The sequence below is a fragment of the Choloepus didactylus genome, chromosome 27, assembly GCF_015220235.1.
Source record: "Choloepus didactylus isolate mChoDid1 chromosome 27, mChoDid1.pri, whole genome shotgun sequence".
Lineage (NCBI taxonomy): Eukaryota > Metazoa > Chordata > Mammalia > Pilosa > Megalonychidae > Choloepus > Choloepus didactylus.
This window is the reverse complement of record NC_051333.1, coordinates 25154944-25225686: the sequence shown is the minus strand read 5'-3', so window position 1 is coordinate 25225686 and position 70743 is coordinate 25154944. Positions and strand designations below refer to the sequence as shown.

Genomic DNA, 70743 nt, shown 5'->3' with positions numbered 1-70743 from the left:
TCCTGCCCCTTTCTCTCTTTCTTCCCCTCTGAGACACTCATAATGCATATATTGATAAAATTGATGGTCTTCCACAGGCCTCTTAGACTTTGTCTCATTCCTTCATTCTTTTTTCTTTATTCTCCTCATACTGAATAAATTTAATTGCCTTGTCTTCAAGTTCACTGATTCTTTCTTCTGTCAGCTCCAATCTGCTGTTGGAACTTTTTATGTCTGTTATTGTGGATTTCAACTACAGTGTTTCTGTTTGGTTCCTCTGTATAATTTCTAGTTCTTCAGTGAAATTCTCATTTAATTCTTCTGTCATTGTCCTGATACCCTTTAGTTCTTTGTGTATGTTTTCCATGAGCTCTTTGAGCATATTTAAAACAATTATTTTAGAAGTCTTTGTCTGATATGACCAAAGTCTTATTTCCTTTGTTAATGGTTTCTGATGTTTTATCTTGCTACTCTGGGTGGGCCATCATTTCCTGTGGCTTTGTTTTCCTTGAACTCTTTTGTTGACCATGGCACATTTAAAGTATCTTATTGTGTTAACTCTGGAATTTGTTCACTGTGGTGTCTGTTCCTTAAGTTCATATCCAACTAGTGATATGACAGAGATTTCCTTGAATGCCAGGACAGGAGCTAGCAAAAACAAATAAACCAAATGCAGAAAACACCTTTCACAGTCTTCGCAATTTGGTTCTGTGTTGGCTGGTGCTCTCAATCAGAATTTAACCCTTCCAACAGTGGCACTGAGGAGAAAGTGCAGGGTCCTCTCCAGTCTTTTCTGAGCATGTGTCTTGTCCTGGGCATGTGTTTGTGGACTTAGAGATTCCTCCACTTATGGGTATCTGAATGCCCTCTATTCTCCCTATGAAACAGTCCTTTCCCTCTCCTGAGTACTCTATTGTATATCTTAAGGCTGGTAATCATTTACCCCAGGCCACTTGGATTTTATTATTTCTTACACTGGTTTAGCTGTCTGCAAGCTGCTTCTGCATGCAGGACAAGTTCTGGGATGGCAAGCAAGAGACAAGTGTCCTGTTCAGTACTTTAGACTACCACCAGATAGACTAGCACAGACATATTCACCCCAGTATGTGCATCGGGGTTACTCTGCTCCCTCCAGAACGGGACCAGGAGCCCATACTGAAAGCCCAGACTGGCTCCATACCAAGGTGGGGAGGGGGTTGAGGAAAGGCCAGCAGGGTCCCATGAGTGTTTCCTATCATTTTTAATTTGGGTTTTTCTTGATTCAGTGCTTGCCCAATCACTGTAACCCTTTAACTCTTTTCCAAAGCTCTGAGGAAGATGGCTCTGCAAGTTTTTGCTAGTTGTCAAAGATTTTGTGGAGGAACAGAACCCTAGAACATCTTACTCCTCCATCTTGGTTGACTGGTACCCCTGGAGCTTATTCATCTTATTTTTAATGGGAAATTCCAGCAGAGACAGAACTCTCCAGTAATATGGGGCTCCTTCCCAAGCTTTTACTGTCAGCTTAAATCTCACTCACATGTGCTGGCTTCACAGACAGTTCTGTCACATATTACCTAAGGACTTATGTTCAACAGATGACACGTAGAAAGTTCTGGAGCAGTGACCTGCAAAGCTCTTTCCAGGCTCTGAGGTCTCAGAAGCCAAGAGGGCTGGACCGGCTTTCCCCAACCAAGCTGTAGACCTCACCTTCCTGCCCCTCAGGTGGCCTCCACTCACAGGTGGGAAGGCCAGAGCACCAACAGCAGGTTCAGCCCTGGTGAAAAAATGGGGTCTTCCCTGAAGGGCAAATGTGTGCATATACAAGGGCTGGGTGGGTCCCTGCCCAACCCCTCGTACTGGTACCCCTCCTCCCTGCATCTGGGCTCCAGGACCTCTGTGGTGGTGTGCTCTGGATCTCAGGGTTGTTCCCAGTCCCCCAGGGTATGAGTGATTACAGAAGGGAGCAGCTCTGAGGTGAAAGTCACCTGTGCCTTTTCTCTCTTTCCCCTGACGAAAAACCCTTGTTCCCAGTGGGTCTAAGCAGTTCTCGCCCCAGGATCCCAGCAAATGTCTCGAAGCCACCCAGAATTGGAAAGAAAGAGGCCTGTGACACTGGGTAAGTAACTTGCTCTGTGGTCCTCTCAAGGAGAGGCCCCACTGCTCAGCCTTCAGGGGGTGGCCATGGGGAGTGACCCTCTTCTCTCTGTCCCCTTGCACTGCTGCCCCTTGCAGTCCTTCCCACCTGCTTGCCCCCTCCCTGGGGTGGCCCATCTCTGCCCAAGGGCCAGTGAAATCTCAGGGCCACTATCACTCCTGCATCCCCTCTCCCTAGTCTCTTCCTCTGTTTACGAAAATTCCAATCCACCTAGACACACGTGTTCCATCCCGTAATTCCCTGAACTTCCCAGGCCTGAGTGAGGAGGGCACGGGCTGGATTATTAACCCATTTGATGGAGATGGGGCCAACTTCCAAGGCAATGGTGGAGCGTGACTGCAGAGGAAAGAGGAAGTGCCACCCCAGCCTGCCCAGGACCCTTCCCCCTGGCCCTCCCTGGCTGCACCTCTGATTCTGGTGACTGTAAGAGGAGAGGTGGCTGAGAGTTGAAAGGATGGGGAGGACCAAAGAGGACAGAAAGGCCTTCTTGGGGGGGGAGGTCATCTTGGAGGGGGGACTGGGGATCCCTGGGCCCCTGGAGGAGCCCTCAGGGCCAGACAGCATTGCCCCACCTACTTGAAGGCTGAAGTTTAGAAGACTCCACGTGGCAGCCATAGGGAGCCAGCAGGACACAAATCCCATCTGCCCCCCACCCGTTGCCACACAGAGGGGTTTCCCAGACACCCGAAGTGGCTTAGAAGGTCCTGCAGGCAGAGTCCGGTCCTGCCCCCCTCTCAGCCTTTTCTTGTGCCCACTCCTCATAACTCCACACCCCAGCGATAAGGGCCTTTAGTTTCTAGAATGAGCTGTCAATGGGAAAAATTCCACCATGGCAATGATAAACAGGCAGGGGTGGCTTTATTCAAAGCTATGTGCATTAGAGATGAGAGAGCAGAGGCTACTGTGATAGAGAGATTAGAAGGCTATCACAATAGGAAAGAGAGAGAAAGGGCTCAACTCCACTGAAGCAGAGGGCAGGAGAGTTTTTAAGGACTGGGATGAGCTAATGGAAGAGTCTTGGGGTGGAAAGTCAAGAATAGGGTGTGTAGGTTACATGATGTTATCTCCTGGGTCGAGGCCAGGTGGAGCGTGTTCCATCTGGATTCTGTAAGGACCAAGGAGAAACCTGCCCAAAGTTGAGTCAAGTTGAGTCAAGCCAAGGAGAAGCTAAGGCCACCTTGGTCAGCAATACAATGGGTGGGGGTGGGAGGGTGTTCCTTACTCTATGCTGTTTTCCAGGACCAGGGGGTTTAGGGAAAATCCAGCCTCTTCAGTGCACCACAGGCCTTTGCACCCACTGTTCCCTCTGTATGTCTGGGATCCTCTTCACTCCCTTTCCCCCTCTCCTTGGTAGCTCCTGCACATTCTTTGGATATCAGCTCAAAGCTCACTGTTCTAGTTTGCTAATGCTGTCAGAATGCAAAACACCAGAAATGGATTGGCTTTTATAAAAGGAGATTTGGTTACACAGTTACAGTCTTAAGGCCATAAAGTGTCCAAGGTAACACATCAGTAATTAGGTACCTTCACTGGAGGATGGCCAATGGTGTCTGGAAAACCTCTGTTAGCTGGGAAGGCACATGGCTGGCATCTGCTCCGAAGTTCTGGGTTCAAAATGGCTTTCTTCCAGGATATTCCTCTCTAGGCTGCAGTTCCTCAAAAATGTTACTCTTAGTTAGACTTGGGGTATTTGTCTTCTCTTAGCTTCTCCGGAGCAAGAGTCTGCTTTCAACAGCCATCTTCACACTGTCCCTCATCTGCAGCTCCTGTGCTTTCTTCAAAGTGTCCCTCTTGGCTGTAGCTCCTCTTCAAAATGTCACTCACAGCTGCACTGAGTTCCCTCTGCCCGTCAGCTCATTTATATAGCTCCACTGATCAAGGCCCATCCTGAATGGGTGGGGACACGCCTCCATGGAGATAGCTCATCAGAGTTACCACCTACAGTTGGGTGGGAAACATTTCCATGCAAACAACCTAATCCAAACGTTCCAACTTAATCCCTACTAATATGTCTGCCCCATGAGAGTGCATCAAAGAATATGGCTTATTCTTGGGGACATAATACATTCAAAGTGGCACACTGACCCCCATGGGAAGCCTTCCCTGACAGCCCCTCTTCCTCTGAGCAGCTCTGATCTCCCCTTTACAGGTAGTTACTGCACCCCACCATTCTCCATGGCAATGCTTTTCACAACTTACCACAACTGCAATTGCACACTAAGGCCACTAAGAAAAGTCCTCTAATCTAGTCTCTTGCCTCACATTTCCATCCCAGAGCCAATCCTTATATCAAGGAGAATTGAAACCTCTAATTAGCTCTGAGTAGCTGGGCCTGCCCCACAGCCCCCCCCCCCCCACCCTAACCTGGGGGAGTTAGGGGTGCAGCCTCACCTGAACCACCTGTATTGAAAGTGGGGAGAGCGTTTCTCAAACGGAAATTACCCGAGGAAGGGGGAGAGCTACCAGCAAGGCAAGAACTTCTGTCCCTAGCGAAGGCCCACGCTCCCTGCCTCCGTTTCCTCATCTCCACAGGGCCGTCCAGGGCTAGGGGACGGAGGGCCCCGCCAGGGCCAGTTTGCAGAAGGGGCACAGAGACCCCTGCTTCCCCTAGGTGGCGGAGCTGCTGGATAACGTCGTGGGCTCCTGGTGGGCAGCGGGGTGCAGGCAGTGAGCAGCAGCTGGCACAGAGATAAGAAAGAAGCCAAGGTACTGGCAGCCGAGCCCGCTGGGCGTGAGGGAGATTGGGGCTCAGGAATCCTCCGCGCAGTCCACAGTTACTGAGCTGGGGTACAGGGTGCAGCAGCCCCGCAAGGGCCTGCTGTGAGGGAACCAGACAGTTGGCACATAAATAAACCAGGGAAGCAAGTGGAAAAAAGTGACGTGATGAAGACAAAGCAGAGTGAAAGAGAGACGCTAGGGAGGGGCAGTCACTTTAAAGCAGGAAGGGCTTCCGAGGAGAAGGCTTTGGTGATACCAAGATCTGCGGGACAAGCACTCCCGACAGAGCGGACAGCAAATGCCAAGGCCCAATGGCAGAGATGAGGGTGGAACGTTCTGGAAGGCTGAAGAAGGTTCGTGTGCCTGGGGCACGGGGGTCCAGTGGAGCCAGTGGGAGGGGGAGGAGTGGGAGAGGCCACAGCCCTGGACAGGAGTTGGATTTTTTCCAAGAGCTATGAGAATTCCAAGCTGAAGGACTCTGGGCAGCGGAGTAAGTCCTTAGCTTCAGGATTCCGGGATCTCGGGATGCGAGTGTGGTCGTGTGTCCTGAACGCCCCCAGCCTCACTAGGACGGACGGAGGCTGCCTTTCTGGACACCCAGCTCTTTTTAACAGTCTCCTGCTGCTGAAGAGCAAAGTTCCCGGATCCTCCTGCAGGAGGCGGGGGAAGACATCTGCTACATTGTAGACACAATCGGACACTTTTCAACTCATGGCCCAGCCTGTCATTTCCAACAGCGCCATCCAGCTCAGCCTGCACCCAGGGGCTACAGGATGCAGAGCAGGGAGAGGAGATGTCACCGTGTCAGGCTGTGGCTGTTGGCAAGGTGCCCGCTCTCCTGGAGGATTGGTGGGCACTGGGTCACCCCAGGAGGGGCTGTCTGGCAGGTAACACCGGCCTTCCCTTCTCTGGTGCAGGGCATATGGAACGCTCATCTAAACATGAAGGTGCCGAAAGCTGGGAGAAAATCTGTGCTCCCTGAAGGTATGTGCGGGGCAGGGGTTTAGGAGATGCTGGTGTTCTCTCCTGACAAAACCCTGCAGGCAGGAACAGTGAGCCGTCTTCACAGGACCCTGAGGCTCAGGGAGGGCAGTGACTTGGGCGAGCTCAAGGCGTTATGTGGCAGGGCCATGGCTGGCAATGTCAGCCCTCGGGGCTATCTGGTGACTCTCTGGGCACCTATGGCCGAAAGGCACCCTCAGCGAGGCCTCCCACGTGCCCATGGGACAGCCATGCTGCTCCTGCCCCTGCCCTCCCAGGAGACAGCAGAGAAGAGAGAGACCTGGGCACCAGGGGACGCGCAGGAACTGACGGGTCGCTGAATCAGATGCGTCGGGGTAGACCCCACGCCTGCTGGTGGCTCCAGGCCCTCAGCCCAGGGTCCAGCCAGCCTCTGCTATGCTCTTACCCTGCCCTGGGAAAGGGCTGATATCTGGCTCTGGGAATTCTAGAGAAGATTCCCATGAGCTCTTTCCAATGGTTCTGTCTTGCCTCTGCCCGACTGTGGTAGTTTGGAGCTGTTACGTACCCCAGAAAAGGCCATGTTCTTTTAATCCATTCCTGTGGGTACAGACCTTTCAGGGGTGGGATCTTCTGGTTAGGTTATTTCAATGGAGATGTGACCCAGCCCATTCAAGGTGGGTCTTAATTCCCTTAATGGAGTCCATTATGAGAGGATAAAAGACAGAAAAAAAGCCAAGAGAGCTTACAGAGAAAATCCCTAGAGAAGCTAAGAGAGGACCCACAGAAGCTGAGAGAGGAGGCACTGGAACCAGAAGCTGAAAGCAACAAAACTTGGAAGCAAATGACCAGCAGACGCCGGCCACATGCCTTCCCACGTGACAGAGGTGTCCCAGATGCTGGTGGCCTTTCTCCAGAGGCCAGGTATCGTCCTGCTGATGCCTTAATTGGGACATTTTCATGGCCTAAGAACTGTAAATTGTAAGTTAATAAATCCCCGTTGTAAAAGCCAACCATTTCTGTTGGATTCTGGAAGCTTTAGCAAACCAAGACACCATCTGAAGGGGCAGCAGGAGTCTGGGGGATGCAAATGGCTGTCTGGGTGGGATAGCAAGGGTTGCTTCTGGAACCTTCTTCCTTTACATCTTTTGACCCTTCTTCCCTTCAGGTCCCCTTCATGTATCCTGCTGCCCAGAACCCTCAGATGAGGGTGACTCCTTGACCCACAAGAGGCTGATGTTCAACCTCAGGCGTGCTTCTGGTGACAGTGTCTCAGCAGGGGGCAGATTTCTGGGCCAGGGACCAGCCTGGGGGACTAGGACCGCCTCGTCTCTGCATCCTCGTCTGTGAGGACTTATTCTCCAAGGCCAGCCTCCTCGACACGGGACACGGGAAAGAAGCAGGGGCCCTGGAGGCTCACACATCCTTACTTCTCGCCAAAGAGAGCCAAATCTCTGGTGGTTGTTTGGAGGGAGAAGAAGGACATCACATCAGGGAGGAGTGGCGTAGACACTGGCCTTGTGGCTGCTTGCTCCACGTGGGGAGCGTGTTCAGGGGCTCAGCAGGGGTCAGATCAGCAGAACCACGTGTCTGAGAGCCGGCAGGGTGCCTTTAGGAAAAGGTGCCCTTCCAGACTGGTGCTGCCAACAAGGTGCATGGCCTGGTAAGTGGAGAACAGAATGGATTTCAGCCAGAAGCTCTTGTATAGTGCACAACATATACAACTGTGCATGGCGGCCCTGATGGGATGTTCAGGACTGTACCAGGCAGTTCTTGTCAGCCCAGTTAACAGCCTCTTCTGTAGAGTGAAGTAACCTATGTGTGTGCCTGACCAGGACTCAGTCATGGGCAGCAACAGGAACAAGGGTGGCAAACCACCACCACCCCCCCCCCCAGGCAACAGCAGAAGGGCTGAGGGGAGGGTGGGCTGCTTGGCACACACGCTGCATGTTGGGTCCGTGAACCTACCAGGGGTGAGCACTGCTGGAGGCAGGCTCCGGGTGGCACCCCAGGAAGTAATTCATCAGTGGCTGGCCTATTGGCAGGCCTCCAATGCCCCCAGCCCACCGAGAGCCAGAGGCAGCGCCACGCACCAAATACAGGAGCCAATTAATCTGCACTTAAAGGGGATATTTCCTTTTACTGCGCAGAACTGAAGAGCATAAAACACTGATTCCTCTTCTGTGGCCAGATCCCGCTCTCCATGTGCTCATATCATTTAATAACTCCTGCCGCAGACCGGGGGCCCAGTGTGCGCGGGGCGCAGGGGAGCCGCACAGGCCGTTTCCCATTAACAATCTGGTGAGGAGGCCACCCCGGCTGCGCTGTTTACAGTTCCAATTCCCCTCGGCTGCTCCCAGAAGCTTCCATAAAAACAGATGTAAGGTAATCAAAGACTTCCCAGCCCGGAGCCTCTCTGCTCCTGAAGGCGTCCCCGAAACCCGCTCTCTCTACTGTGGCTCACGGCTCCAAAAGACTCTTAAAGCCGCCCTGAAATCTCTCCCCAGAAACGCAGGCTCCTTCTCGCCTGCAGACGCTGCAATCATTTGTCAAGTATTTTATGGTCAATCATAATAGTAATAGCACTTTCGCTGTCCCTGGTGCCTCTTCCACTTACACTCAGAGCACCTAGCGTGTGGGCGCCCTGCGGTGCAACGATGGCCAGGGAGAGACACGTCTTATTCCCATTTTGCAGATGGGAAGAAGGCAGCAGGCTCCCCCTGAGCCTAAGCTTTCTAGAGAAAGGTGGGCACGGTCCCCTTCCTTAGCGGATGCCCGGTGCCTGCCTCCCCTTCCCCTCCTGATTCAGTCTGCCTTTCTTAGGTGCCACAGCCACCCTGGAGTTCAGGGCAGGCTGCAGAACAGAGCTGGGAGCCCAATGTCATGTACACTGAACCCCAGGAAGCAGATAATCCTACTGCTTGAAAGCCTGGCCCAGTCCACCCATTTCATGGAGGGGCTCATGGAGCCCAGTGAGAAGAAGGACCAAGGATCCCCCGCCCGGATTGTCACAGGCAGCCCCAAGCCCCTGGCCTCCTGCCTGGGCTCTCGGCAGCTCACAGCAGCGTTAGGGTGAGCTGAGGGCTTATGGTGAAAGTGCCATTTAAATCAGCCTGGAGAACACATCCTTGGGTGAGGATGGGGGTGGATCTCCAGCTTCTCCCCTGACACCTGGAGGCCACTCTGTTAGGAAAATCTCCCTTTGGGTGTGTCTTGGCCTGCCTCTCACTGACCCCTCACATTGTGGGGAGCATGGTGGGCTCAGATCTGCTTCTAGACACCCCCCACCCCAATGAAGCCAGATGCCTGAGCCAGGACTGAGTCTAAAGCGAGAGATGTGATGAGGCATGCAGAAGGTCAGATTGCTCCAGGCTCCTGGGGGGTCTGGGAGACCCCGACAGCCCCAGGGATGCCCCTGTTTTGCATGAGACAGTGGAGTCGGTTCCTGTCACCTACAGTCAAAAACCCAGACTGTCGTGGCCCACGACCGCTGAGCTTGATGAGGACCGTGGCCAACGTGGTTGGAGCACCTACAAGTGCCCAGTGCCATCTGCACACTTTTTTCATCCTCAACCCAGCCCTACCACTTGGTTATTAGAATCACCTCATTTGCCAGGTGATGATACTAAGGCTCAAAGAGGCTAAGGAACTTGTCAAAGGCCACACAGCCAGCGACCCAGGCCACCTGTCCCCTAGCTTGCTTTCTTGACACGTGTGTCAGTCTGGTTCGATAGCACTGGGGCTTCTTGGCATCTTAGGTAGGAGGGGGGGCTCTGTGTGTGCATTTATGGGGGGGCTGCAGGGGTGAACCCTCCCTGCTGCATGTTGAACCCTCTTGGCACCAGAAGTGTGAAGGTCTGGGGCAGGATCTTGGTCCCCAATAGAGCAGGGTGAGTCACATTTCCAGACCTGGTTGTCTGGCTCCCAAGTGGGATCATCCCACAGGCAAGGCCTCATGTGTGCAAGGCGTGTGCAGCGTGTGCACAGTGTGTGTGCACCATGTTGGCAGCAAGTGTGCAGTGCATTGCAGTGATTGCGTGTGTTGTGAATGTGTGGCGTGTGTTCAGTGTGGGTAGCATGTGTGTGGCACACGTGCAGCAGGTGTGCAGTGCATGTGTAGTATGTGCAGCACATGCAGTGAGTGTGTGTGCAGTGCATGTGCAATGCCCAAGGCTGCCCCTGCCTGGACCCTTGGCACAGCTCGTGGAGCTGAGGGAGCTGAGGAGTGGTCTGCAGGTTATCAGTGGCAGGCAAAGCTGTGCTCTCTGAAGGAGCTAGAGCAGACACGTAGGACATCAGAGAGGTGGGGACTGAAGGTATGGTCTCCAGGTTCCCCACATGCCCTGTCAGGGGCTTTCCTGCTGAGTCCAAGGGGGTGGGGCAGTGACCTGAAGCAGCTCTCCTCATCGCTAGCTAAGGTGGCTCCCCTTGGTCTGGTTTGCCTCCTGGGCTTCCACAAAAGATTTCATTTGAGTAAAGGACTCTCCCCAGAAGGCAGGAGGTGAAGCCTGGAGTTGCTGATGGCATCTCTGCTGTCACCTGGAGACCACCCTCCTGAGAAAGAAGCCAACACAGACGAAAGCAGAGATGAAGAAAGATTCCTGTCAACATCATTTAAGACCCTAGATCCAGCCATGCCTGAAATCCCTTGAATTTTTTTATAGTGAGAGCCAATCGTTTGTTGATGTTCTTTCTGGTTTTCCTTGAGCCAGTTTGACTCAGGCTTCTGTCACCTGCACCTGAACGAATCTTGACGAATATTGGCCCCCATCTAGAATAAAGTCCAGCTTCCCCCTGACTCAAATAGCCTCCCACCATCCTAGTAAAGAAAGCAGTTCTAACTACTCTGCTGGGGCTGCCCTTCCTTGAGCTCCTTTGAGAGAAGAGGTGGTAGCTGGCACGGAGCCATCCACACCCCTGTGCAGGGTCCCCAGGGGCTGATTTCAAGGATCCAGAGGCCATTGGTGCAGTGAGGGGCACAGTGGGGGGTGCAGGCAGAGGTGCACACTCAGACCCTGGGGGCAGCAGCCATCGCGCTGCCTCTGGCTCTCCCGGCCTGTGCCCCTCCCTCCCCCAGCACCTCCTATGGTCCATCCTCCACCCTGCAGCCTGGGGGAGCTTCCAGGGAAAGCGTCCAGAGGCTTCTCACACACTTAGCTGGTGCCAAACCCCACGCCGTGGCCCTGGTGTGCCCTCCACCCTCTGCCAACCCACTTGTTGCTTGCTCCAGCCACTCTGGCTTTCTCTCTGATCTCACAGTCAGCCGGGCTTGCTCCACCTCAGTCCTCACACCAGCGGTGGCCCTCTTCCTCTTCACCCCATGCTGGGCCCCAAAGTCACCTCCCTGGAGGCCTCCCCCGACAAGCCCCTGCCGGCCACTGCCCTCCGCAGTGACGCTGGCCTCTTCCCTTGGTCCCTTGTCTACTGCCTGCTCTCTCCCCACTGAAACAGAAGGTCTTAGCATCATGTGACCCAGTGATTCCAAAAGGGCCCTACCAGTAGGTGCTCAACAAACACTTGTCAAATGAATGAGTGAATGAATGAATGAATGAATGAACAAATGAGTGAATGAATGCACAGCCTCCAAGGCCTGGCCAATGAACCCCCAGCTCTCCTGGCTCCCTGCCCCTCACTTCCACCCCACACATTCACGCACACCTAGAGCAGGCATCCTTTTTCTCCACCCTTCTTCCAGAAAAGGTCCAGCACCCACAGGCAGAGGCTTTTCCTATCTCCCCAAAGTCCTCCCACCAACCCGGGGCCAGTCTCCTGCTTATCCCAGATCAGGATGCCTTCTGTGATTGTCGCTGGCCACAGGCGCTCCGGGAGAGCTGGGATCCACCCGCCCCGGGATCTAAGGGAGGTGGAGGCCCAGCAGGCCCTGCTGCAAGGAGCAGCAGCCCAGCATGGTGGGGTTTGTTTCCATACGAGGGGAAAATTAGCTTTCCTTACCAGACGAGAATGACAATTTACAGAAAATTATGCTTCGAATTCATAATCTGGAATGAGCGGAAATGGTATTCTATAGTAATCCATCCCAACTGACTCGCTATTGTATACGCACCTGCTAACAGTTTTTAAGCCGGGACTTTATGGAAAGGACATTTTGATCGCTTCTGAAGTTTGCTGAGCAATTCCCCCCTCTCTCGGGCATGCAGTCTTTGTGCTGGAAATTTCCCTCGCGGCTTTCTCCAAGCAGCAGCAGATGGGCACAGGGGCACACACGCAAGCCACGCACACAGACAGCCACAGCCCCCCCACCCTCGCTGGCGTGACTATAATGGGGAGACTTTGCAGGTGCCGAGCTGTAGAAATGGAAGCTGGGAGAGCGAAATAACAGTTGGCACCTGTGCCGAGCTTTCCCAAGGCTCTGCAAACCACGGTGCCCACTGGAATTAGAGCTGCTTTCCAGCGCTGGATGGAAGGTGGGAGGGGGCGGGCTGCAAAGGGGCCAGGTCTGGAGGGGGAGGGCAGTCAAGGAGCAGCACTCCCACCTACGCCCCCACCCACCCTGGTTCTCAGAGCCAAGGCAAGTCCCACCTTCTCAGTGCCGAGCCCCAGCCCTTGCAGCCCATTGGGAGCCACCCTGCCTGGTCCTCAGCTCGGGCCTGCAGTCCTGCACCGACGTGCCCTACATGGTGGGCACTTTGCTTTATAGACGGGGGGCTGCAGGAGGTGGGAGTAAGGCTGCCAAGGTGCCCAGGGTCTGGCAGGTTGTCGGGACTCAGGAAGTACCTCCAGAGTGAGTCAAGGCCCCTCAGAGCCCTCACCTCGGGAGAGATTTGTAGAATAGGCAGTTTGCAGGCAGCGATAGTGGGGAGGGGACATTTCTTTCCACTGGGATCACAGGAATGTGATGGTCACCCCAATCTGTGGTGCAGTGATGACACGGGGGCACAAGAAGATTCACAGCAGCTCTTTTCTTTAGAAACATCCTGAAGTGACAGCAGTAGAGGGGCTATATAAGCTATGGAACCCCCGTGCCACAATAGCAGCAATGAAAAAGAACAAGGTATGTTCTCGGGTAGGAGAAGTGCTAAGAAATAAGGTTAAATGATGGTGCAAACAACACAATGTGATCCCACTTCTATCTTTTAGAAAATGATGCCATATATTGTTATTGGGCTCTCTTTCTCTCTCACATACACACACACACACACACACACACACACACACACACACATCTATGAATATGCAAAACGTGCAGAGAGAGCCGTGGAAGGGAACACTCCACAGCAAGTAAGCATCTACCTCTGGGGTGAGCAGGGGGTCTGGAACTGGAGATGAAGGGGGGCTTTAGCCTCATCTGTAACATTTGAATGGTTCTTCTCACCACGAGGGCATGTTCATGCATTGCTTCGGAAATGGAAAACTAATAATTCTTTTTTTTTTCTTTTTTGGTAAGCATCCCAGAAGTCATGTTAACTTTTGTGAGAGCCTCAAAAGTCATGCATCACTGCTTCTGCTACAATCTATTGGTGGAGGCAGTTACAAAGGTCTGCCTAGGGTCAGAGGAGAGAACAGAGACCCCACCTCTCATGAAAGCATGTCAGCATCACACTGTAGGAAGAGCCTGCGGGATCGGATGTTTTGGGAAAACACAATCAGCCACGTCACCTGACCAATGTCGTGGGCTCTGGCCATTCCGATGAGAAACATTCCCTGTCGATCGGGAGATGGGCAGGAGGATGATCTGAGAGAAGCGTGGTTGAGAAGAGGACCTGAAATTTCCTTTTCTCCCAGAACCACCACTCTTTTCCCACAGACATTCATTTAGAGACTCCTTTCCGCTCTCTTTGTAACTTCTTTATCTTGACCCATTACAAAAAGTCAAATAAACTGATTTTGACATCTGGGTAGGACTAGGTTGATAAGTAAGAGAGCCCACTTGTGGACACTTAAGAAGGAGCCCTGCTCAATCAAACTTCTTCTAAAATGAAGGCAAAGCCCAGTAAGCTGGATTCTGCCCTTACCGTCCCGACCACGGTTTGAGATGACAACATCTGCCCATCCAAGGACCCTTAGGAATCACTGCTTTCTTGTCGCATCCATTCATTCATTCTTTCAAGATGTACCATTCTCCTGCCACCCCTTTATTCAACCAGTGCTTACTCAGCACGAGTCTAGGTTCTGGGCTGCAGCAGTGCACAAGACAAAGTCCCTACTCTGGGAATCACGCTGGCTGTGTGTGTGAGTGAGTGTGAGTGTGTCTGTGTGTGTGTGTGTATCCTCTGCAGACCCACTGGGCAGCTGGAGAAAGGGGAGGGGGAGGAGGAAGAGGGGACAGTAACTAGGCTGCCCCGTGGAGCCCCCAAATCCTATCTTGGCCAAGAAGTTTGATGACAGGGGGCCATTCCCTCTCCTTGCGATGCCTCGTCCTGAGCTCGTGGCATTCCTGACAATTCTTCCCAAAGGGGGAGGAGAGAGTCACATGGATCCCAGTGTTCACTCACTTAGTAAATATTTACTGGACCTTGTCTTAGTTTCCTGGGGCTGCCGTGACAAATGACCACAAACTGGGTGGCTTACAACCACAGACACTTATCCTCTCACAGTTCTAGGGGCCATAAGTTCAAAATCAAGGCATCAGCCAAGCCGTGCTCCCTCGGGAGGCTCTAAGGGAGGACCCTTCCTTCCTCCTCCAGCTTCCGGTGGCTTCCAGCAATTCCTGTGCTCCTTGGCACGTCGCTCCTGCCCTCCAGGCTCTGCCCCGATCTCACCGGGCCATCCTGCTCTGTGTCCCTGTGCATCTTCCCTCTTCTCTTAAGGATCCCAGCCATTGGATTCAGGGCCCACCCTAACCCCACATGGCCCTCATCTTACCCTGAGTACATCTGCAAAGATCCCATTTCCAAATAAGTTCACATTCACAGGTTCAGGGCAAGGACTTGAAGGTATCTTTTGGGGGGCACAATTCAGCCCACCATCGCAGCCCTCCTTGGGGTGACAGCTGTGCTGACAGTGCCAGGGTTGGAGGAGGATGGGAGAGGGATGATCCATAAGCACACGGGGACAATGCCAGCTGGTGAGATGATGGGGGGACTGGGGTGACATCTCAGAGGGTTTCAGGGAGAGCTGCATGGAGGAGGTGGCATCTAAGTTGAGGGCTGCATAGGCCTATGCAGGCAGCTTGCAACTCCGTCCTCCCCCGGCAGGTGGGCCAGGCTCCCCACGACCTTGGCTCCTCAGATCTGCCAACAGATCCTGCCTAGGGGTAAGTGCTGGGGACTGGAGAGCTGGGCGGGGAATACCTGAGGGGCAAGCAGAGGCCTCCCAAGCAGATGCACGTTGCTGTCTGGGGTGTGCCTGGAGTCGGCCAAGTTTAGAGGCTGAGCAGCCGTGTGTGCCAACAGAGGGCTCTCTCAACTACTTGGGGAGGTCTGGGAGGGCTTCCTGGAGGAGGTGATGCTTGGGTTCAATATGGAAGAGTTTGCCAGTCAGAACAGCCGGGAAGAGCATTCCGAGCAGAGGCATGGAGACAGGGAAGGTCACAGGCCAACTCAGAGTGGTTTGAGGAGCCCAGAGCATACAGCCCAGAGGGAGGAAGGGCAGAGAGAGATGGGGCTGAGGGAGCACCAGACCAGGTCACCAGGGGCCAGGCAGCCTTTCTTAAGGAGAATAGGAGCAATGAGGAACCATCACAGGAGGATGTGATCTGGCTGCAGCAGGGAGAATGGACAGTGGGGCGCCAGGAGAGGGAGGGCATTGTGAAGCTGTCACAGTCCTCCTGAGAGGGGACATGCCCCAAATTGTCATGACAGACACGGGAGATAATCAGGTCCCTGAATGGGGATTAAGAGGGAGGGAGGAGTCAGGGAGGACCACCTTCAGGAGATCTTGTGGATTGATCTGCTTGGCATCCAGGATTCCCCCACTCTTGGACTGAGAAGAGCCCAACCAGTCAGGCAGGGCCCTCCTTGGCTGCTCACCATGCAGGGGAGAGCATGTGACCCGAACAAACCAGGAGAAGCCAAGCCTGCTGAAGCTGTTCTGCTGGGACAGCTAAGCTGGCCACCGCTACCACCCCTAGGGGAGGGCCTGCTAGACAGCATGCCCAAGGCGGGGAGGCCTGATGCCTGGGCACCTGGAGCCAGCTGTACCTGAAGCTCCCAAACTTTCAGTAACAAGAGGCAGTACGTCCGCTTTTCCCCTTAGGCCAGTTTGAGCTAAGATTCTGTTACTGGCAACCAAAATCCTTCTGCCCAAGTCATCAAGAAGGCAGAAGCAAGATGGACTTGAGTCCATTCTCAAGGGGTATCCTCGGTAGATATCAGAAGTCACAGGCCAAATTACCCAGGACCCAGGGCAGTAGGGTACAAGGTCAGGGTCTCAGAGAAGGTACAGATACGCTGCAGTGACATTCCGAGGAGGGAGGAGGGAAAGGGGGCTCCTTGGAGGAGGGGGCATTTGAGCCAAGGCTTGAATCTGACATCAACATGTGGAGATGGAAAGATGCACAGGGCAGAAGCGAAAATGGCAGGATCCAAGAGGACACCAGAATCCCCAAGGCCATCTAGCTTTGCAGCACCCAGTGCCCGGGTAGCCTTGGAGACTTGGGGGCCCTAGAAGGGGCCATCACTCAGTTGGTCAGGGGGCACAAACACCCAGACCCTACAGCCCTGGGGGCCAGGCAAGGGGTGAAGAGAAACAGAGCCAGGACGGGAAGAGAGAAAAGAGGCCTTCCTGCAGCCTGGGCAAGTTGTGCAGGGTGTGACCAGAAGGCTGGGCTGCCCTCCTCAAGCGGGCTGAGCCTCAGCCTGTCCTGGACACTTCCAGAGATGCAAGATCAGCATGTTCTCGGCAAAAAAATGTTACTCTGTGGGAAGTGCCACCAGGAGGTTCTTTGGAATGGCGGCCTCTATGGATCTCTGGTTCTTGAAAACACCCCCTTCCTGTTGGCCTCCCCAGTGCCACACACCACACCTTGCAGGTCCACCCAGATGGCCTCAGAACCAGAGGGCAGGCCCAGGAGCCTCGATCACCACCTCACCTGAGCGCCCTTCACCTCCCTGAGACCTCAGTTCCCCCCTTAACCACCTCCACCCTAGCTGCCTCCAGGGACCATTTTGGGCACTGAGTGAAAGCCTGATGAGAAAGTGAGGGGGTTTGATGAACTTACAAAGGGCAGATACAAAGGTAAGAAAGCTGGGGGAGGCCAGGGGTGGTGAGGGTGAGGCTGCAGCAGGGAAAGGTCAGGTGGGCTTAGAGAAACATTCGCTTATGGAACATTGAAAAAGAATTACAAATCATCGGACAAATCCAGAACGGGCTATGTCTTCCAGGACAATTGGCCTGGACTTGTCTGAAAGTCAAAGAAGGCATGAGAAGGAAAAGCAGAGGTGGGGTGGGGGAGATGTGTGGTTTTCTACTAAAAGAGACCAAAGAGGAGCCACAACAGCCAAAAGCAATGCAGGGACCACCTAGATGGGAACCCAGTGGTTTTAAATGCATAAATATAAATATACGCACAGATACACACATACACACACACACACACACACACACACACACACACACTTATTGTAACACAATCTGGGGACAACTGGGGAATTTTGACATGGATTGTATCTCAAATGATATTATGAGATTATTGCTAACAGTCTTAATATGAAAATGCTATTGTGTCTAACGAGGAGAATGTCCTTTTTCTTGGGGGATATATCCACGTAGCTGTATTTAGGGGGTGAAGCATTGTGATGTCGCAAAATACTTTCAAACAGTATGGCAAAAAGTGTGTGTGTGTGTGTGTGTGTGTGTGTGTGTGTGTGTAGAGAAAATAAATATAGCAAACCTTTAACAACTGATGATTCTAGGTGGAAGTTAACTATTACCATGACATGATTATCATTGTACCATTCTTGCAATGCTTTGCTAGATCTGATATATCAAAGTCAGAGAAAATATTGCCATCATGTTACTTCCCAGGGCCTCGAATGTCCTGGGTCCTGGGTCCTGGGAGTCACTGGAGTCCAGTTCCACAGCCCAGAAGCCCAGGGTCCCTGGATCCTGCCCAGACCCTCACTCCCCATTGCAAATCCATCCCCGGTGAGTCAACCCTACTGCGCACAGCGCTGGATCCAGCCCCTCCCTGCTGTCCTGTCTCCAGCAGCCTCCCTGTCTCCCCAGAAGCCCATTCCCTAGGTAGCAGCATGAGGAGTTGCTCCAGGAAGCACATTGGATCACCCTCCCCTGGCTCTTGGGATGAAGAAGGGGGTCCCCACTGTGGCCTCCAGCCCCTGCCCAGCACCCAGCCTCAGCATCTCGGCCTGAGCACGCCCCGGCCATCTCTCCATTCCCCAGTGAGCCGTGGCCGACCCTAGGGCCTTTCCATGCTCTTCTCTCTCTCTGGAGCCCCTCAAACGTCAGCTCCTCGGGGGAGCCTTCCTTGACCGCCTCCGCCCTGCTTCCTAGCCCAGTTCCCATAGAACTCCATCCCTTCTTCCAGAACAACTACCCGGGCTCAACCTCGAGGGCTGCCTTGCCCTCTCTGTGGCTGTGACTGAGTTCTGAAATGATTCGAACACTGACACCCATCTCAGGCTGCTGAGGGCGCATGTAGGACACTCGGGGAATGTCCGCAGTTACCGTTATTCGTGGTGTGCTCCTTGGCATGGTCATTTAACGGGCAGCTCTCTGTCCCTCTCGCCTGTGGACTCCACAAGGACAGGCCAGCCAGCCATTCCCAGCTCAACCCCAGATGCATATTTCTGAAGAGCCTTAAAGACCCTGAGTTAGACTAATGCTGGGCCGTCCAACAGGGGCCTGGCTTGCTGGAGGAGAAGGAACTTTGCCATTGCCCCTTCGGCTGTGGCATGTAAATGGACCCTCACCAAGGCTCAGACCTGCTTGCCCACAGCCTGGGGCTCTGGGTAGTCCTGTCTTAGACCCCTTCTTCCAAGAAAAGGAAGGAAGCTGTGACTTCATCACAGACCAGAGCTAGAGTTGTCGTGTCTGAGTTAGTGTTGGACATGGAGATGTGCCTCCAGGTCTCCAGGTCCCCCTTGGAGGAAGGTCCTATTGCCCCAGCTGCTGGGAACACTGCCAGCACTCAGCCTCCAGCTGTCAGCCCCTTCCTGACCACCTCAGCCACAGAGAGCTGCCTCGGCCCCGGTCCTGCCCTTCCGGGGTGGCCCTGTGCAATCTCTGATCAAGGTACAGGTATAAGAACCTGCCACTGGGGCCTAACGCCAGACATCTTGATGGGCCGCTTCAGTTCTAGAGCTCCGTGGGCCTGCCCTGCAGCTCAACTTCCCCACCCCCCTGCCTGTTTCTGCTTCTATCACTCCCACATCCTGCACACCTCGCTCAGAGCCTGCTTCCTGGAGAACCCAAAAGCAGCATGAAACTAGCCTGTCTTCATGCCTAAAAGGCAAGTCCTGTTGCTTCGGGCAATGAATGAGCAAGAGCCCTTGCTGGTATGGACAGGGCCTGGGCTTCCTTTGCTGGCTGGGATGCAGGATGGCCCTGGGAAGGGGTAGCTAACATCCCAAGACTTCTTACCTTTGGGGAGAAGTCCTACTCCCACTCCTGAGGTTCCCCTTGTCACCAAGGGGCCCTAGGAAGTGACTTCCCCTCTCTGGACTCCTGCCTAGCCAAAGAATGATGGTGACATTTCACTATGCTCGCCACCACGGAGGTGAGAGGATAAGGAAGGAAATGAGGGGGTGCACTCGGCCTGCAGAGGCAGAGCCTGAAGGAGCAGGGGAGCAGTGTTCCCACATAGTGCTCAGCCCCAGCACCCCCTGCCCAGGCCCTCGTCAGCTTCCATTGGCCCCAAAAGCGTCAATTCTCAGCAGGCAACATGACCTGCAAACATATCTGACCTCCCGTGTCCACCCCGCTGCCCCAGCCTTGGCCAAGCTGCCATCTTGCCTGAGTTGACCACTGATCCCCATGCTTCTAACCTCCCCTGCTCCCCAGGGTCAGCCATCCCCACAGCAGCTGAGTGACCTTTAAACATGCAAATCAGATGAGTCACTCTCCTGCTGCAAGCCCTCTAAGCATCAGGGTGAAATCCAAACTCTTGGACTACAGCCTAGAAGACTCCATCGACCCAGCCCTGCCTGCCTCTCCCCTACCTCATCTCAGGCCCCCTGACCTCACTCACTACACCCCCGCCTTGTGGCTGCTCCAGCACACCAAGCCCGTTCCCACCCTGGGCCTTTGCACCTGCCGTCCCCTCCGCCTGGGGTACCTTCCCCATGGCTCTTCTTCTCGCCAGACTTTTCCCTGCTTCAGGTCTTAGCTCAAGTGTTTTCTCTGGAAGAAGGCCTCCCTGGACCACTGTATCGGAAGTGACACAGCCTCCGCTTAATCTCCATCACATCATGCAGATACTTTCTGAGGAGTTCTTTTCACTAGTGGGAACCATCTTTTTCACATGTACATTGACCTGCTTATTTCCAGACCCCTCTCCTACCCAGAGGACAGGTCTTCTCTGGCTTGTTTCACTCTGGCATGGTCCTTGGAGCCTGGAAGGATTTCAATCAATACGTGATGAACGAAGGAATGACTGAATGAATGCTCCAGCATTGGACAGGACAGGCAGGCAGGAGGAGCCCAGGGCCCCTCGCTGCGGGAGCCCCTCGGATGGAGGCCGACAGCACACGGCTGTTGTCTTTTGCTAATGTTTACACCATATGGCTCACACACACTGGGCTGAATTGCAGATGCTCTAACTTGGAGCTTTCTTGCTTTTGTGTGGTAATAACATAAAGATGTAACACAGCTCACCACACATTTTGTGTTTGCTAACTCTCTATATGTATATAAAACAGACTTCAGTGTTACTAGCCAACCCACTTGGGAAGTGGAAGGAAAACAGAGCAGAGTGAGCACGAGTGCTAGAGCGCTAGCTTAGAAAGTGAGAGGCAGTGGCTAAGTCTCTGGTACCGGGTGGGCTTTCCAGAGGAACAGATCCCATCCAGTCACAGCACAGGGAGTAGGACACATCTGTTATGGCACCCAGGGCCCCAGGAGAGGGTCCAGCTCCTCCCGGACCATGCCTGAGAGGGTGGCCCTTGCTGCCGTCTGCTGCCTCCCGGCTGACCCCTTCCCACCTGGCAGCTATGGCCTCCAGGACGTGCCACGCTCTCAGCCTCCTCCCCGGAGCATGCTCCTCTGCCCACCCCAGCTCTGACACCATCTGCCATTCCCTCTGACCTTCCTTCCGTCTTGGATCTTTCACCCAGATGTTTGAAGACTGAGTGCTTCTCACGTGTCTTGTGCGGCTCCTTTCTGATGGGAGAAGGGCCCCAAGCAAGTAAACACAACATTACAAAATGCCTCAAGCATTGTGAGGAATAAAAGTATTTCCTTAACAAAAAGGAAAGAATTAAGCATTTATTCCACCAAATGAGCTGTATTTCAGGGCAACCTCATAGCCCTAGTAGATATGGAAAATTTCTTCTTTCGAGAAGATTCCAGTAAATGCATTTAGAACAAGGTGGGGAGGGGTAGGAGCTCGCTGCCCCAGCAGGAAGGAGTATTTCATCATCGACATTGTTTAGAATTGTGAGAACACGGTCATGACAAAAAACAGAGGACTTTTAGTCTATTTTATGATTGTTTTAAAAATTTGCTACAGACAATGCACCCCCTACTGCCTGCATCGGGGTGGACTGCTCCCACACACCACGTCCCCAGCATGCCTCTAATTTGGGAGAAATGAAGGAAATAGTAAATCACCATTTTGCAAGCCCTAATCAAATGACCCATTCGGGAAGCAACTAAAAATGGATGAAGCCATTAGGTGAGGGGTTGACGGGAAACTTGACAATGGAAGGATGAGATGGTCACCGCCTGACTCCACTGATGACTCTTGGCCTCCTGAAAGCGGGACGGGCCCCTGGAGGCAGTGTCTGATGAAGCGCATCTAAAGTCACCTACAGACACGAGTCGAATCAAGCTTCTCGAGCAAGTTTCCATCTATAGGAAATACAGGGAGACAGGAACAAGTTAAATGACTCCATGAAAAAAAGCAACAAGCAAATCCAGAATGTGAAATGATTCCTACAGGAGACCGGTTTCTGCAACAAGTAAATGGTATGGAAAACAGGCGGTGGCTCTAGAGCAAAGAAGACAAAAGGCCGCAATCACCAAACACCATGTGTGGATACTCAGTGGACTGAGATTCAAACCAACAGTCCGTATACACATCGGAATAACCCAAGCATCCATGGACCAATGAAGGGATAAACAAAGCATGGTGTGTCCATACAAAGGAGTATTACTCACCCATAACAAGGAATGCTGTTCTCATACATGCGACAACATGGATGAACCCTGAAACAATCATGCTAAGTGAAAGAAGCCAGACACAAAAGGACAGGTACTGCATGACCCCACTTACAGGAAATAACCAGAATATGCAAATTCATGGAAACAGAAAGTAGATTAGAGGTCATCAGGGACTGGGGGGAGGGGGGAATAGGAGATTACAGTTTAATGGGTGCAGAATTTCTGTTTTGGGTGATGAAAAAAGTTTTGGTAATGGACGATGTTGATGGTAGCAGATCATTGTACATGTAATTAATGACACTGAATTGTAGACTTAGAAGTGGTTAAAACAGCAAGTTTTATGATATATATATATATTTCTCACCACAATAAAAATAAATAAAAATTTATGAAAGACATTTGAGACAACTGAAAAATTTGATTTTACTTGGGTATTAAATGATATCAATTATTATTAATTATTTTGCCAGGTGTGTTATTGGCACTGTGTTTATGTAAGAAAATGTCCACACTTTTTAGAAATGTGTGCTTGAATATAAAAGTGAGATGACCAAATGCTGGAATTTGTTTTAAATTACTACAACAAAGAAAAAATAGCCATAGGCTTGATGAAGCAAGTATGACCAAACCGCAATTACTAAATCTGCATGATAAGTATGAGGGCTCACCGTACTATAATCCCTTCACTTTTTTGCATGTTTGAAAAATTTTATAATTGAATTTAAAACACACACAACAGGTGGCTGAGAGAAAATTGGTGAGAGATGAGAGAGAAAATCCCAGTCCTGAGATGGAGACAACCTCATTCCAAAGGTGCCATGCGTGGCCTCGGGCGCGTTGCAGCTGAGCGGCCAGTCCCTGAGACAGCTGCAGGAAGAGTGGGCAGGAGAAGTGGAAGCACAAGCACAAACACACCAGAGAAGCCAAATGCTGGGCTGGGCATGTTGGAGAAAGGGCATGAGCCTGCGAGGCAGAGGCAGGACAGGCAGGACGAGGCTGGCAGCAGCAGAAGCCCTCTCCGGCACAGCCTTGCCCTCCACGATAAGCAAGTTGATGTCATTCTGCAAGCAGCAAGGAGCTGCCCAATGGTTTTAAGAAGGGGCAGATTTGATGGGATTTACTTTTGAAAGGATGGCTCTAGTTGTATGCGACAAAGGCATTTTAGTGGGGACGTGGCCCGGAAGGTGGGGCACCCGTTAGGAGACACTGCATTCGCCCAGGCAGGAGGTGGTGGCCTGGTCTAGTAAAAAGGCAGTGGAGACAGAGAGAAGTCGACAGATGGAAATATTTGGGGGGCAATGAGCCACTGCGGTTGCTGAAGCTTGCAATTTGGAAGGGGAGGAAAAGGACAAGTTGAGGCTGAATACAGGTTGGGGCTTGACTGAGTGAGCGGTGGTGCTGTTTACAGAGAACAGGTGTGGAGATGCAGGTGGGGACAGGTGGAGAAATCAAGAGTTCACCTTTGGCCATATTCTATGTGAGCTGCCTGGGGGACAGCCAAGTAGAGATGTCAGCTGGGCAGAGCAGAGGGACGGGCTGGAGACAGTAAGATCAAGTGAGGAGGGAGGACATGGAAAATTAGGCTTCAAGAGAAGTTCTGGAGAACCTTATCATTTCATTACAGGAAGAGGAGAAAAGGAAGTAGGAGGAGGGACCAGGTGGGGGAAAGAAAACCAGGAGAGGGTAGTGTCACCAAAACCAAGAGCAGAGGGTGTTCTCAAGGAGAGGGGAGTGGGCTGCCATGTCCAACGCTCTGGAAACAGCAGTGCAATGAAGCCTGGAAAATGTCTTTTGGATTTGGCAAGATGGAAGGCATTGGTGATCTTCACGAGGACATTTTTGGTGGCTCCACTTCCTGCCCTCTCCTCTCCTACGATCAGGAGCTTGATCAGGGACCCCTGGTGCTAGGTGCTTCCCTAGCCTGCTTGGACTTCCTGGCTTAGCATTTCTCTTGCTATCTTATGATGGCCCATGGACCACTTATCTCCTGTATTGGGGTGAGCATCTTGAGGACAGGACAATGTCTGGTTCAGTCTTCACGCCTCAGAACAGAATTCATCCCGGCATTCATTCAGTGGACATTTAATGGGCATCAGCTGTGTGCAAGGCAGAGCGTGACCCCAGTAAAACAGCATGATAACTAATTCCTCTCTATTACCCAGCATTATGAAGAATTTGAAAACAGGGAACTTGATCAACTGTCTCCAAATGCTAGAATGAATCCCCCACCACCACCACCAAAAATTGATGAGAGAGAACCTAGGGGAGTCCTTGGTGGAGCCCGGGGAGAGACCCTAAAATTACAGCCATCCTCTGCCCCCAGACAATGTACACTAAGCCTACCATATGCTCTCCCACAAGGCATGGTCCCTCAGCCCCACAACCGCTCTCTTTATCCTCCTCTTGGCCTGAGGACAAAGCCCAGACTCTGGGAGGTTAAATGACTTCTTCAAGGTCACAATCTGAGACAGCAACAACCAGAACCAGGACCAACATCCCCCAGCTCTGGCTTCTCAGGGCACTTTGCTGCAGCTCTGGAAAAGGAACCATGAGCATCCACCAGCACACGAGCCAGCTCCAGGGTCTCCTCCTACAGGAAGCTCTCCAGAATGCCCTTATTTCAGAGGGAGCTGTCCCTTTTCTGACTTTCCTACACCCTGCCCATTCTTTGTCCCTTTCCTTAGACTGAGTGCAACTGTATATATTAATTTTAAATAATACCACATTGCACAGTGAGAGTCATTTCCTTTTCAATTTTCTTTCAAATGTTCTCCTTAATCAAGGAAAGCATCTCAGCTTGAAGGTGAGATGCCTTTAACACCTCTTACATTTGCTTCTCTCCTTTTCTTAGAAAGAGATCAGGCCTCAGGCTCTGCCTTAGGCAAACAGCAGTCTCTACCTCACATTATGTCTGAGTTATAAACAGTTTTACGCTTCCCTTCTCTGTGGCCAGTGATGCTGGCTTTCTGTTTAGGGTAGGGATAGTAGGTTTTTGTTTTCAAACAAATGGAATGAAGTGGGAAACCCTTAAGGAGAAGAGAAAGTGTGGGGGTGGGAGTTGGGGAAGCCCTGGCCTTGAGCCTGGAGGCTCCTACTGTTCCAGCCTCTGGGGGCATCAGTATCTCCTTAGCTTCCTGTCGTTGTCCAGAAAAGGCTTTCTGTACCCCTCACCTTTGCTCTCCAGACCATGCATCCATTTGTTTACTTATTCCGCAAAAGTGTGCTGGGCTCCGGGGAGCACTAAGGCCTCTAGGCCTGGGATGCCCCCAGTCTGCCTCCTATCCTGTTTACTTAATCCTGACCCTCCCTCATCTGGCACCCCACCTGCAGGCTCTGGGTGAGCTCTGAATTCCTAGGCGGGGTCCTAAGTCAGTCAACTACAGAGACCAGGCCAACACCCAAGAGAGTCAAGTCGTAGGGTGAAGCTGCCCCATCCAAAGACGGCAGCTGCCCACCGTTGCTCTGCGCAGTTGTGAGTCCCCCTTGGCCAAATCATCCCATTGCTCAAGGAGTTGGTAGCCCTCATGTGTACAGGAATTCAAATTTTTGCCCATACTGCGTGGACCACCAGCGACAATTGGCAACATCTGCCCCCTTCTGTTTGGGGTGAGTCCTGCTCATTAGTGTCTAATTTGCCCCTAAGGCAGGTAAGGTATCCTGAGAGCTCCAAGTGGGCAGGGCCAAGCACTAGCACTTGTCTCAAGGCAGGTGAACAGGGGGCTCTTGGAGCTTCCAGGCTGATTAATAAGTAGATTGCCACGTGAATGATGTAAGCAAGTGACTGATGGGTGCTGCCAAGGGAATCGGGAATTGAGACAAGGACTCTCTGGGCCCCTCCCCAGCCGAGCTGGCATCCCAGAACCAGGTGTCTGGGGAACAGGTCTACATGGGTCTGGGGGAACACTGGGAGGCTCAGTGGTGGGCACAATCGCCCCCCCCCCCCCGCGCCCAGTTGGACAAAGTCTGATGGTTCATCACCCTCTTTGACCTCGCATTACCCTCTTGCAAGTTAGGAGAAACTCAGCACTCAATGGCTAAAGAAATGCATGAACGTAACTCATTGTCTCCAGAAAGTCCCTAGTAATCTGGCCTCTGACATGATTGGATCCGGGGATTCAACGGCTCAAAGTCCTGCCTCCCTGCCACCTCTGGGTAAACTTAAGCTCCCGGAAAGGGCTTCCTGCGGGGAAAGACGCTCATTCCCGGAGGCAACAGGGCCTTGGGGATCCAGACCCACCATGCCAGTTTAGCAAAGCGAGAGCATTTTCATTGGCGCAGCTTGGTTCATGTGCCTACCCCTTAGCCAATCACATGGCCAGGAGAATGTGGTGTTCTGATTGGCCAGCCTTCCCATCCTCCCACGAATCAATGCGCAGAAGGTGCTGCAGGAAAAATGTGGGTGGGTCGCTAACCGGAAGGAAGACTCCAGTGCCTTTGCTCTCCAAGTCTGTACGCTCACTTTCAGGTGTGCCTATTCTTAGGGAACCCACAGTGAAGAGATTTAAATTCGAGCTGGGAATATGGTGGGCAGATGCAGAACAAAGCACTTCCTGTCTTAGCCCGTGCTGAGGCCTTAGCTTGTTGCTGCATGTCCATCACCTCCACCGTGGCTTTGTCACATCCCTGCTCCTTGCGGTGTCTTCAGATTAGTCTCTGTCCCTTACATCCCTGAGCTTAGCACAGAATCCGTAAATGTCAGCGCTGCCAGCGTTGTTCTATCATATAGTAACTTTAAGGCCATTTTAATTTCTATTGGGTCTTCTTAATTGATCGCCATTTTAATTTCTATTGGGTCTTCTTAATTGATCATATAGTAACTTTAAGGCCATTTTAATTTCTATTGGGTCTTCTTAATTTGGTCTTCTTAATTGAATTAATACCGTCTAAAGAAGTATTCCCTGGACTTGCTTCCCAGGGTGAGCAGTGGTTCAGCCAGGGCTGGGCCCACCAACTGGTTTGCCAATGGGTAGACAAACCCTGCCTCGGGTACACACACAGCAGTGTGAACTCTATCCTAGCAGTAACCATGCCTCAGGAAGTGTGGATTTGGGCCCTTGACTCCTTTTGGCCTGGTGGGCCTGTACAGACAGATTTTCAGTGCTGAGGGAGGACAGGAGCCAAGCCTCCCGGGCTTTCCCACACTCTGGTTCCCTGGTGCTGGGTCGCAGCCATTCTGGCCGCCTCTCTGGTTGACAGCCTGGTCCTGCCCATCCCTCCTGGCCCCGGCCCCACAACTCCCACTGTGCAGCCAGTTTGGCCTTGCTTTTCTAGTATTCCCAAGTGTAGCTTTACCAGACCCACCTCCTTTGGCTCACCCAGGCAGTTACAGTCATTCAGCTCTGCCCAACAGCAAAGCTTCAGCTTCACTCCCAGCCACAGCCCACACTTCCCCTGATCCACCCTCCCCAGCAGCAGCACTCCTGACTGTTCTGCTAGGTTGCCTTTGAGGAGCTGGTAAGTATGTGCAGGTGCCAGGGAAAATGCACGGAAGCCCATCAATTGGCGAGCACTGTCAGCAGGCCATTTCCTGAGCCCTTGAAGGTTGGGGGCCTGAGGTTAAAGAGTCCTACCTGGGAAGGACTTCCTCCTTGCAGCCCCCATGGGCTGACTTCTCCTAAACCCTTGCATCCTGGCTCCTGTTCTTAGCCCTCCACCATCATCAGGGCCTGAACCATTTATGATGGTAAGCAAACATCCTCAAATTTCTCTATGAATAATAACACATACCAAGCATTTACTATATATATATGTATATGCTAGAGACTATCCCAAGTACATTACAGGTCTGAACGTATTTACTCCTCACAGCAAATGACTAGACTCATTTTACAGGTAAGGAGAAGGCAACTGAAGCACAGAGAGGTTAAGGAAATTTCCCAAGGTCTCATGGAGTAGGGGAGGTGCTGCCAGTGCTGTACAACAGCTAGCTCACCCCCTCTGATGCAATCCACAGCCTTCCCCAAGGCTGAGCCAATGCTTGGAAACTCTGGACCTGATGCAGGCACAGATTTAAATGAACCCAAATAGCCAAAGCTGAGCTGCACCAGATAAGCAGCCCTCAGTAACCTCTGAAGTCTCCAGGCCTCCTTTGTGCAGGCTGTTTCCTCTGCCTCAGATGTTTGTCTTTCCTTCTGCCACTACTAAACTCATCCATCCTCCTGGCTTAGTTGCTGCTGCCTCCATGCAGCCTACTTGGCACTGGAAGACCCTCTCCATGAGAAGTCGTAGTCCCTGGGGTGTTCCTGTCCTTCACGTTATCACTCCATATTGCAACTCCCAGACTGGAAGCCCCAAATAGGCAGGGATTATGTCTTTGTTTTACTTTGTTTTGAAATACTCTTTTGAAAAATAATTTTCCCCCTTACATTCAGTACAGTGCACGTCAGAAGTATATAGTTCAATGAATTGTTACTTAGGTACAAGTAATAGATCAAGATACAAAACATGTCTGTACCCAGAAGGCTCCCTTGGCCCCCTCCCAGTAATACCCTACCCCCACCCGAGAGGTAACTACTGTCCTGATCACTATTACCATGGATTAATTTTGCCTTTTCTTAAACTTCAAATAAATGGAAACACACAGTAGTGCTCTTTTGTCTTCTTGTGCTCAACATTTTGTCTGTGATATTTACCCACAGCATTGCATGTTCCAGTGGTTTGTTCTTTTTATTGCTGTGTACTATTCTATTGAATGAATATACCAAAATTTATTTATCCACTCTACTGTTGGTGAATACGTCAGTTAGGATATAATGCATCTGAGCACTGATCCTTTGCTGATTGGAGGGTAAATTGCTACAGTCACTAAGGAAAACTGTCTTGGGTATCATTGTCATGAAAACTCTCATTTTTTTACTATGTGTCAGGCACTCTACTAAGTGATTTATATGCATTTTCTCACTTAGTCCTCATAATGACCCTAGGAAATAGAAAGCTGACTTCTGTGAAACAGGACAATTTCTAACATCATAGGGTTATTGTGAAGTTTATAGCTGAGATCATGCTTTGAAGGTCTTAGCCCAAAGCTGCCATTTCAGAAATGCTGTTTATGCTGTTACTGTTATTGAAGGAACTGCAGCAGGGCAATGAGAGGGCGAGGAACACCTGGGGAGAGGAATACTAAACTGTCACAACCTTGAAGGGCTCCAGGAAGGATGAGAAGCCCAAGTAAGCCAGACTAGGGAACACCAGGCCCCCAGGCCCCGAGGTGATGGAGAACAGAGGGTGGCCAGGGGAGCTACGAAGGGGAGAGGGCTGAAGAGGAGGTCTGAGAAGGGGGCGAGGGCCATCTCATGTAGGCCAGGGGAGAGTATGGATTTGGTCCTAAGGTTGATGGGAAACAACTGAAAGGTTTTAAGCAAGGGAGGGCAGCCTGGGACTCCCGGCATCAGAAGGGCCTTGTCACGCTCCCGCAGGTGTTGGTGGGGGAGGGACACACGTGCAAACGGCACCCGGGAGACGCTCAAATATTGGTTGAATGAATGGACGCAAGGACAGATGGATGGATGGATGAGCGCGCCACCTGCGGCCAGAACCAACAGTTGGTTCCCAGGGCGGGGGGGTCCCAGGCCTGGAGGCCGGAAGCTCCAGTTCCAGGCCCAGCGACCTTGGGCCCGTCCCCGCCCCAGACCCAGGTCCCGAACCCTGCGTCTCTGGGGCGGAGAGGGCGTGCGAGGAAGGCCCATGCGCGCGCGCGGCGGGCCCTGCGGGGCAGGCTCCCTCAGGCACCCGCCCTCCTTGACGCCCGGCCCGGCCTGGCCCGAACCCAGAACCTGAAGCCTAACGACCCTCGGTGTTTACATCCCCTCCGCGCCAGCCACGCGGCTTTTTCCCGCAAAGGCGCCGCGCGGCCCCGCCCCCGCCGCCAGGGGCCCGCCCCTCGGCCGCGCTCGCGCCAGCAGTCTCCGGCCGCCCGTTGGGCGCGGGCTCCACCGTCAGGCCCCGCCCCTACCCCGCGCGCGCCGGCCGGCTCTCCCGCGTTCGGCCCCGCGCGGGCTCCGCAGCTCCGGCCTGGCCCCGCCCCCGGCCGCACAAACCCCGCCCCCGGCCGCGGCCCCGCCCGGACGTCCGCGTATCGGCCCTCCGGCGCGCAGGCCCTGTCACGAGGCCCCGCCCCCGGCCACGCCCCCGCGGCCCCGCGCGCCTGAGCCGGCCTGCGCTGCGGCGAGGGCGGTCCTGAGGGCGGCGGCTGGGCGGGCCCGTCCCGTCGGGCGGCCGCTGAGGGGCGCGGAGCCCGGGCTGGGCGGGGCGGAGGTGGCGGGAGGGCGCGAGGGCGGGCCCCGGCCGGTTCCGCGCGCAGGGTGTTTTAAATGTCCCGCTCGAAGCCGGGCGCAGGAGCAGCCGCCTCGGCAGCCAGCGCGGAGTAGGGGGAGGCGCGCATCCCGCCACCGCCGCGCGCTCGGCTGGCCGTCGGCTTCCCGCTCGCGGCCCGCCCCCTGTCTCGGCTCGTGCCGGTCTGCCTGCCTTGGAGACGGCTTCGGGTAAGGGCTCCGGCGCGGCTGCCGGGATCGGGGCAGCGGGCGAGGACTCCTGGAGTACCCGGCCGGTTCGAGTCGGGCCGGGCCGGGCTGGGGCTGGGGGTGGGGCCGAGGCTGGCTCTCTGGGTCCCCGGAGGCGTCAGCTCGGGGTCCCCCGGCAGTGGGGCTCGGAGACAGGGGTGTAGGGGGTAGGTGTTGAGGGGAGACTGAGACAGCCCAGGCCCCGAGGGAGGCGATGGGCCGGCGGGAGGTTTCGAGGGGGCGTCAGAGCCCCCCAGCCCGGGTTCGGACCCGGGATCGCCGGCCGCTGGCGGCGCCGCGGGTGACAGGCCACCCCGGGCCCATCGGCCATTTTCCCGACCGGCCCGGGAGGCTCCCGCCGCCGCCTGCGCGGGAGGGGGAGGGGTGCCCTGGGCGGGCGAGACGGGCCCTGGATCGCCCCCGGCAGCCGCCCTCACCCCGCTGCCCGATTGGTGCCCCCCAGGCCTGAGGTCGGAGCCCGCGCAGTGCGCCATGCCGAGGGAGAGAAAGGAGAGGTACGCGGTCCGCCCGCTGCGGGGGAGGGGAGGGGCGCCTCGGTGGGGGAGGGGTGGACTGGATTTGGGGAGCGCTCACTCCTCCCTCGGTGCCACCTGGCTTTGCAGGGATGCGAAGGATCGGAGCACCATGAAAGAAGAAGGTGGCACCGATTTCTCTGTTCGTTCCAGGAAAAGGAAGGCAAATGTGGCCGTTGTGAGTACAAAGGATACAGGTGGGGGAGGCCCCCTTCCCATCTTACCTGGGTACCAGACTTCCCTCTGCCCACATATTTATAGAAAGGGGGTTAGTTGGGAGGTGCCTTAGCAACTTTTCTTTTTCTTTTCTCTCTGTGTGTTCTGTCTTTGGATTGTTTTATGTTAGTTTTTGCAGGATCCAGATGAAGAACTTGCCAAGATCCACAGGACTGTGGGAAGCCAGTGTGGCATTCAGGTATGTATCCTCGCTGCTGGGTGGAGGATCTCCCACTCTTTTGGGGGTCAGATAGGGTCTTATATTCCCTTGCTACCGGCTGAAGGCCTTTTCTCTAACTGCAGCCACAGTCCATATGGCTGAACCCTGTGCCTGTCAGTGGACACTGACCTCTGCCAGCCTGGGGATTCCAGGAAAGTCTTGCACTCCTGATTGGCACCCTCTGAGCTTACAAATATGCGTAGATGTCTGGAAGAACCAAAATGGAGATCAGATAATCCTCTACTTTTATCCATCAAGAAACTGAGGCCCAGGCAGAGGGAAAAAGTAACCCAGAGTCATATGCAAGCCAGGGGCAGAGCTGGGCCTCCAAACTTGTCTCTAAAGGCTGGTGAACTGGGGTGAGGGTTCTAGACACAAAGCTCTTGAGATAACTGTGATGATGGGGGCTTGTGTGTGGGAAACAATGACATCTCCCCCTCCTACACTTACTTTGTTGTCCTGGTGTGCTTGTAGTTCATCAGGAGTGCTGTAAGAAAATACCACAGAATGGTTGGTTTTAATAACAGGAATTTAATGTCTCTCATTTTTGGAAGTTAAAAACCCCAAATCCAGTTGTTGGCAGGATCGTGCTTTTTCTGCAGTCTAGTGTTCTGGTGGTGGTTTGCTGGCAATCCATAACTCAATCTCTGTCTCTCCCACATGGTCCTGTCTCCTTCAGTCTCCTATATCCAGATTTCCTCTGCTTACAGATACTCCAGTCATATTGGATTAAGGCCCACCCTGATTCAGTTTGACCTCCCTTAAATGATAACATCCTAAAAGATTCTGTTTATAAACAGGTTCACATCCACAGGACTGGGGATTAGGACTTGAATATGTCTTTGTAGGGGACATGATTCTATCTGTAACGGTGCTTTAGGACATTTTTTTGCTGGCTTCCCCCTCTCCCCCCACCCCCCAGGTCTAGTTTAGAGTTTTTCCCCCTTCCTGGCCCTGGAACTTCTTCCAGCCCATCCAGCAATTACCTACAGTGATCACTGCTGTCCAGGGCTCAACCTGGCCTTAGTGAGAGTATTAGTGGAACATTCTGTGTGTCTCAATACATTTTTCATTGACTAGTCCATTTTTCTTGCCCCTCCTTTAAGGAGTTCCACTAAATGTACTGCATGGAGTATGCTGTCATTATAATACCACAAGGTCTTTGCAGAAAAAGCTTGTATTATCTCTCTACCTCCAGAAATGGGTGGGGGCTGTAGTTGTGGCTCAAGTAGGGGAAGCAACCTATCTTCAAATTAGCTGGTAAGGCCTTCTGAGCCTGTCACAGATAAAAGCTGTGCAGGAATAGTCCTCAAGCCGAGGGCAGTGGTCCCAGCTGGGCTAGGAACGGGCACAACGGCCCTAGTGGCCTGATCTGGAAGAATGAAGGGCCTCAAAGCCTGTGGGCCACAGTTTCTACAGTAGTAGTTGACCACTGCATATAAGAGCCTAGCATTAAGGATTTCTGGAGAGAATACACTGAATATTGAACAAGACATGGTTTCTTTCTCTGGTAGAAGAAATACTTCACTTTAGGAAAGGAAATGGGCACCATACCCCGTTTTCTTTCCCTTGTCTAAAAAAAAAAGGCCCAATCAGGCAAGTTGATTTTATGGGTGTTATAAAATAAATTTCTGCTTTGTGAAATTCAAGATTGGTTATTTTCCAGGAGTGACTTGAATTACAAAGAAATTTCCAACTGAAGATAAAGCAAAGCCATCCATATTGACTTCTTGGAGTTTTAGAGTAGTTTCTCCTTTCAAGGATAATCTGAGCAGGTCCTACGGGTTCTAAGATGGGGCTGTGGCTCTCTCCAGTCCAGAGCTGATAGCTGTGATACAAGAATAGCCATGCCATTTCCCACAAGAAGGCATTTTCATACTTGCCCGGAGACTAAAGAGAACAGGTTTCTGTGCATTTGTAGAACAGATAGCCTGAAAATCATCCTTCTTTTTGGCACAGTGTCTTTGTTTCTCTGTATAGGTTCATGAAGCTGGAATTTGGCAGTATGATAGAACCTTTTTCCCTACTAGTCACACAGAATTTTTCTCTGGAGTCGTTTTAGCATCACACATGCAGGTCAGCCCAGTACGACAACCTGGAGTTACTTGGAGCATCGTGCTCAGTGTACCTGCTTCATTGAGTACCTTTTATCTAAAGTCCATTTGACAGATCCATTTTCTTTAGTTTTTTGCATGAGACTCAAATTTTTTTTAATTGGAACAGAATCCTAGATTTTCTCTTACTTTTCAGAAAATAATTTTGCATAAGGCAGTTCTGTCCTTAATTAAAAGTGGCATAAGGAGTCAGAGGTGGTTAGGAATAGTTACCATTGGTCTCTTACTGTTTCTCCATTGCTTCCTAAAGAAAGGCTGCTCTCGTTCCCTTTGAAAGTTGGTATACATTCAAGTTAAAGAACTTAGACTTCATCGTTCTCCTTCAACCACTGGTTCCTAAAAAGGCCAACTTTGGGAACCATTTGTCTGTCTGTGGTTCGTGTAATTTATCTGAACTGCAGGTTGGGAACTGCTACCAGTTTATCTCTAAAGGCCTGCTCCTAGCTGTGCCAACCATTTGGCTGTGGAGGGTGGCACCCAGCTTCTGTCTTCAAGACTAGAATCCATTCTTGAATGAAGAGCAAAACTAACCTAGAGTAGTTGTAACGTGACACTTTTGAGTCAGGGAAATGCAACCGGCACATGATATTGGAACTGGAAGAAGAGGTTGCCTTTCTCGCATAGCTGTTGGCAAGAACTGTGGTGGATAATTTGCATGCCCAATTCTTTGCACATTGGGTGGAGAAGAGTTTTATCCTGCTTTGTTCTTCTCAGTAGACTAAAATGTTCCAGGTTCCTCTGAAGGTGGCTGTATGCAGTGATGGCCACTGTGTTCCTTATCTTCCAGGTAGCACCTAGAGCCCAAGTTTCCAAGTTCATTTTTGTCCCATGATACCTCAGTTGTCCATTTTGTTCTATAGCCAGCATTAATGGTCTTATTGCTTAAAAAATGCCAAGCGTCTCAGACCTCCATGTGGCTTCCATGCTGGCAGGATTGTTGCCTGCCCCGTCTTCAGCATATTCACTAGGTTTTAATTTTAAAAAATCAAACATAGACTTCTGTTTCAAGTGGGAGATCCGAGTAGCTTTAAAGAGAATTTTCTAAATGGCGAATTGACCGTAGTCTTTTCCTACTATTGAATAAAATTAAGTATCTGGAAACTTTAAAATTTTATTCGTTTGGTTTTTAATGATGATAGTTCATTCATTTATCAGATACTTGACTCTTACTCTGGGGGCAGGATTCAGTCTTCAGAATTTTGCCACAGAAACTAATAAGGGTGGAAGTTGGACAAAAATTCCAGTTTGCACCAAAGTCATTTCTTTGATTTCTCATTTTGTAAAAAATAAATTGGTGCTCTACATGCCCCTATGATGGTTTAGTTTTTGTTTTGTTTTTAAATGTGTAAGCTCTATCTCCCTAGACTCCTTGTATAACCTATCCTCATTGCTTGATTGGGTTTTAACTAGGCAGATATTCTTTTTGTTTTGTTTTGAATTATGTAAACAAAAGATCCCCGTTGTATAATATATCTGGTTAGTCCTGCAGCTAAAGGAAGATGTCACATTTGATGGGTTTTTTGTTTTAAAACTGGGGGATCTTAATAAAGATGGCAATCTACATTTTTCTCTCTTAGACTTTTGAATGTGGAGTGCTTACATAAACGTTTTTATTGGAAATTCTGTCTTCCACTTTTAAGGAATTTTAGCAGATTAGTTGTAATTGTTAAAAAAAAACAAATGTTTGAATTGTGACCAAATAATCCCACAATGTATCTTTTTTATAAACACTTCAGAAGTCCTGCCCAATGTCTTACTGAACTGAAAATGAATTAAAAAAAAAAATGTAAAGGCATTTGCATCTCATCTTACTCTTCCTGTCCATTTTGCTGCTCAGGCACCTCGTATGAGAGTGATCATACAGAGATAAAATGCCACTGACTTTGTAGTTTTCCTAGATATTTACCGTATAGACTTGTAAGCTAATAACCAAAGTGAAATGAAAGCTTGGAGTCCTTCCCATGGCTTTCCCTCATCCATGCCATTTCCATCTTAATTTAGGTCAGAATATTTAGACCTGAAGATTCATCTCCGTTGTAAAGGCAATTTTTGAAATATTGGCTGATCTGCAAATTGGTGAATGTAAAAAAAAATAGCTGGTTTACAGTGAACATTTATTTTTATTTTTATTTTTATTTTTATTTTTTTTATCTTCATTTTATTGAGATATATTCACATACCACGCAGTCATACAAAACAAATCGTACTTTCGATTGTTTACAGTACTATTACATAGTGGTACATTCATCACCCAAATCAATCCCTGACACCTTCATTAGCACACACACAAAAATAACAATAATAATAATTAGAGTGAAAAAGAGCAATTGAAGTAAAAAAGAACACTGGGTACCTTTGTCTGTTTCCTTCCCCTATTTTTCTACTCATCCATCCATAAACTAGACAAAGTGGAGTGTGGTCCTTATGGCTTTCCCAATCCCATTGTCACCCCTCATAAGCTACATTTTTATACAACTGTCTTCGAGATTCATGGGTTCTGGGTTGTAGTTTGATAGTTTCAGGTATCCACCACCAGCTACCCCAATTCTTTAGAACCTAAAAAGGGTTGTCTAAAGTGTGCATAAGAGTGCCCACCAGAGTGACCTCTCGGCTCCTTTTGGAATCTCTGCCACTGAAGCTTATTTCATTTCCTTTCACATCCCCCTTTTGGTCAAGAAGATGTTCTCCGTCCCACGATGCCAGGTCTACATTCTACAGTGAACATTTAAAAATATGCTTTTCTTTTACAGACTTGGGACAATAATATGGCCTGTGAAAACCCCTGCTCCCTGATTCCCACACCTGACAAAGAAGAGGATGAACCGGTATACCCAAATTCTATGCGTGAACCTAAGGGTTTTGCACCATCTAGAGCCTCACCACTGCCAGTACTGAAGTGAGTGTTTGCTCTGCCACATGCCTTCCCCGTTTACTCCATGTCCTCATTTCTGGTTAATATGGATGCATACTGACATCTGTTTACTTTGTGTAGCTGGGCAAATAGAGAGGAGGTTTGGAAAATCATGTTGAACAAGGAAAAGACATACTTGAGAGATAAGCACTTTATGCAGCGGCACCCTCTTCTGCAGCCTAAAATGCGAGCTATTCTTCTGGATTGGTTAATGGAGGTGAGCTTGAATCTTCCCATTAACTGGCAGCATTTCTACAGTCTTCTCCATTTTTATGATCTCTTTGTGTGTTTGATTCCATTGACTTATTCTTTATCTTTACAGCCATGGGCTGTACTTTAGTGGTCTTTGGCTTTTTTGTCTGTGTCCTTAAAATAATTTCCCAAATCTCCGTCCCTTAGATATTTTTAAATTAACACCTAATGTTTTTCTCAAAGTTTAAGTAGTTGCCAAGGTTGTCATTTCCAGTATATTGTAAATAATGATATTTCATCTTTGTAAATTAAGTTACTTTTAAATTTTTCTGATGGGATGCAAATATTAGCTGATACCACTATCATAAATTTTTAAAAATATATTTACAGGCTTATCTTTTTTTTTTTTTTTAATTGGCAATCTTTTTCATAGGCTTTATTTTTAAACTGTCATAAGCTTATTTTTAAAAAATTTAACCTCAGGAGTAGATGGCTAAGTTAATCACACTCGTTTCACTTATTTATTTATTTCCCACTCCTATTCCCTTGCCAGCCTTCACACTCAACCATTTCAGTGTGTTTACTGTAAACCTTGTGCGTGTGTGTGACTGTGTTGTTGTAAATGGCCATGAGCTTTCATGATTGATTTTCCTGTGCATCAACTCTCTCTTAAGAGCTTTCAGGTCACCTTGGATGTAGTTTTGTTCTTTGGCAAGTGAATTACATGTGTATCTATTTATTTATTTATTTATTTATTTATTTAACTTTTTTTTTTTAATCTTCGTTTTATTGAGATATATCCATATACCACGCAGTCATACAAAACAAATCGTACATTTGATTGTTCACAGTACCATTACATAGTTGTACATTCATCACCTAAATCAATCCCTGACACCTTCATTAGCACACACACAAAAATAACAAAAATAATAATTAAAGTGCAAAAGAGCAATTGAAGTAAAAAAGAACACTGGGTACCTTTGTCTGTTTGTTTGTTTGTTTCCTTCTCCTATTTTTCTACTCATCCATCCATAAAATAGACAAAGTGGAGTGTGGTCCTTATGGCTTTCCCAATCCCATTGTCACCCCTCATAAGCTACATTTTTATACAACTGTCTTCGAGATTCATGGGTTCTGGGTTGTAGTTTGATAGTTTCAGGTATCCACCACCAGCTACCCCAATTCTTTAGAACCTAAAAAGGGTTGTCTAAATTGTGCGTAAGAGTGCCCACCAGAGTGACCTCTCGGCTCCTTTTGGAATCTCTCTGCCACTGAAGCTTATTTCATTTCCTTTCACATCCCCCTTTTGGTCAAGAAGATGTTCTCCGTCCCATGATGCCAGGTCTACATTCCTCCCCGGGAGTCATAGTCCATGTTGTACAGGCTTATCTTTAACAGTCAGAATTCTTACATTGTTCTTCTCTATTTCTTAAACTCATTCCTTTTTCCCCACAGAATTTTACTCTAACAAAATTATTTTTTAAATCTTTCATTGATTACCATATCATAGTAACAACTGGTCAAAATAAGTTATTATAAATTTTGATAGATAATTGTGAACATAGAAAGTAAAATGTTACCAGTATTGCATTCTTACTGTGACTCTGGGTGTCTTAGGGTGCCTCAGATAAGAAGGCTACCTGGACACCACTGGAAGACTCAGGGTGAGGGAGAGGTGGGAGAAGGGCATTGCAGGCAGGTGCGTTTTACGAAAGAGTATCTTTGGAATTTGAGTATCTAAGTATTTCCTAAAAACTTTGCTGTGTACTCTTTGAAAAGTTTATATTTCCAGGGGTATATGTACCCCAATTACGCTAGTCCTAGAATTGAATCCCCCATCTGTCACTTCAGATCTTTGTGCCCCTGGTCAGATAAATCATTTCACTTTGAGTCTGGTTTCCTTATCTCTAGCGCTTTCTAATAATATTTTCTTTGCAGAGTTTATGAGGATCGGAAAGAGTATATATGAAGTGCAGCTTACATAGGAGGCAGGAAAAGATAGCTGTTCTTATCATTCTTAATTTGCTTTTGATCTTCATTGGTCCCTGAACCTGTCAGTGTTTTCTGTCCTGAATTCTCTGGCAGCCTTGCAGTCGTCCACCACTGCCTCACCTGGGTCGTGTGGCCCTTCTACACTCTGCAGGACAGTTCAGTTGCTTGAAGCATTAGGTGTGGTGTGTTTTAATCTCGCCGGCTTCAGCACATCCTTATTCCAATGTTGTGACTGACAGATTCTATTTTATATAATGCAAATATGCATCGAAGGAATTTTTTTTTTCCTTAAAGGCAGTTAAAAAAAAAAAAAAGTCATGTGTTGTCATTGAGAGGGTAGAAAAGAATGGTAACCTTTATGTCTTTAGTGGAATCCACAGTTCACTGGCATGTTTGTTGGCCTAATGTTAAGTTTCTCAACCCCTAGCCCAGCTGAAAGGTCTGTGTGTGATAAGGTGCTGTTTGTCCCCCATGCCAAGTTGTGGAGTAGCTAAAATAGGGCTGGGAGTTTGTCCCTTGAAGAACAGAAGTACTAGTTTCACTTCTGATCAAGATGTAGTTGTGTTACTTTCTAAAAACTGAGGCTAAATATGGCTTAACCTAGACTTTAGAAATAGGCATTGGCATTTGATGGGATTTTTTGTGCATGTTCTATGTATTATTTCTCCAGTTTCTTTTCTATTTACTAATCCCATGGATTGCACTTATATAAGATCTCCTAGTTAGTAATGGCAGTGTTAGTGTGACAGTGCCTATTATAAATTCATATGCACAATGAGATGTTTGGTGAGGCCTAAGATTTTCTGGGTCCTTTTCAACCTCATCATGTACAGTATTTCATCAGATCCTTACAGACATCCTGAGAGATGGGCAAGGCAGGTACGGTACTAATTTTATAGTTTGAGATATCTGAGATGAATGGGTTTGTCCAAGGTTGGAGCCTAACTTAGAACCTGGGTCTCAAGATCTTTCCGTTTAATGCTTTTTTACCACAGACTTTATTTTTTAGAGCACTTTTCGGTTTACAGAAAAATTGTGCAGAAAGTACAGAGTGTTCCCTATAAACCCCTGCCACCACATACACACAGTTTCTTCTTTTATTAGCGTCTTGCATTAGTGTGGTATATTTGTTACAACTGATGAACCAATTTCGATACATTAGTAACTCAAGTCCATCGTTTATATTAGGGTCTCTACCACAACAATATCACACAGAAGTTTCGCTGCCCTGAAAGCACCCTGAACTCCGCCTATTCATCCCTCCGCCTAAGCCCCTGGCAACCACTGATCTTGTTACTGTCACTGTAGTTGTGATTATTCCGGAACATCATATAGTCGGAATCATGCAGCGTATAGCCTTGTCACACTGGCTTCTTTCCCTGAGCAGTGTGTGTTTAAGGTTCCTCCATGTCTTCTCGCCACTTGTTAGCTAATTTTTTATCACTGAATAATAAATACTCCATTGCATGGATGCACTACATTTGAATGCTTTTTTTAAAAAGCTTGTGATTTACAGCATTCTGGACATATTATAGTCTTTAATGTGTGCCAGCTTTTAAACTTTTTTATGAATATTGCCCAGTTGTGAAAAAATAATGCTAGTTCTTTCCTCAAGTCATACTGAAACTTAAAAAGGGCAGAGCATTCTTTCAGAGAATACAATTTGTTTATCCATGAAAATGCTGCTTTCACCAGCCTGTGAAGTTGTCTCCAGCTCTGTGAGTATTTGCTCTTACTATTAGATAGACCACAGAACACTTAATCCTCATATCTGTGTTTCAGTATCTTAGTGTGCGTGTTCTTGAGGACAAATGAGATGTAACCATCCTTTCAGAAAAGCAAAACTTGTCTCTCTTGATTTGACCTTACTGTCCTTCATCAAAACTCATGACAAGTCTGGTTTTTTTTGCGTTTTTTTTTTCCCCACCTCAAGTAACTGTTCTAAAATGTACTAATTCTTTATTCAGGTGTGTGAAGTCTATAAACTTCACAGGGAGACATTTTACTTGGCACAAGATTTCTTTGATCGGTATATGGCAACACAACAAAATGTTGTAAAAACACTTTTACAGCTTATTGGGATTTCATCTTTATTTATTGCTGCCAAACTTGAGGTAAATAATTTTCAAATATTTGTTTTATACCACGTGCTGTTTCTTGAGCTCACTGAGATTAGGGCAAGGGGTGGGCTATTTGTCTATAATATATAATCTGAAGTTTTCTAGTCCGAGGCCTTTTGAAGTTAAAACCTATGCTAAACAGGCCAGACAGTAATCAAGAAAAGAGGGGTGGTGCGTATATAGATAGAATGCTTATGTTAATGTAGTTTCTTTAAGCAAAAATTGAACTTGGGGCATCTTCCTGGGGATATTATTTAGCATATGGACTCCAAACTTGCTATTTGGGCTATAGGTATGATTTGAATGTTGGTTGATTTAAGAGGATTAAAATTTTGATGTGATTATAGATGGGTGATGGACCCAACTTTCAACCTGCTGACTGAGAGTCCAAAACAGTGAAAATTTCAAAAATATCCTCAATGAGTAAAGGAAACAAAGTTCATTATTTTTGTTGCATTTTTTGGTGGGGGTGGGTGTTTCATTTCTTTCACAATTTTAACCTATTTTGAACCACTGGAGTAGATCTTATAGCCCATCAATGGGGTTTTCCCTTTCTTTCCATGCCAAGGTGCTAAGATAATTTTGGATACATATTATAAACTATTACAGATTGGCTTCTGTCTAGTGGTATCTTCTTTTTTTTATTTCCTTTTAGGAAATCTATCCTCCAAAGTTGCACCAGTTTGCTTATGTTACAGATGGGGCTTGTACAGGAGATGATATTCTTAACATGGAATTAATCATTATGAAGGTAGGTTACAAGTTAATTTCTCAGGCACTTTTAAATGCATACATAATATCTTTTGCACAGGAACTGTGAGTACATCTGGCTAGGTAATTCTTCAGCTGGACACGTTGTGGCACGGACACAATGAACGTCTTAAGAGGACTGAGGGAGGGCGTCCACCCAGGAAAAGTGGAAATGTCCCTTTTCTTCGTTTCTCAACCATTGACCTCTTTTCTCTGTTCTCCTTTAGGCCCTTAAGTGGCACTTAAGTCCCCTGACAATTGTGTCCTGGCTGAATGTATACATGCAGGTTGCATATCTAAATGACTTACATGAAGTGCTACTGCCACAGTATCCCCAGCAGATCTTCATACAGATTGCAGAGGTAAGTGGCTCCATTACCTCTGTAAGGCTACCTACCTGGCAGCTAGATGGAGTAACTCTAGAAGGGATGTGTGTTGGCTGTCTATTTCATTGTTCTCTTCTTTTCCACAGCTTTTAGATCTCTGCGTCCTGGATGTTGGCTGCTTAGAATTTTCTTATGGTGTACTTGCTGCTTCTGCCTTGTATCATTTCTCTTCATCTGAACTGATGCAAAAGGTTTCAGGTATGTTGGCTTTCCAATGAGTTCACAAGGTGTGTTAAACTATAAACCAATTGTCAACTCCAGATTGAGCCTAAAATGTATTCTCTTTTCAGGATATCAGTGGTGTGATATTGAGAAGTGTGTCAAGTGGATGGTTCCATTTGCCATGGTTATAAGAGAGACAGGAAGTTCAAAACTCAAGCATTTCAGGGGAGTCCCTGCTGAAGATGCACACAACATACAGACCCATATAAACAGCTTGGATTTGCTGGTCAGTACTGTTCCTTGTTTCAGACTTTATTTCCCCAGACAAATTCATAAAACCTAAACAACCTCTTCACATCTCCTCAGGCTGGCTCCAGATATCCTTGAAAGACTCCAGTTCTTTTAATGCCTTGAAAAAGGAAAATTCTAACCAATATCTTCTAAGTATCATGTAGACCAGAAAATTTTAGATTGTTCTTTGCTGTTTTTTCCCTGATTTGCCTCTGTAGAAAGAGTACACCATAAGTGAAGCCCAGTAAATACCATCTTCTCATTTTAACATCTCTCCCTTTTATTCTTATCAACAGGACAAAGCCCAAGCAAAGCAAGCCATATTGTCAGAACAAAATCGGATTTCTCCTCTGCCCACTGGGGTCCTCACTCCTCCCCAGAGCAGTAAAAAGCAGAGCAGCGAGCAGGGGACAGTGTGTGCACACCAGCATTCTCCACCAAAGACACTTGTGCAAAAGGAAGGCCTGTTCCAATCCTCTTCTGTCCGCTGTGGCGGAGGCATGCATTAGTTTTTACCAATATTTAAATGGAAGAGCACGTCTCTTCTGCAACAGAAGTGTTTTTGTGGATGGCATTGGACAGGGAGAAGTGTTTTTTATTGAATGCTTAGATTTTTTTTTAAATAAATGGGTCAAGTACACCAGCCACCTCCAGAACACCACTGAGTGCTCCAGATGCTGCTAAGGAAGGTGATACTTGACTTGATTGACTATTCACACAAATAACAAAGGCTTGAAGTTGAGGAGTGCCACTGTTGCTGGTGTTCTGGGCTATGGCCTATTGAGTGCAACAGGTAGTTGTGAGCGTTGTGATGCAGAGCCCACAACCAGCTGTGCTGGGGGCCTGCCCTTTCCATACTCTGAATTGACAACAGTCAACGCCTTTTATGAACTATTGTTTTGTAAGTGCTGCTATGTCTATCTGTTTTTTAATAAAGATAATACTGTCTTTGAGACAGCTGGTTTTATGAGCCATGTCTGGTCATTTAAGTTAGAAGTCAACTTTCAGCATGCCTATAGCAAAGATCTCGTTTGACCTCAAGCTTCTTAAAACTCAGGTCTTCAAGCAAGTATGTTAAAAAAAAAACCTTAGAAATGAACTGAGTGCAGTCTTTCTGTCGCCTCTGGGCCCCCCTCAGCTGGAAATGAGGCTTCAGTTAGCATTCCTCCCACAATGCCCTGCACAAGTTGCCCAGGTGGGGTTCACTGACTGGCTGTGGCAGTGGTGGTGAAGTTATTTCCACATCAGAGGGGATTCTTAGGTATCGTTTCTTTCCTAGGACTGGTTAAAAGTCATAATGAGTCTAACTAGTGTTATTTAATACCCTTTTTGCCTTACCCAAATCTCAACTTCAAGAATAAATATCTGGAGAACTTGTTAACATAGTGGCCTAAAATGATACTCTTTGAGAAAGTTCAAAGTAAAAGTGTATGTAGCCCAAGGCATGATGGCAGTATTCAATACGTTCCATAACCACTGATGGAATCACCAGGTGCCTCGATAACAGAAAAAGTCACTATCCACTTTAAGGCCTCATGGGTTCAACCCAGACTGCATTTTGTCGAACACCTTCAGAGTGGTGGTTTTGTCCGATCCTTGGGTTTCACTTTCACAGAACTTTGGCATAGGTGACGGTGCACATGAGGGAAGGCAAATGAGCAAATAAATAACACTTATTTGAAACTTGTGTTTCATTTCCTTTTGCAAAACTATCTTCAGAAGGAAGAAAAACAACCATATTAATTTTTTACCATTTTATATGATGTTGGAGAGACACCCTACTGTTTTGATATTGTGATGTTACAGTTCTGGCAAGTTCCAATAGTTTTACTAATTAATGTATTATAAATCAACATAACAGTATTTACTCAAATTATACAACTCCTGGCTAATGCTGCAGCTCAGGCAATGGTCCCACCCTAAAAAGCAGTGACTTTTTAATGGCAATTATTTGTAAGTGATTTGGCGAAATACTAAAGATGGTTAATTTACATTTGGCATTTTTATGCAAAAATGTGGTACCAAAAAGTTTCTGTTTTCAAAGTTTTACTATAAGTTTGAGAGCTGGATAAATGTGAGGTAACACCTGTTTGAAAGCATGTTTGAGGTAAATATTAATTCATATATCTCATTTGGCAAGCTGTCATAATCCAGAGAATGTTATTGGATGTGACGAAATGAGCGTCTTAACATTCTAATTGCTGGAAAGCAGGATTTCTAAATGGCAGTGTTGCCACAGGCCACTCTTAATCATCCATGCTAATAAAACATAGGTCCAGGATGGATAAATGGAATCCATAGTAATCAGTATTTTCTATGGCTCTGTCAAAAACCCTAAGAGCCACTAAGAAAAATTAAGGCTTCACTTTTTAGAAGAGGGTCCTCTGCTTGGTAGTAATCAGTGCATGGCTAATTTTGGCCCCTCACTGGTTGGCTTTCTATTCCCACTTGCCAAGTCATTTTTCTGCAATTCAGCTCAAACCAGCTGGGGCCGCATGATATCACAACGGACTTCAAGGGATGAAAATAATAGCTCAGGGTCAACTTAGGGGAACAGAAGCTCTGAAGCAAAGATGTATCAGCGGGAAGAACTAGAGAAGAGAGGTGATGTGGGGCCCCTTTATCTAACTTCCTTGTTTTAGAGATGGAGAAGCTCCGAGTAACCTATCGACCAACCATAGAGACGGGTCAGATTGTGGTAAAATGTACCACATCCTTAACACGCCCTAGCCCACGGGATTCGCTCAGTAGACCTCGCCCGTGTTGCTAATCCCCAGACCCCTGTGCCTAAGAATAAAAACAGCGGTTCGTAGGTGACAGATCTTGATGGTTTTCCAATGACCTTATTGTGTGGTGGAGGTCACGCATATCAAAAGGATAGATCGGTGAAGGTGAGGTTCAGGTTGACTTGATGTTCCTGAGTCAGGAAAATAAAGGGCTGTGGAGCCCTTTAAAAATTGGGGCCTCATGTGGGCTGCACTTCTATCCTCTAACTCAGACACAAACGAGATTGGAGTTTATTCAGGCAAAATTAGGCTTTAGGTTAGAGCGGGGATGGAAAGAGAAATCAAATCTGATAATGTCTAGTCATATTTACCCAACTGTGCATTTTCCTACTACACGTTCAACATTTTGAAATTCAAATCACATTTATACCTTGGACATTGTTAGAAGACTATTTTTATCCCTGCTGTAATCATCTAATTTGCTGATTACAGGTCTCAAATTGCCACAGAGAACTCAATTTTTGAAAGAATTGTCCTGTTTGATCAAATATGTTATTCAAGCAATGCAGTCATTTGTTCCACAAGGTTACCTGCCAGGCAAAGTTAACCAGGAGTAATAGCATTAGAAGCCTATACTTAAAATCAAGCATTAGCTAATCTGCCTGTGACAATAGAGTCTTAAATATAATTTGCTGCAGATACTTCAGTTCCTGCACTGACAAGACAATTGCATTTTGTATTCAATGAGCACAGATTTTTTCTTCCTACCTCATCCCATTTCCAAATTTAACTCCAGAAAACTCTAATATGCTCTGTTCCACAGACTTACCAGGTACTATTTCCCAGGAGTCTCACACCTCAGACGGGAGGGCAAATGCTGTCCTTTATTAAATAAACACTCCCCCTGCCCTTTTAAACCACGCTCCTGATGAATGCCAATTCCAAAATTGTGTAGCACCTGACTGTGCACTGAGGCTCAAGGACAGATGCTGGCTTCCCTAGGAGGATGTGTAAGCCGCCCTTGTATTGACCCCCTACTGTGTGCTGGGCACTACCACGTATGGGAGACAAAGAGCGTGGTCAAAGGGCGCAGGTCTGCCCGGCAGGCAGGTGAACAGCTGGAACACCGCGGGGTCGCTGCTATGAACGGGAGGCCTCTGGCAGCAGAGGGCAGGGGCAGGACTTCCAATGGTGTCCTCCCAGCAGTCGGAAAGAGCTCAGAGATGGGGTGGAGGGAGGAGGGAGACGAGGCAGAAGAGGTGACAGAGACCACATCGGAGGGGCTTTGGCACGTCAAGCTGAAGATGGGCTTGAGCTCCCTGGCAGCAGGAAGCTGGTGTTTGCAAGCAGAGTAATGGGCTCAGAGCCACGTTCGGAGGCAGAAATTGAGAAGACAAGCCCGGAGTCCTGCCCGACTGCAGTACATGGGGGACAAGAAGGAAGGCAACGGGATATCAGTAAAAACCAGCTGCATCAAGGACAATCTCTAAAGGGCCATGTCTGAGTGACAGCCCTGCAGCCCTCCTTAGCTGCAGGGTTTTGGCCCCGCACCTCTGCACAGGCCCCTGCCTGGGACTCCAGGAACATGTGGAGGCTTCCTCTGATGTGACCTCAACATCCTCAGTCCCCTTCCCTCGGCTCTGCCCTCCACCCCACCACCCCGTCCTCTCCTAGTGTCCAGCCTCATCTCTCTCCTGCCCCTCCCAGGCCACCTCCTTCAAAGGCCACCTGCCCTGGCTCTCTCCTCCTCCTCACCTTCCACTGTCTAGTCGGGCTTCTGGCCCCACACATGGCACACTGCCCTTGCTAAGGTCACCTAAGACCTCCACAGGGCAGATCTAGTGGAACTTTCACGCCTTGATCTCACAGCATAACTCTGCCACCCTTAGCTCTGCCAGCCCCTTTCCTTGCAGAAGGAGGAAGCCCTCCCTTGCCTTCCATGCTCTCCCTCCTTCCAGGAGCCTTCTTTTCTGCTCCAGCACCCCCTCCCACCCCATAAGGTGGAAGAGTCACAGGTTCATCTGGGCCACCGCCATCATTCAACATTCTCTCTCTGGGCGAGCTCACCCCTCCAAGGGCTTCGATGCCTTCCATGCTTCACTCCCATCCAAGGTGCACCTCGGCCCAGCCAGGCTCACCTGCTCTCAGACCTGAACCCCACCACCCTGCAGCACGCTCTCACCCAGGCATCGCTCTACTGCAACGTGCACTGCCTCATCCGCTAGGGGGATGCTCTGAAAAATGGGCCGAGATGGCAACTAGCAATACACAGCGAGCAGCGGAAATCGACTCATTAACAGGTCAGCAGGGAAATGCAAACTAAAACAAGGAGATGATTGCACACCCATCAGATCGGCAAAATTCAGATTGCAGAGAGTAATATAATGAATACCTGTGTACCCACCACCTACGTAGACTTGCCAAATTTGCTTCACATCATTTTTTAAAAAAAGAATACCATATTACAGATACAGCTGGAGGCACCCTTGCAACCCTTCCCAAGCCCATGGTCCTTCTTTCCTCCTCAGTGGAAACCACCACCTTGAGGTTGCTGTATATGATCCCCACAAATAGTTTTAGACCTTTATCATTTATATTTGGATAGAGTGTTGCTCCAGATAGTTAGTGTTGCTTTGCCTGTTTTAAAGATTTACATGAATGGGATCAAAACTTACCTATCGTAATACCCCTTGCTATTTCCTTTCAACATAATTTTCAAGATTCATTCATGTCACTACATGTAAAATTGAGTTTATTCATTTTTTAACTGTGGTAGAGTTTTTCTTTGTGTGAATATACTGCTATTTATTTATTCCCTCCCCTCCTGGTCTACAAGTAAGTTTCCAATGTTTTCACCATAACAAACGCTGCAATGGATATGTTGTTCACACGTGTGTCACGGCTGTGAATTCCTCTCCAGCACATTCCTAGACATGGAATTAATTGCCTGTCAAAAGGCTTGTGCCTTGCAACTTTGGGGCTAGGTGTGGTCCACTACTTCCCCAAATTAGATCACTTTATTCTCCCAGCCAGAGTTTGAGAGTCCCTGCCTCCCCACAGACTTTTCTTCCCAAGAAAACTGCTATTATTAAATTATATTGGGATTTTTTTTCTGATTACGAAAGAAAGCAGAGCTTGTTTGTTACAATAAACTAGAATATCACAAACATGCACAACACAGAAAGTAAAAATCCCTTAAAGATAGCCACTGTTAAAGATATGAGTGTTAACATAATGTACATTGCTCCAGAATTGTTTTATGCAATGAATAAAAGAAAACATTTGCAGCTTTATGACAAGGTTGTCTCACTTAATTGTATCATCTTTAAGGAGTTTAAAATGTATGTGCACACACACACTCAGGCCCTTTTTGTTTTCATTTGTCAATGATTGCCTTTTGATTGATTTCATTGCCTAGTACAGGGTCTGCACCTAACAGAAGTTCAATAAATACTGGCCCAGTGAATGAATGGAGGGGAGGGGTGGATGGATGGATTCTTACATAGATAACCAGTCTCGTTAAATTTCTGACATTTCCATGCCCAGAAGGATCTATGCCATCTTACTGCTTGCAAAAGACCAAAATGAAGATTGCAAGAAGAGGCATTAACAGGAATGAATCAAGGCTCTGTCCTGCTCTGTCCATTTCTGAGCACAGGAGCTGCAGGCCACTGAATTCCAATTCTTGGAAGGGTTGCAAGGGTGGGACGGCATGCAAGAGCCCAGGTTCCAGTGCATCCTCAGACAGACAGACAGACAGACAAATCCAAATCCATTCCCCCTGCTAGGGGCAAGGCTGCAATGAACCACTCCAGTAGTACCATCTTTTTCTTAAAAGAAAAAAAAAAAAAATCCAAAGTTAATAGATTCCAGCAGTCATAGCCTGAGTCATCTAAAAAGTTCTCTGGGTCCATCCGTCTTGCCAAGCACCTAAGCTAGTTATCTCTTGTTACAGACAAGTAACGAACGTTTCATCTGTGAAAGATGGTGATTTGGTCTAATGTGCTTTACCTTGCAGTTCTGGGTCCTCCAACCATCCCCGAAGCTGGGAGGGATTCGCAGAGGCAGAGGCGCTCAGGGCTAAAGCAGAGGCTACACCTCGGGCGCCTGTGGGCCAGATGCTGCTGGGGGTGGGTGGGTCAGGGGGTGGGTGGATCGGGAGCGGTTCTTGGGGTTTGGGCTGCAAAGGAGTTTTAAAACATTTAAGTCACCATGTACAAATTGAAAGAGTTCACATAGAAATACGGGTCTGCGGTCTGCAAGGAGCCAGTCCCCACCACTCCTTACCGGATCCGGTGCTGGGTCTCTGTCCATCACAATCCATCTCCACATATCGCTGCCGATCATCTTGGAGAAAAGAAAGTTCTTGTACCCGTAACCCGATCAAAAGTGAGAAAACGGTATCCATCAAACAGGTGGAGTGTTTCAAGAAAAATGGCAGGGACAGCTTATTTTTCTCTGGAAGTGCTGAATATTTGGACCTGTTCAATATTCAGTGCAGGTTCCAAAGAGCTCCAGGCTCCCACAGGCATTTCAGTTTGAGACTCCTGGGTTTACAGGAGAGTATCGACTATAACCCCAAGACCTGGGGCCTCTAAGCTCATCACTTACCTACTCTGGGTCTCAGTTTCCACATCTGCCCAGTGGGGCCCCAAGTCTCCAGCCAGCAGCCCGGGTGCGCGGTGAAGGAGGCAACCCTTCCTGTCTGTCCTCTCAGCCTGCCCCAGGGGGCGAGGCCAGCCTCCTCTGGCATCAGAGCGACTTTCTGTTTCTCTCCCAGATGGTGATGAAAGGCAAGTCGGGGGAAGGGGAGGTTCAGGTTTGCAATCACTCTTCAGGGAACTCCCCTGCTTCCTTTCATGCAAAGGAGGTTTCATTTCTCTAGGTGTCAGGGTAGGTGGGAGGGGGTGGGGGTGCTCAGGACAGAGGTCAGGCTGGCAAGCAGGTGGGATGGAAGCCAGGCAGGGGCTGAGAGAAGTCCCCACCTTGCCCATCCTCCAGGCCTTCTGGTGAGCCGTCGACACTCAGCTTCCCACCTGCCTCGGGGACCTCGAATCCTAGCCCACCTAGGACACCAGAGGTGGGGCAGCTCCGATGCTCTGATTCCAGGACTGCTGGGAAGACCCCTGCCCAGAAAGTGGTCTCCCCCAAAGGCTGAAAGATGCCCCTCCCCACCAGAAGGATCCTGAATGCCATGGCCCCCAGGCATCGCCAAAAGCCTCTGCCAGGGGGCAGGCTTTGTTTGTACTTGAATGCAGCCCTGCCCTGAGCTGCTGGAAAACCCTCTCTCCCATTCTGCTCCTCTGATGAGAAAACTGAGGCAACAGAGGACAAATTGCAGCAGAAAAAGATGAGTTTACAGATCCCGGGGGGTGATTTTCTGCACTGTTCATTTTAGTGACGTCCAGGGCAGCTGAAAAGGCTGGTTCATCTGCACGATGAGATAGAAGCGGCATCAATAAGGAATTCACGGGAAGCACAAAAGGCAGGCTGGGTGGATTTTATTAATTATATTTCTTTTATCCTTATAACAATGGCATGTCAGTAATCTACACTGAATGTGCCCAATTGATGCTAATGATTTCATCCTTTTGTTTCTGTCAAAAAAAAAAAAAAGAAAAAGAAAAAGAAGTCTGTCTGCCCGAGCTAGTCAGCCCCAGCATGAGCCCGGAGCCCAGCAAATATCTGCCCACCTGCCACCTGGACGCCCCCCTCCCTGTCAGTTTTGTAACTGGCTCCCCTTAGCAAAGCTGGCAGCAGTCCTGCCTGGCAGTGCCCCTTTGCTGGGTCCCCAGTCCCTCTCCCATTCTCCTCCCTCCTGCTCTGCCATAATCCCACAAACAGGCACTCGACATGCACTGAGTCCCCTGATCTGGAGCAGTGAGTACTCCACCTTATCATGGGGGCGTGACAGGCAGGTCGTAGCGCGTATGTGTGTCTGGGCCATAGTTCTGAGCTGAGGACCCCTCTCGATGCACCTCAAATCCTATCCTCAGGGATTTTTTTGAAAGAAAAAAAATGACTGGGTTATGGGTTGCTCCAATCCCTATCTATTATTATTAGCTTTCATTATCTGGAATAAGGTAGAAAAAAGCACATGTATCAGGGAACCACAGCGATGAGTGAAAAAGCCACAAGCCCTCTGCCCTCTTCTGTCACCTCCCACCCCAGGACCCCGGAGGTGGGGGTGGGGGATTGTCGAGAAGTGCAGAGAAGAGTTTCCACTTAGCGGCATCATTTTCACAAGCTCACAGGTGCTAAGCCTCAGATCCTTCTCTCCTTTGCCTCCCTGGAACACTGGCCTAGGAGTGAGGCCCTGAGAAGAGAGTCCAGAAATGCAATGTCTCCTGCTTCACAATGAGACAGAAAGATGGGCACCCCTGGTCCCTAGGTGATTATCTGAACACAAATGTCATCTGCAAGTGACAGAGAGCAGTGCCCAAGCTGCTGACTGCCATTAACACTTAGAAGGAGTTTTCAGAATGGGTCTGGGATGTCCCCTCCTCACTGTCCACTCCACAGTGATGGCCGTGACCCTCCCAGGTGACCCCGGTTCCTGGGGAGATCCTAGAGGCAGTCCCAACTTGACCACCTCCACCTGCTGCTGAGGCAGGAAAGCTCTGGAACTGCCAGGCAGGAGGGCTTGAGCGTGACCTGCAGTTGAAAGCGGGGACTAGGGGCTTATCCTGAGGAAGGGTCTGCAACTGCATGCTGAGCTTTATTAAATGATGCCACCGAGGTGGCTTGGGAGGGACCAACAGCCATGATGCAGAGCTTCTACTATTCTGCTCTCTGGCACTGCCAATCTCCTCTTCCCTCTGCCTTTCTACCTTCCAGACCTCCTCCTCCAGGCACCGGGGACCAATCTGCACAGCTGGCGGCCCAGGCTGCTCCTGGAATCCCTGGTGGAGGCAGTGCCGAGAAGAGCTGTTGCTGAGGCGGTTGATGATGCTTGGTGGGAGGCCTGTGTGCACGCTCACCCCACACAGCTGCTGGACGCTGGCACACTCCACTGCTGTAAAAATATCAGCACTGCCGCCCCAGCTCCTGGAGAAATTCTCAGTGTGACAGGCTGTAAAGTAATCCTACATTTGAATTTCATCTACAAATCCCCGTTTTCTCCAGACAAGCCCGAACCTGCACAGATGGCCCCTCACACCAAAAAAGTAAAAATAACAAAGCTTGAGATTCCAGGCCTCCCTTTTTCTCTGGGCAGATGTGTCAGCTGCACGCTTCGGGAGGTGCCGTCTGTGTCCTTGCAGCCACCCCTCTCCTTCTTTGCGTTTGCACTCAACCCTTCTGGCGTGCTGGCGGGTGTGCTCCTGGAAGTGTCTCTGTGGCCTTGGCCTTTGGAGTGGGGCAGGGAGATCCAGAGGGGTGGGCCAGAGTGAAAACTCATCCCACACTCATGCACCCAGGCCGGGCCACTTTGTCATCCATGAGATGGCCCATGGGAGTGGTCTTGAAGGGTTGGAGCAAGGTCTCAGGTAAGGTGATCAGCAGGAAGTGGGGGGCATGGGATTGCTGTGCTAAGGGCCGGGCAGGTGAGAGAAAGTTCGGGGGGCTCCTGATTTTCTGAATCCTCCAAGCCCCCATCAGCCAAAGGCCCCTCGATGACCCATTAATTCTTCCCATCAGAGTTTGCTAGGTGCTTCCCTGCCAGGCCCTGGGATAGAGAACAGGGGCCCAGAGAACACACAGTCAAGGAGGCCCAGTGAGGCCAGAGGAGGCAGACACCCTGCTGGTGACACTGGGAAACACTCCTAGGCCGAGTCACAATGAGCATGTGGCCTGCAGTCCTAAGTGTCACTCTTCTCTGGAAACAGAGGCCACAGTCCTTGCCCCACTAGAGGGTCGGATGAGATAAAGATGCTCGGTTGTAAGTGAAGCAACTCAAACTGCCAGGAGAAAAAAAGGGAACACATGGGCTCTTGAGTCTGAAGAGCCCAGGGGCGCATCTAGCCTCAGGCATGGCTGGGTCTAGGTGCTTATATGTGGTCCTCAGAAATCTGTCTCCCTCCCTTGTTCGGCTCTGCTCTGCTCTGTTCTGTCCTTGTTCCCCATGTGACATCTGCCAGTGTCTCCAGGCTGATAATTCTACCAGCAAGCGTCTTCCCAGAATCCCTAGCGAAAGTCCTGGGGACGATTCTGATTGGCCCAGCCTGGGTCACATGCCCATCTCTTCTCTCATCAGAGGCCAGCGAGAGGCAGTGCTCTGACTGTCCAGGCATGGGTCAGATCCCAGCCCTCGGGACAGGGTGGGCAGTCAGCCCCATCTGCACTACCGGCAGAAGAAGGGAAGGGGGGATGTTGGTCTGGCAAATGCAGCCAATGGAAACAAAACAAAACAGTGCCACCACCTACAGAACCTCCTAGACAATGAGTTGCTAGAGAGGTGTGTCCTCCGAAACAAAAATCCTGCTGCTGTTGTTGGCTGCTGCATTCACCTCCTCAACACCCCTGACTCCACAAGCTGGCCTCTGTGCTAGACCCAGGGTACAGGGAAGGTTCCAGACACCCCTGTGGGGAAGCCTGCCCCATTGCAGACCCCAGCAGGTAGTGTGGGGAGTGGGAGCAGCGCAGTAGGAACTGCTTGCCCTTCAGGTCTGCCTCACCCCAAGTCCTCGTGTTGCAGCCTCCATCTTCCTCTTCCTCAGACCAGAAACTGGGATCTCCCAACCCGGTGTGGAGGAGAAAAACAGACCAGGAGGGTCCCCACTAGCCAAAGCCACAGGCCCGGGGCTTCTCCCACCTTTGCTCACCACCCAGACTACCCAGGATAGACTTGTCCTCTCCTAGTAGAAAAAGGGTACTGAGCCCAGAATTGTGCTGCAGTTCAGGGAAGCTGGGAACAGCTGTGTCCACACACCTGTGGCTGTTGGTCCTGGGGCGTGGTGAGGGGAGAAAGGAAGGGATATATCTGCCTAGGGGGTCAGTGAACTGGGAAGAGGCCAACGGTGGAGGTTCAGCTATGGCACTCCCACCACCCAGAGTGTGCCACTGCCCTGCTGTGTCTTTTCCAGACACTGTAGGAGTAAAGCACATTTCCGTAAAGCAATCCTACAGTGAATGTATCAGGGCAATTGCTGTTTGAAGGAACTTCCCTAAAGCAAACCTTGGGGAAGAACTCCCATCAGGGGTTGGCTGGGGCTCGGTCAGCATGAGAGTGTCCAGTTCCCAGCTACAACAGATTGGGAACACCCAGCAGTGTGCAGGGCACTGCTGCCCAAGCTCTCTCTACTGGGATGAGGGTATTTCGTTCTCCCACGGCCCTATGGGATGGATTATCACTGGCCCCGTTTTAAAAAGAAGAACCTGAGACCAAGGAGGTTCAACAGCTTGCCCCAGGTCGCCCTCGGGCTGGCTTCAGGGCCCGCGGCTCCACTGAATGGAGTCCCACTAACCAACCCACATGAACCCCAAAACCCAACCGAGGGTCGGGACGTGGGCTTTTGGGGACTGAGGGCCAGAGAACAGCCGCGCCGCAGAGGCCTCGAAAGGGCGTTCTCACCCGCTCTGGAGCAGGGCAGCCGGGGTGCACTGGCTTCCCTGCCCGGGGCCGCTGCTCCCAGGAATCCGGGGCACTGCCTCCGGCGTGACGGCTCCGCTCGGGCCCAGGCCGCCGCGGACTCCCGCGAGCAGCGCCTCCCGGCCACGCGGCGCCGACGGAAGAGGAGGAGGAGGAAGAGGAGGAGGCAAGGCGGGGAGGAGGGAGGACAGCGAGTGGGGCGGCCTGAGGAGACCCCGGCTGTGGGAGCAGAGCGCGGAGGGACGGGGAAATGGGGGGTGGTGGAGGACGTAGAGGAGCGGGCCGGAGGTCCCCTCCAACCTCTTTCCCGCCAGGCCCGGGCAGAAGCAACCGCCACCGATTTGGCAAGAACTGCCTCGGAGCCTCCTCTGCAGGCGGTGCCCCTGCCACCCCCATTATACAGACACGCAAACTGAAGCCTCACCGAGTGTGCAAGGCTAGGCCAGGGCCGAGGCGCAGGAGCAGAACGCCAGGGCAGGGACTCCAGGCCCACTGTCGGCCATCGCCCCCCGTAAGACAGGCCGCAGGCTGAGCCACTTCCTACTGGTTGGGCCAGTGTCTCAAGCGCTCGGGGCTCGGGTGAAATGGGGCGACGCTCACCTCGCAGGGTTCCCTCCAGGCTGGTCCGCTCCTAAGGGCAGGGCCTGCTACGGGAGAGCCCGGCGCCCCCGGGTACCACTGCGGTCATTACTCCAGCAGGAGGACACCGGGGCTCAGCGCGCGAGCGCGGCCGCCGCCACCCAGCCGGCCCTCCTCGGCCACCGCGGGCGCCGCGCGCACCAGCTCCCCGGCAGCCCCCGGCCGGCGCCGCCCTCCGCGCTCCCGCCCCGCTCCACGTGCGGCGTGTTTACCCACGTGACCAGCCCCCGCCCGCCAGCCCCGCCCCGGCGCGCCGGCAAGGCCCCTCCCCGCTGCGCCTCGGAGGAGCGCGCGGGCCGGCACTGGCGGTTGGGGCCGCTCGGCGCTGGGGGCGCGGCCTCGCATCCTCCCGGCGGACGGTCGCGAGCTCCGCTGGGCCTGCGCCTCAAGGGAGCGGGCCCCGAGCTGCGCGCTGCGGTGCGCGCGGGACTCCGATGCGGTGAGGCGGCGGGAAGGAGCGGCTGGGGGCGGGCTGGGGGCGGGCGGGGGGCGGGGCGGACCTGCGCAGGCGCCTCCGCGGGGCTGGCGGGCTCCGGGGGCGGGGCTGGCGGGCTCCGGGGGCGGGGCTGGCGGGCTCCGGGGGCGGGGCTGGCGGGCTCCGGGGGCGTGGCGGGCTCCGGGGGCGGGGCTGGCGGGCTCCGGGGGCGTGGCTGGCGGGCTCCGGGGGCGGGGCGGGTCCGGAGCGGCCGCAGGCAGGTGCGCAGATCACTGAGCCAGAGTCCCTGCTACGAGGACACACAGCTAGTTAAAGCCCGGACCTTCGCGTAGTGGCACATGCACTCCCAGAGGGTCTGCACCCTCGGCAGGGCCACTCACCCCGTGGCTTCCTCGGCGCGCCTGCCCCTCCCGTGTGGTCCCTTAGGCTCTGGGCTGGCCCTGGGAGGCCTTGTCCGCTCTCTGGTTGTACCCTTCTCTCTGCGGATAATCCCGATAGTAGTGACAGTGGCTCATTCTTGTCCTTACTATGTGCCAGGCACTTTTCCAAGTGCTTTGTGAGCACTAACTAATAGCAATTGGGCTGATTACACCTGCCATTGCCCTGAGCTCCATGCCTTCCACCCAGAACCTGATGGACCCCTGGCTGGATGTTCCACCGGCCCCTCTCTGCCGCCAGGTCTGAAGTAGAATCCACCTTCCTTCCCCCTTATCTCTTTCTTCCATGATCTCCCCCAGTGAATGGGACCTCCGTGCCCTTGGCCAGGCAGCCAAGCCCCAAACAGGGCTTCAGCCTTGGCTCCCCCCTCTCTTCTCTCCCCGAATCGAATCTGGCACAGAATCCCATCAGTTCCGCCCGAATCTCTCTGCTACTCACTGCCCAGTTTGGACCACATCATGTTTCTCCTGGACCACTGCAGCACTTCTGGAAGTCTATCTTTCTGCCACTTGTCCCCTTCTCTAGTCCAGCCTTCCCAAGGCAATTGCAGGGTTCTTTCTCAAGAGCAAGTGATTGCATTTACCTGCGTTAAGCATTAGGCTAAAACCCAAACCTCTTCATCCTTTTGAAAGTCAGTAAAGAAGACGAGAATGCCTTCTGGCCTGGCCACTATTCAACATGGTCCTTGACAGTCCTGGCCAGTGCAATAAGACTAGCACAGTGAGGGAGATATAAGGATTGGAAACAAAATGTCAGAATTGTTATTGTTGTCAAAGGATCATCCACATAGAAACCAAGAGAATCAACAGGTTAATTAATTAGCCTAATAGGAGAATTGAACAGGGTAGCTTACATAACATCAGAATATAAAGTGAATAATGGGTTCCCCAGCAAAAATAGTACATTTCTTGAAAATGTAATAAAAATAATATATCCTGTACAATACCAAAGTATTAAGGAATCAACCTAGAATTCAAAGAATGCACAACACCTTTAGGAAGAAATATCTGAAACTCTTAATATTGTGATTTTTTTTTGAAGACCTGCATATGTGGATAAATATATGGAAATATTTATAAATATAAGGATAAATTTATGCATATACAGGATTCTTAACCTTGCAAGAGTATCAGTTCTCCACCAAATAATCTATACGTTCAATGTAATTCCAGTGAAAATTTCAGCCTGATGGTATTGGAACTTGGCAAACTAATTCTGCAATGCATATAAGAGAATAAAGGTTCATGATCTGCTAAAACAATTTTGAAAAAGAAGAACAAAGGGAAGGTCTAACACTACAGGCATTTAATTTGCATGGCTTGGAAACATTAAATTTCCAAGCCATGGAAATTAAAATAATGTGATATTGGTACAGAAACAAATAGATAAATGGAATAGCTTGGAGAGCCCAGAATAAACTCATTTATATATGGTAACTCAGCATGTGATACAAGTAAAATCAAAATCATTAGAGAAAGGCTAGATCATTTAGTAAATGACACTGGAAAAATTGACTTTCTATAATAGAGAAAAAATAAAATTGGATTCCTACCTTATACTATATACATAAACTCCAAATAGATTGGAGTTTACCATCTAATTATTAGATGGTAAAAATATAAAGATAATAAATTAGCATGAAGGGCAATATCTCTGTGAAAGGAAAGGATTTCTTGTTAACCTCCAAAGCATATTCTACAAGAGGGAAAAGGATGGATTTTTAGACTACACCAAAATGAAAATTTTTCTTAATCATGACAGAATTAACAAATGGGTGATATGCTGAGAGATATGCTTATTGTCTTATACCAACCAAAGGATAATATCTAGAATAATCAAGGAAGTCCTGCAAATCAGCCCCCAAAAGACAGGAAACCTAATGAAAAAAAGTAACCGGCAAAGAAACTGACTAGGCCTTTCCCAGACGGTGAAAGAATGACTAAGATGTGCAATGGGAGGAGATCCTCACTGGTAATCAGAGAGAGGCAAAGTAAGGGAATATGAGTTGGCAGGATACCCTCATCAAACTGACACTAGTCAGCAAGTCAGGTGATGTCAAGTGCTGGTGTGGATGGATGCCACTGGAACTCCCATGCACGCTGGTGGGTGTGGGACCAGGTACAGTGATGTTAAGAATGCATCTACTGGTTGCTAATGTGCTCACAGACATGGGGAACTGGTGGTTTGATGGGCTGAGCCCTCTACCACAGGACTTGCCCTTGGGAAGACTGCTGCTGCAAAGGAGACGCTAGGCCTCCCTATAATTGTGCCTAAGAGCCTCCTCCCGAATGCCTCTTTGTTGCTCAGATGTGGCCCTCTCTCTCTAGCTAAGCCAACTTGGCAGGTGAAATCACTGCCCTCCCCCCTACGTGGGATCAGACACCCAGGGGAGTGAATCTCCCTGGCAACGTGGAATATGACTCCCGGGGAGGAACGTAGACCCGGCATTGGTATCGTGGGATGGAGACCATCTACTTGACCAAAAGGGGGAAGTGAAAGGAAATGAAATAAGCTTCAGTGGCAGAGAGATTCCAGAAGGAGCCGAGAGGTCACTCTGGTGGGCACTCTTATGCGTAATATAGACAACCCTTTTTAGGTTCTAATGAATTGAGGTAGCTGGCGGTAGATACCTGAAACTATCAAATTACTACCAGAACCCTTGAATCTTGAAGACAATTGTATAAAAATGTAGCTTATGAGGGGTGACAATGTGATTGGGAAAGCCATATGGACCACACTCCCCTTTGTCTAGTTTATGGATGGATGAGTAGAAAAATGGGGGAAGGAAACAAACAAACAAACAAACAAACAAAGGCACCCAGTCTTCTTTTTTACTTTAATTGCCCTTTTTCACTTTAATTGTTATTATTGTTTTTTTGTGTGTGTGTGTGGTAATGAAGGTGTCAGGGATTGATTTTGGGGATAAATGCACAACTATGTAATGGTACTGTGTGAACAGTCAAATGTACGATTTGTTTTGTATGACTGTATGGTATGTGAATGTATCTCAGTAAAATGAATTAAAGAAAAATGCAGCTACTTTTACAGGGCTAGGTTTGGGTGAGGCAGGCGGGGGTGGGGGGCCTAGAGTGCAGAATGAAAGCCTCCAGCCGGCGCTTGCACACCCCGTGGGTGAGTGCCTCATTGCCTCACCCTAATCCAGGCCCTGTACCTTTGTACACAACAGTTCTGCTCTTGGGTATGTTTCTAGAGAAATTTCCTCACAGTAAATTCCTTCAGTGTTGCGATGACAGCAAATTCATAGGCACCCCCATGAGAGAACTGAAGCAGTAAGAAGTATTTGGTAGATAAAGACTAAGAGAGGGGCTTTGTGCAGGGCAGGGATCGCCCAGCACTGGACCTGCGGGGAGCAGGGTGAGAAACTTGGGTGGCTGAAAGCCGGAGCAGGAAGACAAAACGTCTTTGATCCACCTTCCTAGGAGTGGAGACCAAGCATCAGGTCTGCCCCTGTCTGAGGGCTTTAAAGGATTCTGAATCTGTCACTGAGCCTCCTGCCCCGCCCCCCCAGGAAGTGCATTTGAACCTGCCCCCCCCCCCCCCCCCCCCCCCCCCCCCCCCCCCCCCCCCCCCGAGAAAGAAGCTTGGAAGATGGCCTGGGGTTATTCATGAGGGCCCGGGCATATTTTCACCTTCAGATAAGGAAGCTGAAGGCCAGAGGGGTTCAAGACCTTGCTCCATTGTCAAGGCAGAAAGGATTTAGAGGGCAAAGTCTGGCCTTTGGAGTTGACACATTTCTTTTTTTTTTTTTTTTTTTTTTTTTTTTAATCTTCATTTTATTGAGATATATTCACATACCACGCAGTCATACAAAACAAATCGTACTTTCGATTGTTCACAGTACCATTACATAGTGGTACATTCATCACCTAAATCAATCCCTGACACCTTCATTAGCACACACACAAAAATAACAAGAATAATAATTAGAGTGAAAAAGAGCAATTGAAGTATAAAAGAACACTGGGTACCTTTGTCTGTTTGTTTCCTTCCCCTATTTTTCTACTCATCCATCCCTAAACTAGACAAAGTGGAGTGTGGTCCTTATGGCTTTCCCAATCCCATTGTCACCCCTCATAAGCTACATTTTTATACAACTGTCTTCGAGATTCATGGGTTCTGGGTTGTAGTTTGATAGTTTCAGGTATCCACCACCAGCTACCCCAATTCTTTGGAACCTAAAAAGGGTTGTCTATATTACGCATAAGAGTGCCCACCAGAGTGACCTCTTGGCTCCTTTTGGAATCTCTCTGCCACTGAAGCTTATTTCATTTCCTTTCACATCCCCCTTTTGGTCAAGAAGATGTTCTCCGTCCCACGATGCCAGGTCTACATTCCTCCCCGGGAGTCATATTCCACGTTGCCAGGGAGATTCACTCCCCTGGGTGTCTGATCCCACGTAGGGGGGAGGGCAGTGATTTCACCTTTCAAGTTGGCTTAGCTAGAGAGACAGGGCCACATCTGAGCAACAAAGAGGCATTCGGGAGGAGGCTCTTATGGAGTTGACACATTTCTAAAGATGAGAACTTGGTTAGGAAACTGAGGCACAGTTTTCTTCCCCATGAGGCAGGAATAAAAACAACGCCTGACTCAGAGAGAGGGAAATAAGGTATCCAAAGCATCTTCTTCCCCTGCCCCCCTTCCAAGCCCCCAGTTCTTTGGGGGTCTTTACCTTTGTTTGTCACCACCAGGCAACCTCCTGGAGGCCGTCCAGGAGAAGCTGAGGACCAGGGGATACACCTCAGTGGCTCTCTAAGCCCAAGGGACAAATGAAGTCATCAGATCCAGGTCCAGGCCATGTCCCAACCCTGCTTGACATCGGGGACGGGGCTGCCCTCTGAACCGGGACTGTTTGGGGTGTCACCCAGCTCTGGGAGCCTTGGGCAGCCCTATTTGGAGGGTGGGGCAGGGACAGTAACCTCTTACCCTGTCCACACTTCTGACAGTGCTCACTTCAGTTCAAAGAGAGTTCATTTTCTTAATTTAAAGTTAGATTATTTTGTATTTAGAAGAACGACATAGTCACATCGCAGCCCAACCACATTAGCAGCCGGGGTGGATGTCTGCCGTCCCCCCACTCAGCATCTCTTCTCCCTCATTTTCACTGGGGAACCAACCCGTCTACTCTCAGACTAAGGGGTTTGAGTTGGGTTGGGCTTGGGACCAGCTATGTGATTGGAGGCCCAAGGCAAAGTGAAAATGAGGGGCCCCTTGTTAAAAATTTATTAGAATTTCAAGACCAGGGCAGCAGAGCATCAAACCAAGCATGGCCCCTTTAGAGATTGGGGCCATATGAGACTGCATGAGTTGCACACCCCTGAAGCCAGTTCTGGGTGGGTGCGTGACCCAGCCTTGCCGATGAGACTCAAACCCAGGACTTTGCTGGGAAGAGGCTCTTGCTTTCTGCTGGGGCTGCTATACTAGTAAAAATATAAACCTGGAGCGGGTGAATGCAAGAAGGAAAGCAGGCGACTCCCTGACTCTGAACCTCAGTTTCCCCATTTGAGACATGAGGATGTTGGACTCTGCAGAAGCACTTCTGGTAACAGAATATTTGAGACCCTTCCTCCATCTGCCCCTATGGTTCTCAGGAACATATGCTATTTCATTCTCTCTTAGCCTTCAACCGTTTGAGGTTTGGCCAAGAATTAAGACTCTTGGAGCATTTCCTTCTGTTTTTCTATGCAGAGTCACTAAGTTGTAATCATAAAGCCTATATAATATTGTATCCTGCTTTTATAAAGTAACAGTACACAGAGAGCTTTTGTGGTGTTATTACATAGTCCTTATAAGCTGTACATTTCATCCCCAGTTGATGGACGTTAGATTGTTTCCAGGTTTGTACCTTAAAAAACACTTCTGTGATCCACATCTTGGTGCAAATAGTTTGGGGAGGACATTGTAGATGTAAAGTGCCCTGCCCTTTCATTTGGCTGTTACCTAATTCTGAAGTTTCACCAGGACTTGGAAATTCCACTCCCAGTCCAGGTGGGAGGGGTGGTGCAGGACAGGAACAAACCGGCCATTTACCTGCCCTGTAACACTTCTGGTGGGGCCAGGACTTGGGTTGGGGATGGTAGATGATTTCAGCCCTGGAGCGGTGGGTGAAGGGGAGGACATGCCCTGGAAATGCTCGCTGTCACAGCTGAAAGGGAGCCTCCGCCTAGTCCAACGTTCTCATGTCTCAAATGGGGAAACTGAGGTTCCGAGTCAGGGAGTCACTTGCTCCAGGTAAATGAGTTAGTGCTGAGTGGGGCCTGGAACTCATCTGGAATGTTATGTAGGGCGGCCTCGTCCAAGCCCATGTGAGTCTCCTTGACACCAAATCAGTTACAACTCTGCTTCCTGGTGGGATTGCAAGCTCCCACTGGCTCTGCACAGTACCTTCAAGGGTGGAAGTCTTTAAATCCCCGCTAAGCTCTGCTGGTAGCCCACCAGCCATGCCCATGTGCCCTTTGAGCTTCAGCCCTTCTCTCTGCTCCACTCACAGCTGGTCCCTCAGAAAACCTCGCTGCAGGGATCTTGTCCTCCTTATAACTCAGTCATATTTTTTTTAAAATGCAATTTTATTGAGATACATTCACACACCACATAATCAAGTATATAATCAATGGCTCACTATATCATCATATAGTTGTGCATTCATTTGCCACAATCAGTGTGAGAACATTTTCCAAAAAAAAGAGAAAAATAAAGAACATCTAAAACACCCCATACCCCTTATCCCTCCCCCCATTATTTATATATGTATTTTTGTCTTTATTTTGTTACTCATTTGCCCATACACTGGATAAAGAGAGTGTCAGTCACAGGGTTTTCACAATCACACAGTCCCACAATAAAAGCTATATAGTTATACAGTTATCATCAAGAATCAAGTCTACTGGATTACCATTCAAAGATTCAGGTATTTCCTTCTAGCTGTTCTAAACACTAGAAACTAAAAAGTACTATCTATGTAATGCCTATGAATAACCTCCAGAATGACCTCTTGACTCCATTTGAAATTTCTTAGCCATTGAAACTTTATTTTGTTTCATTTCTTTTCCCCTTTTCGGTCAAGAAGGCATTCTCAATCCCACGATACAACCATTGAGTCACATTTTAAATTTTCTTTTAGCTGCTGCGTATAGCTCCATGGTAGGCATGTGCCAAACATTCATTTAATTTCATCCAATAATAGACCCTTAGGTGTTTGTTGCTATTTAATTTTTTTCTCTTTGTTTTCAAATTTATTTAATTTAAAATTTAAAGCAATATGTGAATATTTTAAAATCAATTTTCAGGCATAATTTACACACAATAAAATGCTCCTGTTAGAAGTTTGCTTTTAAAAAAGTATACACTGGTTTAATGACTACCACAAGATACAAAATGTTTCCATCACCACAAAAATCCTCCTCCTGTTTGTTCCTTTGCAGTCAGGACTCCTATCCCACCCCCACCCTCAGCCCCAGGCAACTGCTGATCTGTTTGGCCTTACTGTAGATTAGCTTTGTCTCTTCTAGTTTCGAATAAATGGGATTGTACAGTACCTACTTTTTGTCTGGCTTCTTTCACTCGGCGTAGTCTGGGAGCTTTATCCAGGCTTTTGTGTGGATCGACAGCTCTTCCTCTTTTCTTGCCGAGTAACATTCTATTGTCTGGGTATATTGCAATTTGTATATCTGTTCACCTGTTGATGGACCTTGGGGTGGTTTCCAGTTTGGGACTAGTGTGAATGAAGCTATGAACATTCATGTAGAAGCCTTTGCGTTGACATTTGTTTTAATTTCTTGGGAACTTCTGGAATAGGATTGCTGGTTTGTGTGGTAACTATACGTTTAAATTATGTTTAATTGTCACCCTGTTTTCCAAAGTAGTTGTATCATTTTGCACTCCCACCTGCAGTGTAAGAAAGTTCCAGCTGTCCCATTGCCCCACCAACATTTATTATTGGCAGTCTTTTAAATTTTAGCCCTCCTAGCGGGCATGTAGTACTATCATATCCCTTCATGGGTTTAATTTGCATTTCCTTGATTACTAATAAGCAGAACATCTTATCTAATGCTTTGTGGCCATTCTTTTGTGAAAAGGCTATTCAAATCAATCTGTTTTAAAATTGGGTTGTCTTATTGAGAGGTAAAAGTTACTTTTATATTCGGATAAAGTCCTTCATCAGATCTATGTTGACAGTATTTCTTCACAGTTGGTAGCTTGTCTTTTCACTTTCTTGACAATAACTTCTGAAAAGCAGTTTTTAAATTTGAGTAAGTCCAAAATTATCACTTTTTTCTTATGGTTTGTGCTTTTTGTGACCTGGCTAAATATATCTCTGCCTATTCCAAGGTTACAAATATTTTCTCCTATAGTTTCTTTCTTTCTTTTTTGTAAAAGCAGTTTTATTCACACACCACACAATCCATCTGATGTGTACAATCAGTGGCTCTCAGGATAATCACAGAGTTGTGCATTCATCAATAATCAGTACTGGAACATTTTCATTCTCCAAAAAGAAAAACCCCATACCCTTTAAACCCCTATTATTGACATTAGCATTGATGTGGTAGCTTTGTTACAATTGATGGAAGAATATTATATTACTGATAATTATGGCCCATAGTTTGCATTAGGTGTATTTTTCTCGTATTCCACCCTATTATTAACTCCTTGTAATAGTGACATACATTTTTTCTGGCTCATGGAAGAATATTCTTATATATGTGAACATTCTTATATTAACCACCCTCATTGTCCACAGCAGGGTTCACAGTGTTATACAGTCCCATGGTCCATCCTCTGGCTTTCCTGCTAGTAACATACATGACCCTAAACTTCCCCTTTCAAAACCACAATCACACACACGATTCAGTGCTGTTAATTACACTCACCATAATGTGCTACCATCACGGCTACACATTTCCAAACATTTACAATCAACCTTATTAAAAATTCTGCATGAATTTTCAGCTCCCCATCCTCTAGTATCATTGAATCTTCTAGTAACCTATAGTCTAGATATTAATTCCATGAGTTTGCTCATTATATTTAGTTCATGTTAGTGAGATCATATGATATTTGTCTTTTTGTGTCTACTTATTTCACTCAACATAATGTCTTCAAAGTTCATCCATGTTGTTGCATGCATCAGGACTTTGTTTCTTCTTACAGCTGAATAATACTCCATTGTATGTGTATATCACATTTTGTTTATCCATTCGTCAGTTTATGGACACTTGGGTTGCTTCCATCTTTTGGCAATTGTGAATAATGCCAATATGAACATTGGTGTGCAGGTGTCTGTTCACATCCTGCTTTCAGTTTTTCTAAGTACCTATCAGCAGGATTGCCAGATCATATGGCAGTTCTATACTTAGCTTCCTGAGGAAACACCAAACTGTCTTCCACAGCGACTGTACCATTTAACATTCCCACCAGCAGTGAATAAGTGTTCCTATTTCTCCACATCCTCTCCAACACTTGTAGTTTTCTGTTTGTTTAATAGTGGCCATGCTAGTAGGTGTGAAATGATATCTTGTGGTTTTGATTTGCATTTCCCTGATAGCTAGCGATGTTGAGCATCTTTTCATGTGTTTTTTAGCCATTTGTATTTCCTCTTTGGAGAAATGTCTATTCCAAGTCTTTTGCCCATTTTTTAGTTGGGTTGTTTGTGTTTTTCTTATTGAATTGTAGAATTTCTTCATATATTCTGGATAATAAACCCTTATTGGATATGTGGTTTCCAAATATTTTCTGCCATTGAGTCAGCTGCCTTTTTACCTTTTTGACAAAGTCCTTTGAAGCACAAAAGTTTTCAATTTTGAGGGGGTCCCATTTATTTATTTTTTTCTTTCATTGCTTGTGCTTTGGGAGTAAAGTCTAAGAAACTGTTGCCTACCAGAAGATCTTGAAACTGCTTCTCCACATTTTCTTCTAGGAATTTTATGGTGCTGGCTATTATATTTAGGACTTTGATCTATTTTTAGTTAATTCTTGTATAAGGTGTGAGATAGGTGTCCTCTCTCATTCTTTCGGATATGGATATCCTGTTCTCCCAGCACCATTTGTTGAAGAGACTGTCCTATCCCAGTTGGGTGGCAGCATTGTCAAAATTCAATTGACCATAAATATGTAGGTCTATTTCTGAACTCTCAGTTCAGTTCCATTGATCAGTATGTCCATCTTTATGCCAGTACCATGCTGATTTGACCACTGTAGCTTTCTAATACTCATTCAAGTCAGAAAGTGTGGGTCCTCCAACTTTGTTCTTCTTTTGCAAAATGTTTTTGGATATTTGGCACCCTTTACCCTTCCAAATAAATTTGATAAGTGCCTTTTCCATTTCTTCAAAGTAGGCAATTGGAATGTTGATTGGGATTGCGTTGATTCTGTAAATCAACTTGGATAGAATTGACATCTTAATATTTAGTCTTCCAATCCATGAACACGGAATGTCCTTCCATGAGATCTTTGACTTCTTTTAGCAATGTTTTATAGTTTTCTGAATATAGTTCCTTTACATCCTTGGTTAAATTTATTCCTAGATGTTTTATTCTTTTAGTTGCTATTGTAAATGAAAATTTTTTCTTGATTTTCTCCTCAAATTGCTCATTACTAGTGTATAGAAACACCACTGATTTTTTGCATGTTGATTTTGAATCCTGCCATTTGTTAAATTCATCTATTAGCTCTAGCAGCTTTGTTGTGGCGTTTTCAGGAGTTTCTATAAATACAGATTCATGTCATCTGCAAACATTGAAAGTTTTATTTCTTCCTTTCCTATTTGGATGCCTTTTCTTTTTCTTGTCTAACTGCTCTAGCTAGAACTTATAGTTTAATGTTGAGTAACAGTGGTGACAATGGCATCCTTGTCTTATTCCTGATCTTAGAGGAAAAGCTTTCATACTCAGCTTTGTTGAGTATGATGTTAGCTGTGGGTTTTTCATATTCACCCTTTTTCATGATGAAGAAGTTTGTGTCCTATCTTTTTAAGTGTTTTCATACTACGAGGATGCTGGATTTTGTCAAATGACTTTTCTTCATCAGTCGATATGATCATGTAGTTTTTCCCCTTTGCTTTGTTAATGGGATGTATTACATTAATTGATTTTTCATGTGTTGAACCACCCTTACATACCTGAGATACAACCTACTTGATTATGGTGTATAATTCTTTTGATATGTTATTGGATTCAATTTGAAAGTATTTTGTTGAGAATTTTTGCATCTATAATCATTAGAGAGATTGGTCTTTATTTTTTTCTTTTAGTACCTTTATCTGGTTTTGGTAGGGGGGATGATGATGGCTTCATAGAATGACTTAGGTAGTGTTCCCTCCTCTTCAATTTTTCGGCAGAGTTTGAGCAGGATCGGTATTAATTCTTCTTGGAATGATTGGTAAAATTCACCTGTGAAGCCATCTGGTCCTGGGTTTTTCTTTGTTGGTAGGTTTTTGATGACTGATTTAATCTCTTTACTATCCTGGGGAATGATTCATGAGCACTTGAGTAGAATGGATCTCCTGCTGATTTGGGTACAATGTTCTTTATATGTCTGTTAGGTCTAGTTCATTTATCATCTTATTCAAGTTCTCTGTTTCCTTATTGATCCTCTGTCTAGATGCTCCATCTATTGATGAGAGTGGTGTATTGAAGTGTCCAAATATTATTGTAGATAATGTCTATCACTCCATTCAGTTTTGCCATTGTTTACCTCATGTCTTTTGGGGCACCCTGGTTAGGTGCATAAATATTTATGATTGTTATTTCTTCTTGGTGGATTGTCCCTTTTATTAATATATAATGTCCTTCTTTGTCTCTTATAACATTTTTGCATCTAAGGCCTAATTTTTCCTGATATTAGTATAGCTACCCCCACTCATTTTTGGATACTATTTGCATGGAATACCTTTTTCCAGCCTTTCATTTTCAACATATTTGTATCCTTGGGTCCAAAGTGAGTCTCTTGTAGACAGCATATAGATGGATCGTATTTTTTTTGTCCATTCTGGATCTGTGTGTTTTGTTTGGAGAGTTTAATCCATTAACATTCAATGTTATTACTGTAAAGGCGGTATTTACTTCAACCATTTTATTCTTCGACTTTTATATGTCATATCTTGGTTTTGCCTCTCTTTTTACCCCTTTAGTTACCCTTACTGATAATCTTCATTTCTACACTCTCTTCCTGTCTTTTCTTTTCAGCCTGCAGAACTCCTTTTAGTATTTCTTGTAGCGCAGATTTCTTGTTAAGGAACTCAGCTTCAGTTTATCTGTGAATATTTTAAACTCTCCCTATTTTTTTTTTTTTTTGTGGTTTCATAGTGTATAATTTATTATATCAATAAAATTAACTCCATTACAATAAGCATTCACCCCCTCCAACTAAAATTAAATATAAACCATAGGTAGTGACCTTCTGCGCATATGTATAGCTCCAAATTTTCTCATGTAGTCTGGTGCAAAACAATCTTCAAACTTGTCTGATTACTTATTTTTTCTTCAATATATAGATTATATACATAATGGAGAAGACAGGACTATAGAGTATGTAGAGACTAAAATGCCTGCATTTCCAAAGTGAAGAGAACCCTGAATCTATGCATCTGGGAGAATCTTTTTCTTTATCTTTTTAAAAATTTATTTCACTGGGAAATCCTTACAGCTAGTTTACAGTCAAAGGTTAACGGCCTAGTCATAAGACGTATTCCACTACAAAGCTATACTCTATGCAACTGTCCCCCTCCCACTCCCCATAAACAACCTGAGTTCAAATTGAATTCTAGCTCCCACAATCACAACGGGTGCATCACCCAGCACAGAAGTTTGAGTCACAAAACATAATCACCACAATAAAACACAGTGTTCAAGTACCTTGGCAGATCACTTACTCTGCAGCACAAAGAGCAAATTAAATTAACTACACAGAGTAAGAACTAATACAGCCCACCCTCAACAGTTATGCATTATAAAAAGGTAGTTATTTTTTTGCTTTTGCTTTAAGTCAGGAACAGGTAGATTTTTAAAAATATATATATACACATACTTGCATACACAGCCATCAACACAAACGCCCCCCGCCGGCTTGTTTTCATCTTACAGAAACTGGGAAGTTTACAATACCTCCTCCATAAAAGCAGCAGGCCAAGGAGCCGGCCTGAGCAGGCTTTGCTGGGGGGTGATATGAGGCCGGGGTTTGGAGCCGCTTTGCGCAGAGTGGTGGAGGCGGCGTGGGGGACGGGGTGGTGCAGACAGGCAGTTCTTTCTCTCCAGCTCGTGCTCTCTTTTCTAAATGAAACCGAATGGCATCAGTCGTCTTTTGCTCAGTCCTTGCTGATTTTCTTCATTTTCATTCTCCGGTTCTGGAACCAAATCTTGACCTGCCTCTCGGTGAGGCTGAGCCGCCGAGCCGCCTCGCACCTGCGGTGCCTGGTGAGGTGCGTGTTGAACAGAAACTCTCCAGTTCCAGCGTCTGGGGTTTGCTGCAGGCGCAGCGCTTTCTCCGGGTGCAGGGCGCGTGGAGCCAGCTGGCCGCCGGGTTACTGGGGTCGCCGGGGGCTCGTCTCCGCCGCTCTCACTCTCAGCATTGCTTCCGGGGAAGGCGCCCTCGCTGGGCTGCTTTTCCCCGTGAACTGCCATCGGGCGCCTGGGGGTGCGCGCCAGGGTGGCGGTGGTGGTGGGGATGCACCGCAGCGGGCCCCGGGGTCCACGAGGCGCCGGACACCGCCGCCGTGGACTGGAAGCTGCATGGGCTGAAGTCGGGGTGCCCGGCCCAGAGCCCCCTGTGCATAGGGGCCCGCCCAGCTCGTCGGCGGCCTCGGCGCGCGGCAGGAACGAGTCCAAGTAGCGGTTACCCGAGGCCCCGCTGGTGGCCATTGCCGAGCCGTGCGCCCGCCAGCCCAGCCGGACCCGCGGAAATTAGGAAACTACACATTTCATGTAACAACTTGGTGGCACCCTATTTTTGAAGGACAGTTTTTCTGGATAAAGAATTCTTGGCTGGCAGTTTTTCTCTTTCGGGTATCGTAAATATCTCATACCAGTGCCTTCTTGCCTCCATGGTTTCTGATGAGAATTCGGGACTTAGTCTTATTGAGCCTCCTTTTTAGTGATGGATCGCTTTTCTCTTGCTGCTTTCAGAATTCTCTCTGTACCTTTGGTAGTTGACAGTCCGATTAGCATGTGTCTTCGAGTAGGTCTAATCGGATTTGTTGTTTGAAGTACGTTGCACTTCTAGCATTTGCCTGTTCATGTCTTTCGTAAGAGTTGGGAAGTTTTTGGTCATTTTTTCCTCATATATTCTTCTGCCCCATTTCTTTTCTCTTCTCCTTCTGGGATACTGTGGTAGTTTAGAGGCTATGTATACTCCAGAAAGGATCATGTTCTTTCAATCCATTCCTGTGGGTGCAGACCTATTGCAGGTGGGACCTTTTGATTAGGTTATTTCGGTTGAGGCCTGCCCCAGGGTGGGTCTTAATCCTTGTACTGGAGTCCTTTATAAGAGGATAAAACACAGACAGAAGCTAAGAGATGAAATTCAGAGAGAAGTCCAGAGAAGC

At 48.6% G+C, this 70743-nt stretch overlaps 2 protein-coding genes across 2 annotated transcripts; one reads left to right on the top strand and one right to left on the bottom strand.

The window, feature by feature from the left end:
* The first annotated feature begins 30350 nt into the window (after window positions 1-30350).
* CCNE1 (cyclin E1) lies at window positions 30351-43376 on the top strand. Its single transcript, XM_037819886.1, has 12 exons — window positions 30351-30513; window positions 30995-31046; window positions 31155-31242; window positions 31411-31479; window positions 36365-36510; window positions 36607-36742; window positions 40680-40826; window positions 41488-41583; window positions 41810-41944; window positions 42055-42166; window positions 42259-42416; window positions 42718-43376. Exons 2-12 carry the CDS (start codon window positions 31024-31026, stop codon window positions 42928-42930), a joined length of 1323 nt encoding a protein of 440 aa, XP_037675814.1. The 5' UTR covers window positions 30351-30513; window positions 30995-31023; the 3' UTR covers window positions 42931-43376.
* Window positions 43377-46181: 2805 nt separating this feature from the next.
* On the bottom strand, window positions 46182-55364 carry LOC119521208. Its single transcript, XM_037819242.1, has 6 exons — window positions 55353-55364; window positions 54659-55307; window positions 52128-52219; window positions 49435-49494; window positions 49159-49327; window positions 46182-46363 (listed from the first exon to the last, which is right to left on the bottom strand). Exons 1-6 carry the CDS (start codon window positions 55362-55364, stop codon window positions 46182-46184), a joined length of 1164 nt encoding a protein of 387 aa, XP_037675170.1.
* Window positions 55365-70743: the final 15379 nt, after the last annotated feature.

What these genes read in the sequence shown, in the direction of transcription:
- CCNE1 (XM_037819886.1), top strand. Translation starts at nt 31,024, where the DNA reads ATGCCGAGGGAGAGAAAGGAGAG. An exon ending in TGGAATTAATCATTATGAAG is followed by an intron (nt 41,584 to 41,809) that starts GTAGGTTACAAG and finishes GTTCTCCTTTAG; the next exon opens with GCCCTTAAGTGGCACTTAAG. An exon ending in TAAACAGCTTGGATTTGCTG is followed by an intron (nt 42,417 to 42,717) that starts GTCAGTACTGTT and finishes TCTTATCAACAG; the next exon opens with GACAAAGCCCAAGCAAAGCA.
- LOC119521208 (XM_037819242.1), bottom strand. An exon ending in GCTGCCCTGCTCCAGAGCGG is followed by an intron (nt 52,220 to 54,658) that starts GTGAGAACGCCC and finishes ATTACTTTACAG; the next exon opens with CCTGTCACACTGAGAATTTC. An exon ending in GCGTCCAGCAGCTGTGTGGG is followed by an intron (nt 49,495 to 52,127) that starts GTGAGCGTGCAC and finishes CTTTTCTCCAAG; the next exon opens with ATGATCGGCAGCGATATGTG.